At 51.7% G+C, this 70491-nt stretch overlaps 1 protein-coding gene across 3 annotated transcripts; it reads left to right on the forward strand.

The window, feature by feature from the left end:
- The first annotated feature begins 5124 nt into the window (after positions 1-5124).
- Positions 5125-36469, forward strand: LRRC74A (leucine rich repeat containing 74A). 3 transcript variants are annotated; one of them, XM_069465152.1, is made up of 14 exons: positions 5125-5450; positions 6989-7117; positions 9902-10074; positions 13516-13623; positions 14575-14671; positions 18268-18317; positions 18658-18739; positions 21429-21514; positions 21971-22165; positions 26033-26128; positions 29021-29167; positions 32700-32807; positions 33631-33713; positions 36305-36469. In XM_069465152.1, exons 1-14 carry the CDS (start codon positions 5414-5416, stop codon positions 36327-36329), a joined length of 1416 nt encoding a protein of 471 aa, XP_069321253.1. In that variant the 5' UTR covers positions 5125-5413; the 3' UTR covers positions 36330-36469. The 3 variants fall into 3 exon arrangements, with proteins under 3 accessions (XP_069321253.1, XP_069321254.1, XP_069321255.1); XM_069465153.1 differs by having other exon boundaries at positions 21992-22165; XM_069465154.1 differs by lacking the exons at positions 18268-18317; positions 18658-18739.
- Positions 36470-70491: the final 34022 nt, after the last annotated feature.

A 70491-nucleotide genomic window follows, 5' to 3' on the forward strand; every position in this document is an offset into this window, starting at 1 on the left:
GCTTCATCTGTTCTTTAATTCCATGAAACCCTGGACTTCTCTATTATGTCCTTCTCAAGCTTCCCATCCGTCATCATTTCTGTCTCTGACATGGAATCCCCATGACCCATCTTTTAAGTCACTCTCTTCCCTATATCATCTATATCACTCTACCCGGGGCAGCAGAGCAAGACTCTGTCTCAAAAAAAAAAAAAAAAAGAAGAAGAAAGAAAGAAAGACACAGACTGAGAGAAAATATTTGAAAATCACATTTCTGACAAAACACCTATGTATCCAGAATATATCAAGCAATAAGCAATAAGAAACAAACAACTCAATTTAAAATGGGCAAAAGTTCTGAAAAAATAACAAAGAAGATCTATGAATGGCAAATAAGCATATGAAAAGATGCTCAACATCATTAGTTATTAGGAAAATGCAAACTAAAACCATCGTGGAATACCATTACACATTTACTAGAATGGCAGAACAAAAGCAAAAATTGGCAATATCAAATGTTGGCAAGAATGTAGAGTAACTGATGCTCACACTTTGGAAAACCACTTGGCAGTTCCTAACAAGGTTAAACATATACCTATCACATGATCCAGCAATCCCATTCCTAGGTATTTACTCAAGAGAGATGAAAGTTTATATTCACACAAACACCTGTACATGAGTGTTTATAGCTACTTTATTCATAATCACCAAAATAAAGGGAAAATATGAAGATGTCTTTCAGCAGGTGAATGCATAAACAAAGTGTGGTACATCGATGTAACAGAATATTACCCTGCAATAAAAAGGAACAAACTGTTGCATCATTCGACAATATGGGCAGATCATCAATGCATTTTCTTTTTTTTTTTTTTTTTTTTTTTTGTTGAGACAGAGTCTCACTTTGTTGCCCAGGCTAGAGTGAGTGCCGTGGCGTCAGCTTAGCTCACAGCAACCTCAAACTCCTGGGCTTAAGCGATCCTACTGCCTCAGCCTCCCGAGTAGCTGGGACTACAGGCATGCGCCACTATGCCCGGCTAATTTTTTCTGTATAGATTTTTAGTTGTCCATATAATGTCTTTCTATTTTTAGTAGAGACGGGGTCTCGCTCTTGCTCAGGCTGGTCTCGAACTCCTGACCTCGAGCGATCCACCCGCCTCGGCCTCCCAGAGTGCTAGGATTACAGGCGTGAGCCACCACGCCCGGCCGATGCATTTTCTTAAGTGAAAGAAGCTAGACCCAAAAAACTACATGTTGTATATTTCCTTTATATAATCTAGAAAAGGTGAAACTGTTAGGATAGAAAACAGAACAGTGGTTGCCAGGGGCCAGGAAAGGGGGTCAGGATAACCATAAAGGGGATGAGGGACTTTTAGGGTGATGGAGCTATGGTGGCGGATACCTGACTTTATGCATTCCTCAAAACCTATAGAACTCTCACGACAAAGAGAGAAGTTTACTATATGCAAATTAAAATAAAATCAACCAGGATATGGAGGGAACTTGAAATGCAGATCTTGACAAATGAATCTAACTGGATTACAAATGAATGAAATAACCACACTGAAGGGGATGGGAAGAAAGAGTTCACCTGAATGACTTTGGGGGAAAAGTATTTTAACTGGGTACCATAAGGAAAAACAATAACAACAAAAACCCTACTACTCACGAAAAAAATACTGTACTCTAGTTGGGAAATTTGTTTCTAGGGATATGGTTTAACAATTCTGAAAGTACATAGATACTAGAGATGAGCAAATAAGTAGATATATTGTAGAAAATGAGAGCCGGGTTTCTTGGCAGGAGACAGAAATGACAAATATGAAAAGAAGGCACGAGAGCCCTGTGGTGCTGCATTAGATACAGCAGTGTCGGTATAGACTTTTGATTTTTATTTAATACATGCAGAAGATGGATATATTAAATAGAAATAAATATGTGTGTTATGGATGGGCTATTAATAGTATACATAAACACGTATATTCCCTAGCTCTACTCACCAAAAGAGACCAGAAGCTCCACCACCCCAATGGTAATGAGCACACCAGCTCCCAGATCTAGGTTTCAAAATATCATTCTCCTTGGAAAAGAAATTAATTCCTGTGGTGCCAGAAAGTAAGGAAAGACTCGAAAAAGGAGGGCAGGAGCCTATCAAAAGAGCACGGGAATCAACCTGAATGAGCTCCCAACGGCCAAAGTTGGAACTTGAACAGCAAAATAAGTGACAGCATTGTATTATAATGCAAAGAATGAAATAAACATCTCTGAGTCCTTATTGGTATAAGCAAATGAATAAATAAATGAGAGAGAGGGACAACTCCTGCAGAATAATTCCAATTGATAAATGTAGAAGGATTGCAGATATAGAAAATCACCATGTGAATGCTACAGTAATCATTCTTGAGGCATGATCCATTCACGGATGCTAAAATTAGTGGGCAAAAATTTAAGCATAAATAGAATATTTTCAGTCTTAAAGTATCTCCCCCATCTGTATTAATTACAAAGATAAAAATAGTAACTTTACAGTAGAAAAAGCTGGCAGACACCACCTTGACCAAGTGATTTGTATAATACATCATGTACCCTGATACACACTGAGAAGTGCTCATCAACTCTGTGGCACTCTTCCCAATAATGATGGCAAAACATCAGACAAACTGAAATTAAGGAACATTCTACTAAATATCTGATAAGTACTCTAAAAATGTTAAGTCATAAAAGACAAAGACTGAGGAAATGGCACAGATTGAAGGAGACCAACAGAGCCACAGTACACAATGCATTGTGGGAGTCTGGCGCCAAAAAAGGACATTAGTGGAAAAAACTGGTAAAATACAAAGACAGTGTGAAGTTTAGTTAATAGCATCATACTGATGTTAATTTCTTGGTTTTGATCATTTCTCTATGGTTATATAAGATGTTAAGATAAAGGGAAGCTAGATGAAGAGTATATGGAAAGTATTATATTTGTAACTTTTGTAACCTAAAATTATTTCTAAACAAAAAGGTTAATTTTATAAAGGATACCTTTAAGTAATAGAAAAATTTTTTAAGTAATAATATATAAAAAGATGCAGGTATTACATTTCATGATTTTTTTAAAGATACAAATTTTTAAAATTATGTTTCTTAAACATTTTAATTTTTCCAGAATTGACTTTTTTTTTTTTTTTTTTTTTTTTTGAGACAGAGTCTCACTCTGTGCTCTGAGTAGAGTGCCGTGGCATCAGCCTAGCTCACAGCAACCTCAAACTCCTAGGCTCTAGTGATCCACCTGCCTCGGCTTCCTGAGTAGCTGGGACTACAGGTGCGCAACATGATGCCCCGGCTAATTTTTCTATTTTTAGTAGAGACAGAGTCTCGCTCTTGCTCAGGCTGGTCTTGAACTTCTGAGCTCAAGCGATCCTCCCACCTTGGCCTTCCAGAGCGCTAGGATTACAGGTGTGAGCCACCATGCCAGGCCCAGAATTGACTCTTGTTCAAAAATATTGCTGTTCACCATTCTAAAGAAAATCTCTGATGATGTCATTCTCCTGTTCAAAAATCTTCAATGGCTCCCTATGGCCTTTTAATTTTGTTTGAATCTATCCTGAAGTTGCTGTGGCCCTCACGGCTTCCCCTTTCCCTACTCCCCTTGACATTGTGCATTGCCACCTTAAGCTCTGCTGTCTGCCTTCATCCTACACTCCCAGAAATGCCTTTCCCCAGCATGAAGAAACCTCACTCTCCCCTGAACTCCCAGAGCATTTCCCTCACAACCCTTCTCAATTTCCAGTGCTGCTCTTAGACCCAGGCTAAGGATGCTTCTGTCCCGTGGTTATTTGGAGTACTTTCCTCCAAATTTTCTGACTCACCCTTCAATACCTGAAACCAGATGGTTCTGTCCAAGCAGAGCACCCAGAGCCTGGACCAGAGGGCACATACTCCCTCTTTCTCCCCTTTAATAATGCTTTCTTATCCTCCACGCCAGCGTGGGGCTGACCAAATGCTCCAAGGAACTCCAGGACTCATGTCTACCTGAGCATGCTAGGAGCGATCACTCCCCGTGACCTGTTTGGTATTTCTTCTGAGGGACCACATGAGATTGGGCCACCAGAATGGTAGTGCCACACTGATTTAGGGTGACCAACTCAAATTGCTTATATGAACAGGAACTCTGCCAAAAATATTTGCCCAGGACCCTCACCCTAGGTGACCTTGTCAGTTTCTGTCTTGTATGACACATGCCTTGAAAGGACCCTGTCTCAATCACACCTGCATTCCCTCCCACAACTGTGATGGTCTCAGTGCCGTGCATGCAGCAGATGCTCAGTCAGTATTTCTCAGAATGAATGCCTGAAGGAATGAGTCCCATCTCAGGTGTACATATTTCTTTCGATCCATGATTCTAACCATGTTTTCCCTGCACAAATTTCTAGATCTTCCTCATTCTTTTGATTGGCAAAAAAGGCATTTCCACATCCCAAGCCCTCGAGTCACTGACCTGACTGATGATGTGCTGAAAGTTTATCAAGAAGGAATAAACACACCTCCAGATTCTCTTGACTGCAAACTGCAACTGAACTTCAGCTCCGAGACATGTGAAAACGGCCAGGTGTGGGAATGCTGCTTGAGGGGTTTCAAGGTAGGCAACCCGGTAGTTTGGATTGAACAGCGCTTTGGCTGCGACAAACTGTAGTGATAGAACATATGTTGTCGTGCTTCGATTTTGATCTTCTGCTCCAACGCTGAGGATACTCTCCCAGGGGGGGGGGAAAAAAGGAAGAACTGGGTAGATGAAAACTGAGTTCACCCGTCACTGACATACTTCATACCTAAAGCACAGCCACCTTGAGAGAAGACCATGGTGGCAGCTCTTCACAGTCACCTGAGGAAGGAGCTTGGGTTTGGTCCTGACTCAGAGGGAAATGCAACACCACTGAGAGGCCCCCCCACAACACCTGAGCACTCACAGCCAAGCCTGGGCTTGGCCCCAGTGGACATATGAGTACAGGTGACTGCCAGAGTCACCAAGAGGGCGGGAGGCCTGCTGTTGCCAGGTCCCCCTACGTGGATCACAATAACTGCATGAGGTCATGGAATGTTGAAGATGAAATGAAAGTGGCTCCTAAGTCACAAAGTCGCAGGCGGATGGGCATCCTTTCCACAGGGCTCCCGGGAAGAGAGCTGTCCCACTGTCCCTGATAAGCCCAGAAAGTAGCTCCCTCTCCCAGACAGAGTGGGGGTCAAATCCATGCAATTCCCACCAAAGCCCGCTCTCCCCGGGGCTTGCTGGGTTGGAAAGGTAGCCGCAGGCTCCCCTGGAATTTGCCTATGCGAGGACAGAGACAGACACAAAGTTTGAGACAGAGGTGAATGGACAGGTGTGTTTCTTAGGGACACAGCCGAAAGGTGGCAAGAAGCTGGCAGCAGCCCTCAAGAGGGTCCTGGCACCATGGACGATGATGAGCCTCTTGAGCCTGAGACAAAAGGTGAAAAGGCATCCCATCGCTCACCTCGCAGGCCCTTCCCAGCTGCCTCAGTGTAACTCCCTGCGACCACAGGAACCCCAAAGCCCACTGCTCCCCTTGCCTGGGGCCCTCTAGAATTGGGACGATGTGTTACATTGACTTGGCTTCAGGGCTTGGCAAACACTGAGAGTTAGATGCAGTGCTGTGCTGGAACTGGCTCATACTGGCTCTAGCTGGCTTTCATTTTTATTTTATGGGCTTGCTTGATGTCACTTTGTTAGTTTAAAATCAGCCATGGGAATATTTACACCACATGAATTGGCTAAACTATAAATCAGGGTGTTTTGGGTGTTTTGTTGTTGCTGTTGTTTTTTTCCTGGAGGGACAGTTAAATATTTACCATCATCCCACTGGTTGAATAGAATTCTCCAATTGTTTGTCTGATAAGGAAATTAAGACTCAGAAATTCATCACTTTTCCAAGGGCACTCAGCAGTTTGGCCGCTAAGCTGCCGTATGTCTTCTACTTGCATCTCACAGACTTTGTTTTACAGGCTGGGAAGTAAATGTTGGGGCCTGGGTCTATGAACAAGAACAAAGAAAGACACAGACCTGTGTAGATTCATTCGAAACCCCACCGTCCTAGAATCTGGGTGGTCAAAACTTGGGACCCCTGCCACGAACGATCAGTCCATGCAAAGAGTAGGTTGGCTGAGTTCTGTCGGCCCAGAGGCACAGCATGGCTTCCCCAATCTGCTGAGTCCTGCTGATACTGGAGGATTGAGCTCTAAAACTCCTGTGTGGCCTTCAGGAGCCCAGGGCTGGTCTCAGATCAGTGGCCCAGTAGTGGTAAAGCCACGTCTAGCAAGTGCAGGGGACAGAGGTGCGGGAAGCTCTGCGCCTCCTGCCAGTGTCTCGTCAAACCAAGACACATGTATTCAATCACAGCAATCGGTCTCAACCCAAGGGAGATTTTCAAGCCCCTCCTTCTTTCTGGTCATAAAATCAATGTTGGATTGGAAGGCAGAGAAGTTAGGTCAAGTTCTGAGGCATCAAGTTCTCTCTCTTGCTCTCTGGAACTGCTCCTAGTCCATTTTATTTTCCATTTGACCCAAGTTGCCACCTGCCCTGCCCTGGTACCATTTGTGCCTGACAAAGAGGAAGCCTGGGCGTCGGGACCCACCCTTTCACCTGAAAGAGTAACTGCAGACCCCGAAACCCACCCAAGTAAATAACAAGGGAAAAGCGTGAGCAGGGGCTCATCTCCAAGACAAGCCCCGAACCGGGAACTCGGCAGGAGCAGCCATTCTCCGGGGAGCACGGCGGAGTGTGCTCTCTGGACCCCAAGGGCGATGAGTCGGGAAGGGAGGGCTGCTGCAGTAGAGTCTCCCTGGCAGGGCTTCACACCCTAAGCCACGTGAGGCTGGGGGATTGAAGGCCGCCGCCAGGACCTGGGACACAGAGGAAGGGAGCAGAGACCGAGGGCCATCGGTGTCAGGCTCCACCTGGGGACCTGGCAGGTTTCACTCCCAGAATCAAGGAGATGAGTTTTTCTTCCAGATGAGACTGAAAGCCTGCCAGCACAACACAGCAGCGACGAGACCCTCTACTGTGAGGCCGAACCCCTGTCGACTGTTGAAAAAGAGAAACCAGCCCGGGAGAGTTCAGAAACCGACCTAGAGATTGAAGGTGAGAGCGGGCATGTGGGGTAGCGGGGGTGGCTCTCTCACGGCTCCCTCAGAAGGTGGAGAGATCCAGCCTCCAGGAGCTGGAGTCTTGCTCCTTTTCAGAGTCTGCCAGGGCTCTGCCTAGCGGGACGTCCTGCAGAGGGGATGTGGCAGAAAGGCCTGTGCTTAGTTTTGCCCCACGTCCTCCTCAAGGCTGGCTGGGGGCAGCAGGCGCAGCGCCCTGGCTCACACCTGCCTCGGGAGCAGCGCCTTCCCGTCAGCTCGCTGACAGCCACACCAATGGAAGGACAGGGCTTTCTGGTCTTCTAAGTGTTTCCACGGTGGCATCCTATGCAGTCTTTGCAACAGTCCTAGGAAGTAGACGTTACTGCCGTTTTTAACAGAAGAGGAAACAGGCTTAAAGGGACTGTATGAGTTGTCCGAGGCCTCCAGGAGCTGGCCAAGCCCATGTTGGCTTGACTCAGCCCAGTGGTCTGCCTTCACTCCACATTCCAGGCCCCAGAATGTTTCTGTGGCCCATCTTGCATCCCGGTGACTTTCCCACTCCCTTAGGGCTCATGTTTGCCCTACTGGACAGCCCCGTGTCTTCCCTTGACAAATCTAAGCACGCTTGGGTGTTAGGCAGCTGAGCAGGAACAAAGACTCTGTTAATGCAAACAACATCTCCACCCCCTCTTTCCTCCCAATTTCCCCAAGGAGAGAAGTGCCCAAAAGAACATTTGTGAAGCAAGAGGAAGGAGAATGACACTGGTCCCACCTGATGGGACCAGCCTCAAACGTCCTACACAGAGGCTATCCCAGTCACCCTGCCTCTCCTTGCAGCTGGGTGCGGGGCAGTGATTCGCAGGCAGCAGAGATGGAGGGGAGGCCACTTTGCCAGCTTAAACTGTGAAGCTCATCTACATAGAGTCAGCTCATAAACCTCCCCGAGGTCAACTGACAACTTTGCCCTTCTACACAGACCTCCTCCCCGCTGCCCCCAGGCGTCCTGTTGCTTTTTTTCTGACTTCTCAGCCACTTCAAGGCTGTCACTAATGTTGCTTCTGACACCTGACTTCACCTGGTTGGAGGAGGTGACAAAGAACAACACTGGATGTCTGCCCAAGGCTCCTGTCCCAATCTCATTCCCCCTCACCTCCCCCTAGCAAGTGATAACACTGCTGCAAGCTACCCCTAAAATATAACCATAGCAAACACAGCTAGATAGGGTCAGCCTCAAGCAGAGCAGAATTAGTTCCAAGGACAAAACCGGGATTACCTTTCCTGCTTTTGCCAACAGGAACCTCTAAGGGCTGATTTTGGCACCAAGAATTCTGTCCTGAACAGAAACCCAGGGCTCGTCTGCTTTGGCCCCCAGAGTCCCCGTGGCTGGTGCTGAGGTGCTGGGAATGGTAGGAAGGGCCTCCAGGGAGGACATGGGAAATGGGCCCGGGGGTTCCAAGCCAGTGGTGTGTCTGCAGAACAGAGAGACACGAAGCAGCTTTGCTCACCCAGCACAATCTGCAACGTGGTTCTCACCCAGAGCAATTTGCACCCAGGAGACATTTGGCAAACTAGGGAGTGGGAGGTTGCTCCTGGCGTCTTGTGGGTCCAGGTGAGGGATCCTACTAAATATCCTACAATGCACAGGACAACCCCTCACAACAGAGAATGACCCGATTCAAAATGTCAGTAGTGCTGAGGTCGAGAAACCCTGCCGTACAACCACCCCGAAGAGAAGGCCTGTTTGTAGCTGCGCTTGCAAAATCAGCTTCCCTTTAAAGCTGTTGTCCTTTCACCAACAAAGCTCCCATTGTCAGCCTTAGAAACGTTTGCTGTGGGTTGGCCTAAGGCCCTGGGATCCAACAGCAAAACAGATGCGGACAGAGATGCCAGCTGGCCCCGGGAAGCCCTGCCATAGGCTGGACTTGCCTAACGGGGACGCAGCTGTGGGGCACCCACCCAGCGTCCAGGGAGACCCAGTGCCCACTGACCACGGGCCAGGCTTGTCTAGAGCCTGAGGAATAAAGGCCCCGAGGGGTCGGAATGGGGAGGTGGAGTCCCTGCTTCCATTGGCTGGTTTGCACACTGACCAGCTATGTGTGAATTGGGGCTAGATTTGTTGTTGGTAAAGCAGGGATCACGTCCTTTTTGTGAGGAAAATGACGTGCAAGTCTTTGAAAGAGGAAAGCTCCCTGAAATGCCAGTGTGCTTGTTTCCCACCTGTCTGGAGGTCTGTTCGTCTTCTCTGGTTTGCCATCTTGAGAAGCCCACTCTGTCCTACTCGGGCTTTTTTTAGTTGGCATTTCTCAGTCTTTGGCAAAGCTTTGTTCATGGCACACAACAGTTTAATAGTGGTAGTGAAACCGAAACCGAAATGGAGATTCCCTCACCCATCGAAAGCCAGCAGCTTTTTGACACCTGTTTTTGGCCTTTCAGAGTTGTCCCAGGGTGGACAAGGGGGGCCTGTGCAGAGCCTTGACGATCAGTCATTGGACGTGGCCAACCTGGAAAGGGGGGTGACAGCAGATGGCTCACTCCTCCTGGGAGAGCTTAGGGCCTGAAACCACCGGCCTCGTCTCTCACCCAGAGGGAGATGTTCATCTGGGGGTTTCGGGAGTCAGGGTCTCCCTCTCCCTCCACTGACTGGCATCCTAGATTGGAGTTGGTGTCTGGCGCATGTACCCATAGGGACAGATCCTCTGGCAGAGGGGAGTCCAGTCATAAGCGAACGTCACCTGGGGTTAGGGGGGAGATGAGGCAAAGGTGGAAAAGAAATCCTACTTCACTCTCCCTTTCTCTGCAGATACTGAGAAATTTTTCACCACTGGACAAAAGGAGCTCTACCTGGAGGCCTGCAAACTGGTGGGTGCGGTGCCTGTCTCCTACTTCATCCGGAACATGGAGGAGTCCTACATGAACCTCAACCACCATGGCCTGGGCCCCAAGGGTACCAAGGCTATTGCCATAGCCCTGGTGGTGAGCATGCCAGTGGGGCTGACAGGGTGGCAGGCCCGAGACTCAGGGGGCCCCTCCTAGGGAGCTTAAATAGCAATCTGTATGCCCACCCTGCCCTGGGCTGTGCCTGGTGGCCAGTTGATTTCCCCAGCAGGCATGGACTCCCCTTTAGCTCCTGGAAGGAGGCTGCCTGGGCCTTAGAAGCCTATGTTCTTTCCTGTTCAGGAAGCAAAGGCACCGGCCCCTGGGCCCAGGACAAGTGACTGGGCTGGGCTTGGGCCCAAGCATTAATGTGAGAGGATAATATTAATACAAAATGCCAGCCCGGGTCTCCACGCCAAAGCTCACCTTTGCTATAAATGGGCTCACTACCAAGCCAATGACCACACTGTAAGGCAGATCAAGTTTTCCCAGAGGAATAGGTTAACCCTAGGTGTGGATGACCGAACAAGGACTTGACCTTGAATTCATCATTGCTTTATTAACTATAATTGATTTTACGCAAAAATGACTCCCATCACAGAAAAACAGAAAATTGAACAATTATGTGTCAGCATAATATTGTTTGTTCACTTAGGAAGGCAAAGAGAAAGTTTGATTTTAAAAAAGCTAAGTAAGGGGGAGAGGTAGATGTTTCTTTAGAGGTGATGTTTAAAAATCAGCAATCCTTTAATTGTGGAAAAAATGAACAGAAAGAAACAAAGAGGACTTAGAATGAATTTTTAAAACATGTTATTTATAAAGGATCTGAAAGAATAGGAGCAGTCAGCAAATGAAACACAGGAGGAGTGGTTGAGAGGCAGGAGAAGCTACAGAAGGCAGAGACAGCCAAAGACAAGCTTCGGGAAGAGAGACTCAGCCGGCTTCAGTCTGAGAGAATGCACAAGTCTGAGGGGACGGTGAATGGTGAAGGCAAATACAGTTACGAAATACGTGGCAATCTCCAAAATCCCTTAAAACACACTGGCATTGTTCATTGCTAGAATGTATGGTAGTCCTCCCTTGTGCACGGTTTTGCTTTCCGAGGCTTCAGCTACCCACAATACTGAACAATAAGCCAGGCTGGGTGCAATGGCTCATGCTTGTAATCCTAGCACTCTGGGAGGCTGGGGTGGGAGGATCACTTGAGGTCAGGAGTTCAAGACCAGCCTGAGCAAGAGCAAGACCCTTTTCTACTAAAAATAGAAAAAATTAGCTAGGTGTAGTGGCGCATGCCTGTAGTCCCAGCTACTCGGGAGGCTGGCGCAGGAGGATTACTTGAGCCCAGGAGTTTGAGGTTGCTGTGAGCTAGGCTGACGCCACTGCTCTCTAGTCTGGGCAACAGAACAGAGAGAGAGAGAGAGAGAGGGAGAAAGAGAAGGAAACAGAAATAGAGAGCGAGAGCGAGCACATTCACATAACTTTTATTACAGTATATTACAATGCAAGTTCCCCATACAGTAAGAGGAATAAGATTGTGTGCTATTCATTTTGAGTGCCTAGCCCTAGTTGGCATGAAACAGTGTATTTGTGGAATACATACACGGTCTTATTTTTCCCCATGCCCCCTCCACACTCATTCTTCTTTAACAATATAATAGCATTTGCATTTAACACATATGCCCATGAAGCAGTTACGTGAAATGTGAGATTGTACTGTTTTATGGGAGGGTGGAGGAAGGAGCGGAGAAAGAACAAAGCCATCTTGAAACGCGTGGAGGGTTGAAAGGCTGACTGATGAAGTGTTAGGAATGCACCATTTCCTCATGAGCTTCATGGGGGAAAATGAATGATAATCACATCCTCTCGGGACTTGGACCACTGGTTTCTTAGTAACAGCAGTTTCTGTTTGGAGGGAGTTTTTTTCTTCCCTGATTCTCTGTATCATTCATTCATTTGACAGTTAATCATTGTGGCATTCTAGAGGACTGAACTTCTATTTGCTTTTTGTACTGGTTAACTTTTCACGAGTTTGTGTTTCCCTGGCTTAAATAAAAAAGACCTTGATAGTAGGGATCATATTTTGTCTTTGTGTGTGTCCCTCACTGCCTAGCATCATACCTGTGCACTTGGCGGGGTGGGTGGGAGGAGTGGGGGTGTCCCTTAAGGGTAGGGATGTTCTATGCTCAACCTTATTTCCCTGGCAGTTAGCACAGAGAGCGACAAATAGACACTGGCCCGTGCAAAATGAATGTGGATGGATTTGATGACCGGATGTCCTGCTGCACCCTGCAATGTGTCGGTCCCCAGTATGACTCTGGAAGTGGTAATTCTGCCTGTGTTTCTGGACACTGCCAAATGGCACCTCGACTGGGAAGTCACCTGAGCCATCTCCTTTGCCTTTGAATTTTGCCCACCCCAGAGAGCTGAGGACAGAAGACATTCCATGAAGTCCCTGGATAAACCTGCATTGTGATTACTTGAACGATCACATTTTCCTTTTTCTTGGAGAGAAAAACAGGCACTAAATCTCCTTACCACTTGCTACTTCTCTTGCTGTTTAGTGAACCTTAAAAATGCTCAAATCCAGAAATGTGTCTGTTCTCTGTACCTGTTAGTACTGGGAACAAAGTGAGGAAGGGAAGAATAAAATTTCTGATTAGAGCTAACCCCAGTCCTTCATGCTGCAATGCAAGTCATTTCCTGCCTCTCCTCTTGTTCCCAGTGGGAATGCAGACTAGCTGGAATATTTACTAAAGAGTTATGTCCAGCTCCTTCCTAACAGACTTGAAGCTGCCTACTTTAAGAGCCAGGTGCGATGGTGCAGGCCTGTGGTACTAGCTACTCAGGAGGCTGAGGGAGAAAGATCACTTGATTCCAGGAATTCAAGACCAGCCTGAGCAACATAGAGAGACCTCATCTCAAAATATAATAATAAATAAATAAATAAAAATTAAAAAGAGAATACCAGATAACTCTTAAGCCTAAACCAGGGACCGGTTTCATGGGAGACAATTTTTCCATGGAGGGGGAGAGATAGAGGGAAGGCGGGGAGGGGGCAGTGAGGGGGTGCTGCGGAGCTCTGCGGCTAGGTCCCTAACAGACCACGGACTAGTACCGATCCACGGCCCGGGGGTTGGGGACTGCAGATTTAGAGGGCCTCTTGGCAAGAATCTTTATGTTAAATACCCTTGATACTGAATGTATCAAGTTTTCCTTAATTTTGGAGTAGGTCACAGTCCTCTCTCCTTGAGACTAAATAGTTAAAATCTGTTTAGCTTATCCTTGTGCCTCTTACTTTTCAGGTCTTTAATTGTTTTAAGGGCCCTCTTCTAAATTCTCCCAGAACAGGTGTATTGTCCTAGCAGAACTCAGTGGAGTGGCTTGTCCTCTGGGCTCACGTCCTCGCCCTCTCCTCTCCTTCAAAATTCCCAGCCTGAGTCTCTGTGCCCGCCCACATGGCAGGACCAGGGTGGGCAGGGAACCGACTAGGTCACTGACCACTTCTGTGTCTTTGTCCCCTTCCCTTTGTGATGGCTGAAGTCCAACACGGCTGTTACCAAGCTGGAACTGGAAGACAACTGTATCATGGAACAGGGCGTCTTGAGCCTGGTGGAGATGCTGCAGGAGAACTACTACCTCCAGGAGATGGTACTGCACCCTGCTGGCTCCCACCCCGCGCCTGGGGGCTCAGAACCCATCCCAGACAAGCCAGAGGCCCTGCCCAGGCCCTGCCAGGCCCGGCCCACCTCCGCACTGTCTGCCATCAGTCCGCGGGCACCTGCCCTCTAGACGTGACTTCTCAGAGAGAGCCACACATGAGAAGCTGGCCAGGGGGGCTGTGTCCCCTGTGGCTGTAGGAAACCCCAAGAAACCATTTCTGTCTGGATCTTATAAGCCCTTCAATCGATGTGTTTACCTCTGTATAGTTGCCTTAAAGTGACCTTTCTTAAAGAGAATAAAGACATGAAATAATTTCAAAAAATATAATGTGCCTGAAGATGGGTGGTGGTGATGGTTGTACAATATGAATATACTTAATACCACTGAACTGGACATTTAAAAATAGCTAAGATGGTAAATTGTATGTTATGTATATTTCACCACCATAAAAAAAAATTGAAAGAAAAGGGGACAAAGCCAATTAAAACAATAATGGCTGGTTTATATAAAGTCTCTCCCACTAGCCTAATAGGACAATTCATAATTCCTGAATTAATGAGTGGAATTTACAATGATTATTTTCTCTAAACTCATTTTTCAATTGTTTCACTGCCAAACTCTCCAAATGACGTTGTCTTGGGTTTCAAAACAAACAAAATAATGTGCTTGTCTGGAGTACCAGGGCTGAATTGGAGAAGTAACTTCAGAGAACCGAGACCAGCCCGAGGCGTTAGAAAAGCCAGGTTGGAACCAGAGTTCCCACTTCCCTGCTCTCCGTCCTTTGCAGACCTGAATCCTGACCCTTTCGCCACAGCCGCTCTCCCCACCCAGCCCTGCTCCCTCAGCGCAGGCCTCCAGTCAGCCACGCTTTGCCATCATTTGTTAATGAGGGCCCTTCGGTGGGCTTCTTACGTACAAAAGTGTTTTCTTGCTTTTTAGAATATTTCCAACAATAACCTTGGTTTGGAGGGGGCCAAAATCATCTCAGAGTTCCTACAGAGAGACTCCTCTTCCATCTCGAACCTCGAGCTTTCAGGTGAGCCCAGGGGTGGGGACAGCAAGGACACTGGGACACAAGGAGCGAGAAGAAGGGAAGAACAGAGCACGCAGGGTCTGACTGAACCAGACCAGGTCCTTCTGGTCTGAGACCCGCGAATACTGCGCCTACCCCTCACTAAACCCTCCCGGTCATCCTTCTCCCCCTCCATGGCCACACTGGCTTCCTGCTTTCCACGACAAGCCACTTCTGAACCGCTTTGTGACACTTTTCCCTCTACTTGAAAGTCTCTGCCCCCAGATAGTCGAGTGGCTCATAGGGCTTCCTCTCTCACTTCATTCATGCTCTGCTCAAATTCTGTCTCCTTGGGGGGACTTCCCTGCCACCCTAACGCAACAGCAGCTCTCCCACCCCATCACTCTGTCCCGTCTCCCCACCTGGATTTTCTTAACAGCACGTATTACTACCTGATCCCCTAAGGTAGGTCTTATTTGTCTCTGACAGGGGAAAAAAGTCACTTGAGAATTCTAGTACCCACAGACCTGCCCTCACTCACGGTTGCGGTTTGCATTTATACTGTCTGCAGGGTCCTGGAACCCCTAAGCCAAGAAATTAGCATAAAAAGTGGTCCTGCGCTGATCAGAATGGGACCCCTTTGGAGAGCAACCCCGCGACCCAGGCTGCTTGGGAGCCCCCCAGACAAAGCCACACTCAGGATGGATGCAGGGTCAAAACTGTGAAACAAATAAGGAAGCAAAACACCATGAGAGCCGTCAAACTCAATACGTGATAGGACTGGACCCTCAAGAATTTCAGAATATAGAATTATCCCATGATAAATGGAATGACTGTATAATTTGTCACCCAAATGGAATAGGGGCACTATTAACTAACTGGAACTGCAAGCAAACTGAGATATCTTGCACCCAACCATAAAGTATGTTCAATATGATTAAGAACATAAAAATAAACAAAAACATAAAAGAACAAATCGCTGTTTTTTAAAAAAGGTCTCTCCTCCGCCCCTCAAGAATTTCTAAAAATGAAAAATATATAGTCACTGAAATTAAAGGCTCAATGGATAAATTCAACAGCACATTAGAGACAGGTGAATAGAATTAGTGGAAAGCATATTTTATTCATCTTTGCAGCACAGGAAGATAAAGATATAGCAAATATAGAAGATAAAAGAATGTAAAAGAATGAGTAGGCTCAATGTTATAGCTAATAGACGTTCCAAAAGAAGAAAATGAATGAACAGTGATATCTGAACAAATAGTAGCAGCCATATTCCTTGAATTGATGAATTCTCAGGTACAGGAATCCTAGTACATCCTAAGTAAGGTAAATAAAAAGAAATACACACTTGAACATATCACTGAAAAACACAGAAAGATCTTTAAAGTATTTAGGGAAAAATGCAGAAATAGGGTTTGAATATTTTTAATATAAATATTATTCCATGACAGGTATTATTCTCCAATTTCCCTTGTTTCCCTCTAAATATATCTTGGATTTCCTTCTATGACAGGACAAATAGATTTACCTCTTTCTCTTGAACTGCTGGGTGGTATCCCGTGTTATGGATTTAGTATAGTTTATTTAACATTTCCCTTTTTGGGGGAGGAGGAATTAAGATCATTTCTAATTTATCAATCTTTCAATTAATGTTTTAAAGGACTTTCTTGTACAAGCATCTTTTGGAAACATGATCTTGTATTTATAGATAGACACTCAAGAGCAGAGTTAGTGAATATGAAGATGTATCCATTTTTGTGAGTTTAAAAATGGATTTCCAAATTTCCCTTTAAGAAGACTGTACCACGTTACAGTTCTACCAACAGACTGTTTCCTTGTACCATCCCCAGAAGGGTTATTATGCCCTTTTTATAATCTTGGCTATTCTTGTGCAGTTTCTCCTTTAGGTGAATTTTAGAATCATTTTGTCAAGTTCCACTTAAAAAAAAAAAACCTGTTGGGATTTTGGTTGGGGTTCCACTTAATATTCCAGATTAATTTAGGAAAGAATTGGCATAGTCACAATATTGAGTCTTCTCATTTAAGAACATAGTTTATCTCTCTGTTTCTTCAGGTCTTTTTTATATTCTTCAATAAAGTCTTAGAGTCATCTATTATAAGTCTTGCATATTTCATATTAAGTTTATTTCTAGGTCTTTTATTATTTTATTTTATGTGTAGAACAGAATGTTTTTTTCTATCACATGTTCTAATTGGTTATTACTGGTATGTCTGAAAGATATTAATTTTTGTACATTGATCCTATATCCAGTCACTTCACTGAATTATCTTATTAGTTCTAATATTTTGTTAGTTAATTTTCTTGGATTATTTAGATAGGTGATCATATCTGTGAATAATGAGAGTTTTGTCTCTTTTTTTCCAATATTTATAGCTCCTAATGATTTTTCTGGTTGCATTTGCTAAGCCCCTAACATAATGTTAACACAATATAGAAAGGTCTTTGTAAAAATACAAATTACCAGCCCTATCCCAGACTGCTGAATCAGAATCTTTAGGGGGAGGAATCTGGGAGCCTATATTTTTTTAAGCTTCCCAAATGATTCTCTTACAGCCATCTCTGCATTGTAAGTAGCCACTGATGTGAACACAATAATTTGAATAACTAATCACCTAATTTTATGCATTGGCCTGCTTATTATCTCATTTTATCGTACTGCTAACAGACATGGCCAGACAAGTGTTTGTGTTTCAGCAAATGCATTCATTCATTCATTCACTCAGTAAGCATTTATTGAGCACCTGTCATGTACCAGGCACTATTTAGGTGCTAGGGATACAAAGATTATTAAGGGTTCAAAGGAGAACATTTGGGGATAAGGCTCTGTGTCATATATTTTCCAGAAATCACCAACGCTTTACACTGCTTAGCAGGGCCACGATTAGGGCAAGAGGACTGACGCACTTGCCTTGGTCGCAAAACCTAAGGGGTATCAAGAAAACTCAGTCATCAAGTAAATAATACCATAATGCAATATTTTTAAAAAGCAAAATTAATGTAAAAGCATCCATGATGAACAAAATATCAAAATTTGAAATAAAAACAGCATCTAACAGGGATAGAACAGGCTGAAGTGATAAGGTCTAGTCATGCAAGTGTACGGGCAGATCCTGTCTTTATTTAAAATTCTAAAACTTTGTTCAACATAGATGACTTTGAATTAATTTTGATTTTTAAAAACTATTGTATTAAGATATTATTCATATTGATTAATGAGCTTTTTTGGCATCCCTTAAATTTTACAGCCACAGCAAGTATCTCCCTCCACCCTAGTCCCAGCGCTGCTTAGACTTGGAGTAACATTTTTATAAGCTTACAGACTTTAGGAACTAGGCCAGGGGGTGATGCTGCCATTGCACGCACAGGGTGCGATGTACCAACTCCTGGAACTGCATGGCAGAGAGAGAAGGGAACATTAAAGAAGATGGTAAATAGTTGCCTTGTTTTCTTTTGTTTTTCTTGTGTCCGCAAAATATTTGCTTTAAGTACTTGCTACCTTTTCTATGTCTGGTTGTTCCAAACGGAAGAGAACTGGCAGGGCTAGGATGTGGGAGGGTGAGGCGAGCCACGGTCTGACCCACCACTCTCACTGCAGGAAACAACCTCAAGGACGAAGCCGCAGAGCTGCTCAGCCAAGCCCTGTCGGTAAGACGCTGGGGGCACAGCCGAGCCACGTGCGACATGTCCCCAGGAGATCTGGGCAACCCAGGGGCTGCTACAGCACAGTGAAGTGAGGCCACTTGCATGGTTTAGGGAGCTGGGGAGTGTTTAGCCAATGCCAGCAAAAGCTGCAGTAAATGGTAGGGCTATTTGGATGGCACTAAGTTCTCCCAGAAGTCATCAACAGTGAAACAAAAATGACTAAGAAATTGTCTTCACCTGACTTTTGGTACATGGGAACCCCCCCCCCCAATACTGCCCTGAGATAAGTGAGATTCTTGCAATCAGAAGACAAAAATAAACTCTCTTTCTGCTGTTTCTCTAGACCAATTACCGAATTAAGAAGCTGGATCTCAGCTACAACCAATTCTCTGATACAGGAGGAGAGCACCTGGGACAGATGCTGGGTAGGTCTCCGTGGAGGGCAGGGGCTGGGGGACGGTCACCTGTCAGGGCTGAATCTCCCTTGTTAAAATTCCTTTCACATGATCCCATTATAAAAGTGATGTAAACCATGCCCGACATACATTCAAAATGAAGCAAACACCTGGAGGTGGGAAGTACAACTTTACAATATTAGAATATATAGAGAAATAACTTGCTGACCACAGGGAGGTTAAGGATTATTAACTACAGCACAATAAGCATAAACGGTAACAAAAAAAATCCCTGTATTGGAAACAATACATTTGAAATATGCATATGATATAAGACACAAACCACGAGCAACCTTAAAAGACAAGCAACAGACAGGGAATAGATATTTGCAGCATTTGTAGGAAAAAACAGCATCCAGAATATTGGTAAAAGATCATATAGTTCAGTTAGACAATGATAAAGACCCCAATAGAACAATAGTCAAGGCATATGGATAGCAAAAGAAAATGCCCAATCTCTTTACTAATTAGAGAAATAATGAAAAATAAAACAACAAAAGGATTCCCCTTGTCAGTTACCAAAGCTGTACAAGTTTAAAGTCAGAGAATATCAAAGCGGACAGTAGAGAGAAATAAGAATATTCATAAACTGTTAGGCGGGGGTACTTTAGAGAACAGCTTGACAGTGCCTAGTAAAATTGAAAACGTGTATATTCTATGATGCGGCAATTCCCTGCCATAAAGGGGGATCGTCTCGGAGAAGCTCTCACACATGCAGAGAGAGAGGTGTGAGGAGGTTATTGGAGTGTTATGATAAAAGATAAACATAGAGCAGGGCGCGGTGGCTCACGCCTATAATCCTAGCACTCTGGGAGGCTGAGGCGGGAGGATCGTTTGAGCTCAGGAGTTCGAGACCAGCCTGAGCAAGAGCGAGACACCCCCCCCCCCCCAGTCTCTACTAAAAAGTAGAAAGAAATTAACCGGACAACTAAAAATATATAGAGAAAATTAGCCAGGTGTGGTGGCGCATGCCTGTAATCCCAGCTACTCAGGAGGCTGAGGCAGAAGGATCACTTGAGCCCAGGAGTTTGAGGTTGCTGTGATTGAGGCTGACGCCAGGGGACCCTAGCCCGGGCAACAGAGTGGGACTCTGTCTAAAAAAAAAAAAGATAAAAATAGGAACAACCTAAATGTTCATCCCTGGGCAATTATCTTCATTTTCACAGATAAGGAAATGAATAAAAGAAGGATAAGTACCCTGCCTGAGGTCACACAGCTAGTAAGTGGTCAGATCAGAATTAGATCCAAATCGTGTGGCCATTTAAGAGATGTAGGTGTGCAAGGTATAACTCACATGAGGGAACTGGCAGAGAAGAAATGAGGGTAAGAAGAGAGCAAGGGAGAGAGGGGAGGAAGAATGAAGGCAGGAGAAAGTGTGTTTCCAAAATTCTATGAGATGTTGTGTGCTTTACCAAAAATACAGCCTGGTGGTTGGCCCAGAGAAGCATGATCGGTACACAGTGCATCATCCATAAGAAATAAGATAAAATAAGGCATTTTTCTTGGGTCCAGAAGGCGAGTTCTGCCATTCAGTAATGGTTCAGGAGGAATTCAGCCTCTCCCTCTGATGGTATCCTCAGCATAAATGCCCTTCCCAAATAAAACAACAATAATAATGTGTTTAAGCAGGATGTTTTCCCAACCTTATGCAGCATGTAAGGAAAAACATCTCTAAATCAAAAAAGTGTGATTTTTACGCAAACCCAGCTTCTCAACAAGCCTGATGCCTCCCTACTTCCAGCTGATTGTGTCCCTAAGGCTCTCCTGGAGAGAAGTTCTGGAGTCACCACTGCTCCCGTGACACTCCGTGAAAAAGCAAGTGACTTGGCCGGGCGTGGTGGCTCACGCCTGTAATCCTAGCACTCTGGGAGGCCGAGGCGGGTGGATCGCTCGAGCTCAGGAGTTCAAGACCAGCCTGAGCAAGAGTGAGACCCCGTCTCTACTAAAAATAGAAAGAAATTATATGGACAACTAAAAATATATATATACAAAAAATTAGCCGGGCATGGTGGCGCATGCCTGTAGTCCCAGCTACTCGGGAGGCTGAGGCAGTAGGATTGCTTAAGCCCAGGAGTATGAGGTTGCTGTGAGCTAGACTGACGCCACGGCACTCACTCTAGCCCGGGCAACAGAGTGAGACTTTGTCTCAAAAAAAAAAAAAAAAAAGAAAAAGCAAGTGACTTGATGGACCATGTCCATCCCAGCCTTCCTATGTAAACACAGCCCCTGAAGATGTTTTCCAGCTAACTCCATCTATTTTAATGCACAATATTCCACCAGACGGAAACCCCTACAGGCATCTACCTCTTCCCGTATTCAGTATTGTTTCCTTAGGTAGAGTCTCAGACATGTGTGATAGCGTCGACACTTTTTAATTGGAAAATACCTGCGATCAGATAATATTTGCTGAATAGATTATACCAATTAACTTGGCACCTGCAGTATATGAGTAGGATTATTTCACTGCCTCTTTGCCAGCATTGGGAATCGTCTTACTATTTTCTGTTTAAATGACTGACTAAAAAAAATTATTATCTGAGGGTTTTTCTTTGCATGACCATGGAGTGACCTTATCCCCGGTGTCACAGCAGTCTGTTAACTCTGAGAATGGGTTTTCTGGGATGTGGGGGATGCCAAGTTGACTCCCCTCCTCTCCCAGGCATCAATGTAGGGCTCACGTCGCTGGATCTGAGCTGGAATCAATTCCACGTTCGGGGAACTGTGGCCTTGTGCAACGGCCTCCGGGTAAGGTGCTCTCTGGGAGTGGTGTGTTGAGCCCAGGTGAGGACGGCCAGGGCCTCCCGTCCTGTCCTGCCATCGAAAACCTCTTCCTCATGGGCACCTCTGACGAGGGCGTACTGAGCTCTCATCAAATGCTTTCCATGTGTTGGTCTCCCTCCCACAATTCCTGGATGCATGTTATTCCTTAGTATAAATCCTACCTGCTGAGGCCTGGGATGGCATCTTTGGGGACACTTCAAGAGAGCAGTTTAATTGGGGATAGGGAATGACCAGAACCCAAAGGGAGTGAGTCTCAAGAGAATTTGAGGCTCTGAGCCCAGCTGGGAGGGCTCTGGGACAATCCCGGGGACCACCGAGAGCCCAGGCTGGGTGCCAGCAGGGGACAGGAATCAGGGCCCATCGGGCTGAGTGAGTCCCAGGCGGCCTTGATGCTGGGTGCTGTTCTCCCCTCTCCTGGAGTCTAATGTGACCCTGAAGAAGCTGGATCTCTCCATGAATGGCTTTGGGAACGAGGGGGCCCTGGCCCTAGGGGAGGTCCTCAGACTCAACGGCTCCCTGACCTACCTAGACATCAGCAGCAACGACGTCAGCAACGAGGGAGCCTCCAGGATCAGCAGAGGACTGGAGTACAACGAAAACCTCAAAGTCCTGAAGGTAGTCTTTGCCTGAGCTGGAAGGGGCCGTTCTGTGCATGTGTGTCTGTGTGTGTGTCAGTGTGTGTGTGTGTGTGTCAGTGTGTGTGTGTGTGTGCGTGTGTGTGTCCGTGTGTGTCAGTGTGTGTGTGTCCGTGTGTGTGTCAGTGTGTGTGTGGTGGGGTGAGGGCCGCAGGGTGATGGGCTGTGTATTCCTGGAGAGAATCGCTGGGGACAGCTCTCTTTATGTCATATATACATGTATTCTTGACCTCTCTGCTGTAAACCCAGTGTCACCCCTGGGCTCTCCCTGGCACAGTGCAGGCATCTCCTAACTGGTCTTCCTTCCTCCCATCTGGGGCTCCTTTAGGCTCCTCTCCACATCGCAGCCAGAACGTGCTTTTTGGACACAAATCTGACTTCCATTCCCCTCCCCCTCTACCCCCAGTGTCCTCTCTTTCCGGTCAGCCCCAGTGGCTTCCTGCTGCTCAAGTCCAATTCTCCAGCCCTCCAGCCTCCATCTGCCCCATGCTCTCCCCTGCCCTCCACACAAGGCCCTCGGGCTTCCCTCCACTCCTTTCCTCCTTCCAGCACCTGGCCCGCCCCTCTGCGTATGCTCCTGGGCACCTGCTTCGAGCAGCAGCTCCTCAGAGAGCCCTGCCGGATCCTCTGTCTAGGGTAGCTTCTCCCAGAGCCCTGCTCACTCCTTCTGCAGAACTTGCTGCCCTTTCTGATCACACTGTCCCTTGAGTGGCTCTCTGATGGCCTGTCACCCCCACTAGTCTGAAAACCCCATGAGAACAAAGACTGTTTGGCTTTGCCCATTATGACACCTCTCACACCTAGCGCAGTGCATGGCTGATGGCCCCGTGAATACTTATTCCGTGAATGAATGAATATATATTTCTTTTTAAATGAATCTGCCTGTAGAGGCTAACTTATGATGCAGACTCCACTGGGCAGTTGGGAAACAGACGAAACATGAGGACTTCTATAAATCCTTCCCCTTCCTGGGGCTCCTGCCATGAGCCGGGTCTCTTGTCAGACGCTCATTACTCACAGCCCGACTGACAAAGCGGGCTCTGTTGGCTCCACTTGTCAGATGCGAAAACTGAGGCTTTATGGCTGGCTCAGGCCACACAAGTAGCAAGAGGCAGAGGGAAGCCAGCTCTGTCTGGCTTTCCATGGCAACTGCGACTCCCTCAAGACGAGAGGATGGTTGTGGGGACCACAGATGCGGGAGTCCTGGTGGCAGGGAATGGGAGGGAGGAAACAGTGAGGATGAGCCTACCACCCGAGGGGAGACAAGCAGGGACAAGAGGACACCAGATCCTGGCTGGCAGAAGGAGCACAGTGACCACAGACCGGACCAGACTGGCCATCTGGTGACCAGGAGAGCTGGAAGTCCTGGCTGGGGTGGAGTGGGATGAGGCATAACTCAGAGAAGAGAGACCGCCCCAGGCTGGGGATGATTCAGCCTCGCTGACCAATGAGGCCAAGGACAGTTCTGAAAATCTGAATTTTTAAAAAACTAAGAAGTTGCCAGCTGGGTGCATGGCTCACGCCTGTGATCCTGGCACTCTGGGAGGCAGAGGCGGGAGAATCACTTCAGGTCAGGAGTTTTGAGACCAGCCTGAGCAAGACTGAGACCCCTTCTCCACTAAAAATAGAAAAAATTAGCTGGGCATGGTGGTATGTGCCTGTAGTCCCAGCTACTCTGGAGGCTGAGGCAGGAGGAGTGCCTGAGCCCAGGAGTTTGAGGTTGCAGTGAGCTACGGTGACACCACTGCACTCTACCCAGGGCAACAGAGCAAGACTCTGTCTCAAAAAAAAAAAAAGAAAGAAAGAAAGAAAGAAAGACAGACGGAAAGAAAAGAAAAGAGAAGAGAAGAGAAGAGAAGAGAAGAGAAGAGAAGAGAAGAGAAGAGAAGAGAAGAGAAGGGAAATTAGCCTGGTGCTACTGTGCTCTTAGTCCCACCTACTTGGGAGGCTGAGGCAGGAGAATCACTTGAGCCCAGGAGTTTGAGGTTGTCAGGAGCTATGATGATGCCACTGCACTGTAGCCTGGGTGACAGAGTGAGACCCTGTCTCAAAAAAAGAAGAAAAGGTTGCCTTAGCAAAATGGCAACAGGAATTATCTCTGGTTAGTGGGGTAGAGGAAACTCAAAGCATTTTTTTACCTCTCTTCTAATTTTTCCACAATGACCATGTGTAATAAATATATTTGAATTTTTAAAAATGTTTTTAAAGTGAAAGAGAAAAGTTTAAGACAAAACTCTTAGTTTGGCCACAGGTGGAGACCACATCAACTTTGCCACAGGAATTATCTATTGTTCTCCACATCCAGCCCCAGAAGCCCTGCCCCTAATCTTGGCAAAACAAGGAATTCCCCTCAGGAAGTGAATCCAGGCAAAGAATTCTAGATGCTGATCTCCATGAGGGCAGGGCCCGCATCTCTATTTCCCACTGGAGTACATCAGAGCCTGGGAAACAACTGGGGTATAGTAGGTGCTCAGTGAAGCCACCCAGCTGAAAGCCTTCAATAATGATAACTAATGTTCATTGACTAATTGCTATGTACCAGGCACACTTTTTTTGTTTTTAAGACAGGTTCTCACTCTATCACCTGGGCTAGAGTGCAGTGGCATCATCATTGTTCACAGCAACCTCAAACTCCTGGACTCAACTGATCCTCCTGCTTCAGCTTCCCGAGTAGCTGGGACTACAGGCATGTGCCACCATGACTGGCTAATTTTTTCTATTTTTAGTTGTCTGGCTAATTTCTTTCTATTTTTAGAGACGGGGGTCTCAGTCTTGCTCAGATTGGTCTCAAACCCCTGACCTCAAGCAATCCTCCCGCCTCAGCCTCCCAGAGTGCTAGGATTACAGGTGTGAGCCACCACACCCAGTCTCTTTTTAATTCTTTGCCTGAATTGATATGTTGAGTCCTCAGAGCAGCCATAGATGACAGGCACACAGTGGTCAGGGAATCAATGCTCCATGTTCCTGCTGTTAACCTCTATCCATGCTTCAGTGGCTGCCAGCACCATTGGGATAATGTCTTAATTCCTTAGCTAGGCCCACAAGGTCCTCCGTGATGTGGCCCATCCCAGCTCTGTGGCCTCATCTCTCTGCACCAGCTCACGAACACCACATGCTGTTTCACATCTCTACGCCTTTGCACGTAACCTTCTCATCTTTGGTGAGGCTCAGTCCTTCCTCTGGTTCTGCTCCCCTTTCTTCAGACCCGACTAATTCTCATTAGTCCTGCAAGGCTTAGCTCATCATCCCTTCTCTGTGCTGCATGCTCCTCTCCTTGCTCCTGCAGTACCCTTGGGTACCTCTGCCATTTAAGTCATCACATTTCTGTTGCTGTTGGCTTGTTTGCCTGTCTCCTGTGCCTAGAGCATTAATCTACCTGAGGGCAGAAAATTTGTCATGTCTTCCTGTGCATCCCTTAACCCGGTGGCTGGCATATGGCAGGCCTCTAATAAATATGTGTTGGAGGGATAGACAGATGGACGGATGGATGGATGAGCAGTGAGATGGACAGGTGGATGGATGGATGGATGGATGGACAGATAAATGGATGGATGGAGGAGCAGTGAAATGGACAGGTGGTTGAATAGACGGATGGATGAATGGATGACAGGTAGATGGATGAATGGATGGATAAGCAGTGATATGGACAGGTGGATGGATGGATGGATGGATGAGCAGTAAGATGGTTGGATGGGTAGACAGACAGATGGGCAGGCAGACAAGTACTGAAAGAAAAGTCTTGGAGGAAGACAGAGGTTGCGATTTGATGAGAACTGGATGCCATGCTCTAAGCCAGCCTCTCCAGCCCCCAACTCAGCCTCCTCTTGTCTTGCCTCTCCCTCTACAGCTTTTCCTGAATCCTATCGATGTGGATGGGGCTGTTTTACTTATCCTGTCCATCAAGAGGAACCCCAAATCCCGTATGGAAGAGCTTGACATTTCCGTAAGTGATCAAATGGTGGTTGCTTGCACCAGGGTGCGAGCCGGTGACCCTTCCCACTGTGTGTTGGTCAGGGCCCACGGCTCTGTCCCTTACAGGCCCTCACACAAATGCTCCAGGAAATGGTCCCTCCTTTTGGTACAGCTCTGCCCTTTCCAGGGATCCTTCCAGTAGGAGTAGCCGTTCAGTCAATAACAGCTCAGCGTGAAACAATTTACCAGATCCTAGAAACCCAGGCTGTGAACACCTGGGAGTAGAGATAAGGAAACACCAAAAAGAAAGGCAGGAAGATCCCAAAACAGACTTTACCACCAGCCTTGCTAATGAATGGCCCTGGATCCCAGAATGGTTTCAGAGTCATGGGATTTTTAGAATCCTAAATATATAAACTTGTATTTTCATTTCATGACTTGGCTTATTGTACTCAGGGTAGTATTGGTGGGTGGAAATCTCTTGATGAAGGAGGAAAGCCTCCTGCCAGGTACTCTTGCCCAAATCAGCATGGAGGTGGTGGCTGGTAATAGCAATATCCTGCTGTTGTCTACCATTTTATACTCTTTTTTCCCCAAAATGATTTCATATGTGCCAGCTCATTTGATCCTACTCTAGAAGGTAGGTAGAGTACTGTATTCGTTTCCTAGATCTCCTGTGACAAAGTACCACAAACTGGGTGGCTTAAGCAACAGAAATGTATTGGCTCACGGTTCTGGATGCTGGAAGTCCAAGATCAAAGTGTTAGCAGGGTTAGTTTCTTCTGAGGGCTGTGAGGGAGAATTTGTTCTAGACCTCTCTCTTCACCTCTGGTGGTTTGCTGGCAGTCTTTGGTGCCCTTTTGCTTGTAGAAGCATCACCCCAATCTCTGCCTTCACCTTCCCATGGCGTCTCCCTGGGAGATGCCCCCTTTTAATAAGGACATGGTCGAATTGGATTAGCATGCACCCTAAAGACCCCATTTTAATTTGGTCACCTGCAAAGACCCTATTTCCAAACAAATTCACATTCACTGGTCCTGGAGAACGTCAGCATCTTTTGAGGGAAGGGAGCAAAATTCAACCCATAACAAGCACTTTTCCTCATTTTCCCATTTTACGTATAAGGAAACTGAAACAGAGAGGTTAGGTCATTTGCCCAGGATCCACAGCAAGTGAGAAACACAGCAAGGAGTAAACCCAGGGCTTCTGCCTCCTACTCTAGAGTTCTATAAAGGTACGATGTTAAAGTCCTTTTGCATTTTTAATGCCACACAGGATGTTTTTTAAGACTATTTTAATGTTTTGTGATTATATCAGTGACATTATTTTGAATATTTAAACCCAAGCTCCTTAGAAGTGAATAATTAGTAAAACTTGGATTTCTATTTGCCACAGATTTTAAGACATTATAAAAATATAGCTGCTTTGCTTTTCACTTTGTTCCTTCACCCCTTCCTTCCTGGCCCAGGTTGCTCTGTGCTCCTGGGTCTGCCTCCCCAAAAGCTCTTTCCCCACCCTCATGCTGCGGTTCTGACTATGCACCCCAGAATGCTGCCCTGGCCCCCACCCGGCCCTGCCTCCGAATCTCAGCTGCAAGTTCAGATTTTGTTGGCATTTGTTTTTCCCCCCGCACAGTACAGGTCGGAAGGTGTGGACCCAGGCACTGCCTTGGTGTGTTTGAGGGAGCATTAGAAATGGTGCTAATTGGGCCCTAGATGGCACATAAACCTGTGAGCTGTGACCACACTGGCACTTAACCAGCCTCCCAGAACACAGCAGTCTCAGTGAGTTAGCCTTTTGCTTCCCTTTTGTCAGCCATGCTGCCATAACTCCAAACGGTGTTGGAATTCCTCCTTGTAGATGCTTCTAGAACATTCTCTAGAATATCTACAAAGTCTTTAGCCCTTCAGCATGCGTTTAATTCTTTGAAAAGGCAAAAGGTACTCAGAACCACATCTGAGGAATGAAGCAGATTGATCAAACTGGTGGAGGTCAAGTTTGATCAAACACTATTTCACAGAACACATTTTCTCCTATGTCCCCAACTGGGCCACAGAGCTCTGCTGCCCCCCTCTCCCCGTCCATGGAAAAATTGTCTTCCATGAAACTGGTCCCTGGTGCCAAAAAGGTTGGGGACTGCTGCTATAAACCAGCTCTGAGGGTACTTCCATAAAGGGAGGTTCTCAATTCATTTTGAGTCACTTGTTAGAATAAGGGATCCTCTTCCAGGGCCCTGCTCTGAAGAACAACACTCATGGAGTTATGGACATTTCAGGGTATTTGTTTAGGGACAAGTCTTTGGACAGGTGTGGTGGCTCATGCCTGTAATCCTAACATTTTGGGAGGCCTAGGTGGGCAGGAGGATCGCTTGAGGTCTTGAGTTCGAGACCAGCCTGAGTAAGAGCGAGATTCTGTCTCTACTAAAAATAGAAAAAAATAGTTGGGAATGTATTCTGTGCTTGTAGTCCCAGCTACTTGGGAGGCTGAGGCAGGAAGATCACTTGAGCCCAGGAGTTTGAGGTTGCTGTGAGCTAGGTTGATGTCACGGCACTCTAGCCCCAGCCACAGGTGAGACTCTGGCTCAAAACAAAAAGGCACTTACACACACCAACTGAGAACAGAGCTGTCTGCACAGGAGCACAGCAGGGAAAAAAGAGAGAGAGAACAGAGCCGAGCTGGCAGCAGGTGACAGGCCACCAGCACTCAATGAAACATGTGATCAAAATTAAATAAGAAACTTACAAGTCAAATCACAAGCTCTAAAACACCGGAACTATCCCAATCTAAGAGTAGCACTGCAGAACAAACTGGAAAAGACAAAACTTCCCAGCTTTGGCTTGGGTGGCAGACCCACTGGCTGGGCAAGGAGATGGCACAGTGGTGGTACCCTTGTCATGATGGGTCCCCTCTCTCCCTGCCACAGAACGTGCTGGTGACTGAGCAGTTCGTGAAAACACTGGATGGGGTATATGCTGTTCACCCGCAGCTGAACGTGGTATACAAGGCAATGCAAGGCCTCTCTGTCAAGAAAACCCTCTTCTTGTGGACAAACCCCATGAAACTGATCCAGGTGAGCTCCTGCCTTCCTCCCAGCCCTCCAGGGAGCCCTAGGGAAAGCTGGCCTTTGGCTCCACCCAAAGTGTCTGTACAATCCTCTCTGCCAAGGAATGTCTCAGTCCCTCGCCCTGCAGACGTGGAGTATCCCCTGCAGATACTGGATTCCCCAGCAGTGCTTCCCAGCTCCCAGAGAAAGGGCAAGGGCTGAGATCTGGCTGAAGCGGGAGGGGCTTGGCACAGGATGGACTGGCCTGCCCAGGCTCCTCCACCTGCCAATGTATGACCAAGGGCAAGTCACTGAGGCTCTCTGTGCCTCAGTCTCCCCACCTGTAAAATGGGCATAACAGTGGTACCCCACTGCAGTAGGATTGCTTGGAAGATTAAATTATGTAATATGCATGCAGTGCTTAGAAGAATGCTTGGTATATAATAAGCACCCAATAAACACAGGTTCTTTCTGACAGCTGGTAAGGATGCCAAGACCTCCCTGTGGTCAGGATGGCTATTTTGTGATTTCAGCTAAAAAGGGACATTTGAGTCCTTTATTTCTAGCGGTAACTTGGACCTGGCTCACCTTTTCTTAGATTATCTCTGGCAATCACAGGAGGCGGATGTAATGGTGGAAATATAAAATCAGCGAATATTAGAGCTGAGAGGGACGTTATTGCTCTTCGAGTCCCCGTTTCCCAGAGCAGTGACCTGGCCTCTCGCCCACTGGTGGGAATGAGGAGCCTGCAGTTGGCTGCAGACCAGTTGCTGTCTGGGGAAGCAGGAACAGAGCGATCTGGTGCAAATGTAGGTGCTGCAGGATGTGCGCCCCCAGGGCTGTTTCCTGCCCCTGATGGGTCTGCTCTGTGCCTCAGTTTCTGGGACTAAATAAAAGAGCTCTTGCATGAACAGAAGTGTGGTGTGGAAAGTTCTAGAAGGCAATGAGGTATCAAGTATTTTTATGAGTCATATGACCTTGGATGGAACCACCAAGGGCAAACCTATTTTGGAAGGGGAGCAGGGTGCTCCTGCAAGCAAGAATGGAGTTGTCTAATGCAAAGTGGGGACCCCACCCCTGTTTTAAAGCAGCTATGGAAAAAGAACCTTGGAGTAGAAACCAAACAGGACGCGCCCTGTAAAACACAGTCCTTCCCCTCAGGGGGCAAACAATCTGGTTGGAAATATGGGATAGATTCAGAAATGACTCGCAGAAAGTGCCATGATACACAAGTGACGAAGGCAGCAAATATAATAAGAACGCACACTGGAGATCCGGGTAGGATTGGGCGAACAGAAAAGGAGGACTTCCTGGCCGACATGTGTTGGGGAAGAGAGCAAAGCATCCAGGTGACCCGCAGGGCCCGGGAGGGAGTTCTGGGAAGAGGGTCCTGCTGGGAGAACCTCCGAGGTGGGATGGCACAGAGCATGTTTAGGGGATGTGAACAGAACCTCGTGGCTCCAACAGAAGAGCCACATGGCTCCAGGCTCACAGAGAAGCCTTAAAGTCAAAGCTGGTGAAGGGGGTGGGACGGACGTGGCAGTCCTAGGATTCTAGGCTCAGAGCTCAGGTGTGATTTCACCAGGAGTCCAGAGCGAGCGAGAGCTGCTGAGCAGTGGAGGTGACGTGAACCCAGCAGGACCGAGGGGTGACCTTCTTGGCCATGAGGAGTGGAAGGAACTGAAGTGGGTAGAGGCAAGAGTGGGAAAACAAGTGGGGACGCCGTTGTAGTATTCCAGATGTGGAATGATGACTTGGCTGAGAATGGCAATGGAAGTAAAGGACAGATGCAAGAGATCTCACCACGGAAACACCTCCAGGACTTGGGGAATGGTTGGGTATGGGGTGTGGGTGCGCGCACTCGTATGTGTATGTGTGTTTTGGGAGAAGAAAGGCCTGTCGTGATAAGATAGACCCAAAGATAACCCAAAAATTCAAGCCCAAGGGGCAAAAAAGGTGGTAGCACTGGCAGAGGCAGGGAAGTACAGGTGGGCAAGTGGCCGCCACCTGGCCCTGCTGTGCATTTCAGGGCCCCTGGCTCTCTCCCTGCTCCTCTTTGCATCAATTCTCTCGTAACTCCAGGCCTGTGCGCGTGCAGCTCCTTCTACCAGGAACACGCTTCTCCTTGCCCTCTGTGTCCGCTTGTTCCTACTCGTGCTCCAGGTCTCTACTCAAGTGCCACTTCCTTGGGGACCCCTTCTCAGATTCCCTAGTCGAGAGTAAATGGCCTTGCCACGTGCTCCTGTAGCCTCGGCTTTACCCTTTCTTCGGGACACTGTGAACTGCTCCGAGGCAGGGGCTGTGTTGGGCCTTGTCAATAGCACCCACCACTGAAGTGACGGCCCTGATTCTGGTCAAGGTGCTGACCACAGGGTCTATGGCAAACCTATCAGTACAGCAAGACCCTGCCAAGGGGCTTTTGAAAGTAGGAGAGGAAGAGAAACAAAAGATGATTTTTTAAAAAGGACCCAAGAGAGTATTTTAATGACATTGAAAAGGTGTTCACAGTGTGTTCGTACAGTGCATTTTACAAAACAGTAGCTGTAGTGGAAAGATGATAGGTAGATGTTAGATGTTAGACAGATAGATGTTACATAGATATTAATAGATAGATATCAGATGGATGGATAAAAGGATACACACCAAGATGGTACCTCTGGATGGTGACATTGGACTTGTGGACTTTTACTTTCTTCTGCTAATCTAAAATTGTCTTACAAGGTGAGTAGGTAATACAGCTGACCCTTGAAAAACACAGGTTTGAACTGTGCACGTCTACTTACACAAGGATTTTTTTCAATAAGTCCAGTTGGCCTTCCATATCCACAGGTTCTGCATATGCAGCCTCATGTGGCTGGAAAATACAGTATTCACAGCACGCAAAACCTGTGAGTACAGAGGGCCCGCCGAAGCCTCAGGGTCCACGGTTTTGTGTCCGTGGGTTCGCCGGGCCGACTGCAGAACCTGACCATTCTCGGATTTTGGCATTGATGGGGGTCTGGAACCAATGCCCTGTGGATACTGAAGGACGACTGTATTTTTGAAATGAAAACAATGAAGTATTGTTTTTAAATATATTCTAAGAAAGCATGTCTCCATGTGAGCATTTGTGTGGAGCAGTGAGAATCCAGGGACGGCCTAGAGCCTGTCCAACCCGCACACTACGTGGCTGTGACTTCACTTTCTTCTCTGAGCTAACAACATCCCACCCACCAGCCACAGTGCACCGTCGATACCAGTCTTAACAGAGCTCATCGCAAACCCAAATCACACGTGTGCACATGACCCCCAGCCCTGTCCCCTGGATGCTGTGGCACCTTAGCAGCATTGACTTCAGCCCTTCCACCCTGGGAATGGACGGAGCTTCTGCTCAGTGGGGTGGGGCTGGGAGAACCTGGGCGAACACACAAGAACCATCACAGGTGCTCGTGTCTGGCTCCCGGTTCTCCTCAGCCTTTCTGGGCCTGGGAGCTGGGGTTGCCTTCGGAGGAGGGGAGGGGAGTTGTGGTCATTGCTATAAGGACAAGTGTTTGGACTGGGTGTCTCCCGCCTCTCTCAGAACTATGCAGACCAGCAAAACATCACGGTGGTCGACTTCCTCAAGAGCTTGAACCCCGCCGGGACAATGAAGATGCATGTGGGCGAGTTCCGGAAAGCTATGGTACAGGTATGCCGATTCCTGGTGGCCACAGGCACTATGCGTGTGTCACAGAGAGAGTGCGCAAGCCCTTCGGAGAGCTTCCTGGTTTTGGCTGTGGGACACTCACCTCATTTATCTGGACCCAGAGAGGAACCTGAGACCTTCCTCAACCCTTGCTGGAGTCATTCTCTGTGCTGTATGGCTCGAAGCCACTGATGACCCGAGATGCCACCCAAAGGCAGATGTTCTATCTTGAGGTCTTTCTCCCATTGCGTTTGGCTATTGGGCAGATAAAAAGAGAGTGAGAGAAGATCACATGCCAAAGTCCCAATATTTCCACCTTTGGCTGTATCCTCTTGCCTGAAATCCCTCATTCCCCTCACCCCCATATGATAAAGGTGTGAAAGGCCCCCTGAAATGCATCCAGTTCCTGCAAGAATAGGACCCAGGAGGGGACTTGCTGGGGGCCCAGGCCCATGGTGAGGAGGGCTGGACAGGACTCAGTAGCTGCAGAGGAGAGCTCTGTCCACCCCAGGGCCACCCCCTTCACCTTACCCTGACCTCCAGCCTCCTTATTGCTCCACAGAAAGGGGAGGCCTTCTGGGGTCTGGGCAGTGACCCACGGGCAGGGGGCTCCTTCCACCCCTCCATGTTGTGAGTTCAGTTTCCTGAGCTCACTCTTGGTTGCCATGCGTGGTCTCAGGAGGAGTCGGGCATTATGTGGAGTCTGTGTGTGTGTGAGAGAGAGCGAGAGAGAGAGCGAGAGAGTGACAGAGAGAATGCAGGGGTGTCTGGAGAGGGGATGAACATAGAGTTCTATTAACTGCACATGTTCCATCTACATCCTCAGCAAAACAAGGTCCCTCTGAACCGGTACCAAGTTGGGGAGCTGATAAAGAGGCTGGATGAGAAGACAGGCATGGTGAACTTCAGGTCAGCCAGCCCCGACAGCCATCCCCAGCGCTCTATAAGGGGCCCTGGCTGGGTGGATGTGAGCTCCGGGCCGCCCCGTCTGCGTTTGCTTAGTGAGGGCCTCCCCCACCCTGCAGCAACTGGCTGCCTTTTCCCTGCACCGCAGGGCCAGGCCCCACGATTCACCCTTCTCACCTTCAAGTCACTTGTTTGGCAAAGCTTGAGCCCTGCCACGTGCTGCTGGCTGCTGGCTGCCGGGCCACACGCTAGGCAGGCCGGCAGAAGGAGCTGCAGCCCAGCATGCACGGCCCTGTGGGAGGTGACGCCAGGAGCAAACGGTCGGGCCTCTCAGGGTGAGCGGAGCCGTGGGGCACGCGCCAGGCGCCCTTGTACCCTAAAGAGGAGGCACCAGTCAGGTGGGAGGCAGTGATGTTTCGGCGAGTCTGGCCTGGCAGAGAGACAGAGAGAGCAGAGGAACGGAGCCCCAGGTGGAGGGGCGCGCAGTGTGGTGTGTGGTGAACCCCAGGTTGGTCAACCCTGCTGCAGCTCAGGGAGTGAGGTGGACTGCGACTTGGGCTGGATTCCTCGAAGAGACAGGGAAGGTCCATGATGGTAGTGATGACAGTGACCAACCCCCGGTGAGCCCCCACCACATGCCAGGTCCTCTCCCATCACAAAACAGGCACGTACTGAGTCCTTTCAGTGCCCAGGCAACACCACCGCCACCCCCACGGAGTGAGCGATGAAACTGAGCTTCAGAGAAGAGAGGCAAAGCCCCTGCCCACAGCGCGGAGCGGGCAGCTCTGGCCCTGGCCCAGCCCCTGTGGTTCCAGACCCGCTGTCACTCCCAGGCGCAGGATGCCGCTGCCCACACCAGGCATGGTCCCTGTGGCCTTAAGCCTGGCCTGTGCCCTTAAGGAGCCCCAGTGGAGAGGCCCCTGTCCAGCCCTGCCCTACACGCCTTCCCCCAATTATGCAGACAGGAAGGGCAGCCTGTCCCAGCCGCAAACCCTGCTCTGCTTAACAAGGGCGGGCTGTGCGTGGGGCTCTCAGTCTCCCGCCTTCAAGTGGGGTGAGAACCGCAGCAGCCTAGAGGTATTGTGAGGATTAAGTGGGGAAATGCACGGAAGGAGCTGGCCCACGGGGCATCGCTCAGGAGTCACGCTGTCATCCAGCAAGGGGGCCTCAAGGATGGCTCAGGTGTGGCCCCCGGCCCCGCCCACCGCACCTCCCACTGTGCCCCCCACCCCTCCCTCTGCTCTAGTCCGGCTCAGCAGCCTCTGCCCTTCTCCTGCTCCTCCTCCTCTTCCTCCCCTTCCTCCTCCTTGGATGCCTGCCCTAAAGTGGCACCACTTGTTCCTTGGGCAGCTGGTGGCAAGTGCCAAGGGCAGAGCCTAGAGACCAGGTTCCAAGCCTGGCAAACTCTCCAGGCTGCAGATAAACAAGGTCACGTGGCAGTTGAGAGGCGGAACTGGGGCCTGGTGGCCCAGTCTCAGCACCCGAGTTGGGGGGCTCCTGGGGCCACCTCAGTTGCCCGTCAGCTCGAACACTGCCTCTTTGTGAGTGCTGGCTGAGCAGCAGAGGGGTACTTTTTATTGTCGCATGAATCTTTCCTATTTTTATGTTTTGTTACAAATAATATCCAATCGTAAAAGTTCTAAATCCACAGAAGTAGAGCAAGGAGAGAATGAAGGTCCTTTTTTATCTCCCCCACGGTTCCCTCCGCCTCTCCGCAGGGCTCTCACGGACGACTGCAGGCACACATCTCCACGCCTGTCCCGTGTCCTTGTCATCCTGCGTGTCCTTGCACAGGCACACGCGCCAGTGTGTGGGGCAGAGAAATGATGCTTAAAAACACGGTTTCTAGGGCCAACCACATGGGTTCCCATCCCAGCTCCACTCCGGTGGAACCCTGGGCAAGTTATCCGGTCTCTCTGTGCCTCAGTTTCTTCATCTGTATTATGGAGCTAATAGCGGTACCCGCAGCACAGGAGTGTTGAGGACTGAGTGAGTTCATGCCTGTGAGGCATTTGGACACCACCTGGGACGCAGCAGGGAGGTGCGCAGTTCTTATGGGCTTCTTATCTGCTGTTTCACACACACATAGTTTCTCATCACTAATAGAATCGGAGTATCTTGCTTTGTCCTAACAGTACATCGTGGTGACCTTTCCACGCTGGCACATTTAAACCCACCTCAATCTTTTTAATTGCCTCATAATATTTCATAGCACAAGAGTCTCATAACTTAAACTCATTTTATGGACATTTCAGCTATTTCCAATATTTTGCTACTACAAACAATGCTGTCGTAAACATCCTTGTACACAGCATATAGTGTTTCTCAAAATAGGTCTGGTGGAGTGGGCCCAGCAATCGCTGCGTCAGAGGGTGTCACATTGTAAAATTTAACTCTGCCGAGCCCTTGCCGATCGGGTAAACCAGCGCTCTACGGCACCCCTGTGCCAACGCCGAACTCACCCACGTTCAGCCTGCTGCCTGGATAAGAGCTGGGTTTACAAAGGGTCTCGTCTGGATTTGAGCCTGTGTTAATGTTCTCGCCAATTGGCCATGAGGCTGCACTCAGCATTATTCTCTTACCTTTCAAACCAGTTTCTTGAATACGCCGAAGACATAGCCACAAGTCTGGTCGGGAAAGAAGTCTTGACAAGAGGAGTCCTGGCAAGTTGGATGGTGCCACGGAGGAGATCAAGAGGTGGCCAAATGCCAAGGCCAGGGCTGTGCATGAGCAAATAAAACCCGGCTTGATTCTGGGTGTTCTGGGGTGCTGGTGGGTGTGCCCTTCACCAAGGGGGCACCTTCTGGTTTTAGTGACCACCCGAGGTGCTGTGATGTGGTGGTCTCATTAAGAGGTGCACAGACAAATTGGGAATGTCATGGGGTTGCTAGGCAGCAGGAAAAGAGCATCGGGGAGCAGGTCAGGGCACAAGAGCAGTCGTCATAGTGATTGTAAACTGTGTCCAGGGGAGATTTCCTGGACGGGAGGCAGTGGGGGGGGGGACAGAGCTGAGGGAATGAGGGCAGGGGCCTCTAGAAGCAAATGCCAAGGGGGCACATGGAGGCAGCCCAGGCCGGGAGACTGAGAGACCTGGTGTCGAGTCCTGGATATATGAGCTTGAGCCTGAGTGGTTCCACCTGAAAAATGAAACAGCTGAAATAAAGGCGTCCTGATCCATTGTGGGAGTCTGTCCTTCTGCATTTGATTCTAAAATCCTTTGGCAAACTGGGGAGACAGGAAGAGCTTAGCAAAAGAGGAAAAGGAGTAGCCAAGAACAGCATACACCGGCCAGGTGGGTGGAGGCACCTTCACGCACCACGGCGCATGAACAAGGGCAGGGACTATCCCCGGTGCCTCGGTAGCCCTCGCACAGAGAGGGTGCCCAGTAAACGCCTGTGGAGTGAACGAGCACATTCACCCGGCCATTGTTTGGCGTGAGTGGTGGAAAGCTGGGAAAGTTTGGGGGGTGAGGCAAGGGACCCCTCCAGGGACCCCACTTTGGAGCACTGGTCGGGGGGCAGGAACCAAGTCACCAGCCCTGGGGCTTCTCTTGGCTTCACCAAGGGTGGAGGCGAATGCCAAGGCCTCTCTGCACATGTGGCAGAATCATTATTTGAAATAATTTGTGCCCACTCGTGTGCCGTATTTTCTCCTTTCCTTATGCAGCTTTTAGCCTTGACAAGGTTTAGGGCCAGGGTAGAAGTTTCTAGCAAGACCTGCCCCTCCCTAGCTCACATTTCCCACAGCCTAAGCTCACTGGGGAGAACAGAAGCTGAGGAGAAGGCAGAGAAGGAGGGTCACAGGAGCCCTGAGAGTCACTTCCCCAGCACTGCGGGGAGGGGAAGGGGGCCCGGTCTGCCAGGACCTCAGAGCAAGCAGCTGAGTCGTGCGCCCCAGGGGCTGGCTCTGGGCCTGGGCCCCCAACCTCTCAGAGCCCCCCCGCCCCAGCACTGCGTTAGTGCAGCTAAGCAGCGTCTTGGAAATCTCTGTGAGCTGGGACCAAAGGCACCTGCAATAAATAATCACTGTGAATAGGTGACAGGTGAGCACCACAGAAGGCTCAGGTCACTGGCACAGCCCTGAGCACGGTCCCGAAGTTGAATCTCCATCAGCTGGGTGATAGAGGGGCTCAGGGTCAAAATTAGGAAGATGAAGAGAAAATAAAGAAATGCAGTGAGGAGTTTATGGGCTAAACGTCTACCATGACGTCAGAGTGCTCTGTAGATGTCTGCTTTATCTCTCCAAATAAAGGGAAGTTCCTGATGGCAAGGATCATGTTTTTAAAATCTATCATAACCCATAAAACTCTCCAAGTTCCCGGCCTGTAACTGAGCATCCAATAAATGTTGGCGTGGGGGTGGAACCCTGAGGACTGTGTGTGGGCTGGAAGGAGAGGCCGTGAAGTATCCGAATGCATAATGGACAAATTACAAATGTGTAATGGTTATGGATCAATAAAGACACATTTTTTTCCAAGATGCGTTGTTCTCGTCTTTTGCATGAAATTGAAAAGGTAGCAAGTATTCTTATCAAATTTTATTTTTGTTTGAATGGCTTTTGGGGGAATGATGGAGATTACAGGGAAGTTAAAATTTACCCCCCCCAACCGGCGCCCACCCTCCAGGACGCCCCCTGACACAGCCACCTGCAAGTAAGTGAAGGAAGGACGGCCGAGCCCCACACCTGCCTGCAACCACCCTGGGGAGCCCGCAAAGGGGGAGGAATTCCCACCTGTGTCCGCTAGGTGTCAGCTCAGCTCCAAAAGTCCTTGTGAGAACTGTGCATTGCGGTCTTGGAGAAGTTTCCTTAACTTGGCCAAGAACTTTCTCCGATCTTCCAAACTTCCACCCCTGAGGAGCCCAGCCTGACACCTGGGCAGACCTCTCCAAGGCTCTGGGTCCTCATTGTGAAGCGAGGTTGCTGACGACTGTCACCTTGCACCCTTGTCGTAAGGAAGAAAATTAGGCACCCAGGAAGAGCTTCATAAATATCCAGTCCCTCCCCTGGTCAGCACCCTTGCAGCTGGGCAAACGGCAAAGAGCCACGTGCTTCCTTTAGCGCAGGGCGGCGCAGAGCTTGTTATCTTGGCATGGCAGGAGGTTGGTGGGCAGGAGGACCCCAGCAGGAACACTCTCACAGGCCAAGGTGGAGCTGGAAGGAACTTGCCTTGCCAGAGGAGAAGAGACTGTCAAGGTTAAAGAAGGCTCAGAGGCTCTGGCCCAGCCTCTGCAGGTGGTCAGGCTGCAGCCCAGGGACACTCGACCTGGGCTTGCCCCTCCTTCCATACCCAGCTCAGTCTGGCTTTATGCACTGACTCTTTGCATGTTCACAGTGACTCCGTGTGGAGGGCACTGTGTTATTCCCATTTACAGCTGGGGAAGTGGAGGCATAGAGAAGTTACACATCTTGCCCAAGTTCCCCTGGCCACTAAGCAGCAACACCGAGATTCAGACCCTGGCAAGCTGGCTCTGCCTCCTGACGTCTGAACCAGGAGGCTTCCCTGCCCTTCCGTGGCTTCCAGGCAACTTTGTGTCAACAGGGGGAAGTTTAAACGCACTTGCTCTGTTGGCATCCTTTTGTCAACAAAGCGAGGAATGGATTGCTAAGCGGGCACGAGCTCCCTGCCAGGCTGGGCTGGCTCACGGAGAGAGGCAAAGGCGGAAACGGTGCTCCGGTGAGGCCAAATTCTCAAGGGCAGGTTCATACCCCTCCCCGCCCGCTGCATGGCTCAGAAATTGTGCTGGGAGCAGTCGAGTGTGCATATCGTGGAGTGTGGCATATCTCTGTGTGCCAGGACCGTAAAGTGGTTGTGTGAATTGTGGCATTTGACAGTTCAGGGTTTGAATACTGTCTGGCTTCACTAGTTACTATCTCTGTGACCTTGAGCAAGTCATTCATCCTCTCTGAATCTCAGTTTCCTCATCTGTGAATGGGGATAACTATGGTACCCCCTCCTCTACAGAGTTGCCATGAAGATTCAGTGAAATCATGCACATGGAACACCAAGCCTAATGAGTGCCTGATGGAAGCATGAGCCCATCACGGTGGCGTCCACTCCTACGAGAGTGCAGGGAGCTGTGCAGGGCACAGGAGGGGCCGAGCTGAGCCGCCATCTTTGCAACACCCAACTACTGGGCCTTGGAAATCCCATGGGAGGAGCTCCAATCTCAGGCCTTGGCTTAAGGCTTGTGTAAAAACAAAAGAATTTGTCCCGGGTGTTAAGAAGAATGGGTGGGGGGTGGGGGCAGGGGCCAGCAGCGCTGGTGACTGTGGCACGGGCAGTGCAGGATCACAGGCCTGATACAGCAGCAGACAGAGCAGACAGCTTGCATTTTTCTTGGCTGCCTGCCTGGGCTGAAAAATGCCCCACCCTACAAGTCCTGGGGAAGGCAGCTGGGACCTGCAGTTGGGACATAAGGTCGTGCCCACACCAGACATCCAGTCCAGGTTCAGACGCTGGCATCCAAGCAACCAAAAACCACAGAGAATTCCCTCCAGCGGCCACGGCATTGCAGCTCGGTGGAGTTCTCAGTCGGGGCGGGGGTGGAGACAGCACTGGGGGAGTCACTCAGGGCCCAGGGCCTGCAGGGCAGTGGTGCAAGCTGCAGTGTCTGGCTGTGGTGGGAGCTGTGGTGTCCCCAGGGGCCAGGCCTGCCTTGCCAAGTGGGGGCTCGGGGTTTGTTTTGCTTTGCTTCAAACAGAAGAAAAAAATGATTGGCGGGGCCAGCCTGTGCCCTAAACGCTGGCTCTGACCAGCGGCCTTGAACCGTCCTCCCTCAGGAAGCAGACGTCCTGGAGAGGAGGGGAGGCTGAGGGCAGCTGGGGGGAGGCTGCCCTGGGGCCCAGTGGTGCCTTTAATGGAAGGACAGCCGTGTGACCCTCAGAGGGCTTTTTCTGTCACTTTGCCCCCACGTTAAGGGGTCTGTGGACAAATCAGAGCGGGGATGACTGGCTGGACGCTGTGGGTTCCAAGACACCTGAGACATAACTCCTGTGCTGTGTAGCTGCACCGTGGAGTAATAAAGACTGGAACTCGTCTTCCTCCCAGTTCTTGGCACAGAGCTTAAAAACCCTTGGAATTTCCTGAGTGACAGAAATATTTGTTATGCTAATGAGGTGACTCACAGTGGGCCCCTAAATAGCTTCGGGATGGTGGCTGGTCACCAGAAAGACCAGCCACATGATGAGGGGGTGGGACTTCCAGCCAGCAGACCTCCAGGAAGGACAGAGGAGGGTGGAAACTGAGTTTAATCACATGGCTAATGTTCGATCAATCAAGTCTACATAACGAAACCCCAATAAAAACTCTGGACACTGAGGCAGGGCGTCCTGGGTGGTGACACATTGATGTGCCGGGGGGTGATGAGCCTGGATTCCATGGGCGGAGGACGTGGAAGCTCTGCGCTCCCTCCCAGGTCTTGCCCTGTGTGTCTCTTCCCGGGACTGTTCCTGAGTCGTCCTTTATAATAAAGCTGTGATTGTCAGCACGGTACAGCGCCTCAGTGAGCTCTGTGAGCCACTCCTGCAAATTATCAAAAGTGAGAACTCAGTGGGAACTTCTAAATTGGTAGCTGGCTGGTCAGAGGTCCAGGGGGCCTAGGGACCCGACTTGCAGCTGGCACCTGAGGTGGGGGCAGTCTTGCGATGGCTGAGCCCTCAAACCAGTGGAATCTGATGCCAACCGGCGTCAGAAGTGAATGGCAGTACTCCAGTTGGCGTTATTACGAGCGGGATGGACGTGCAGCACGTGTACACAAACGCATGCTTACATTTGAATTTTAGAGGCGTGGTGTGTGCGCGCCAGTGTGTCCAAGCCCCCAGACAGGGGCTTGTCTGTGAGCTAAGCCCCAGAACCACCTGCTTTCTGGTCCACATCCTACTAGTCCTGTGTTCATGCGGCCACTCCCGGCTGTACCTCTTTTTTCTCAGAAGGGGGCGCTCCAACCTCACGAGTTATCTCTCTCCACAAAGCTTTTCCAACCACATGAGCTCAGGGAAATCAAATTCTTATTAGGTGCCCAAAAAGGCAGCAATGCAACTGACAACAGGTGAGCCTGGGCCGGAACCCTCAACTACCTGGGAACAAGTTTCTCCACCCAGGGGCATTTCCAGGTTCTGGGGGGTTAAGCTTATACAATTTAGGGGCCCTCTTTAAAAAAATACAAATTTACAAATACAGCATTAGGGATAGAAAGTGAATGTTTGCTTAGAATGAGGAGAGGAATAACCACAACAAATGACACAGTTTTTAAAAGCTGACAATGGCAGAAGCATCGAATCCTCCCAGGGTGTTGGAAGGGCCCTCATTGAAGTGAGGGTCCCAGCAACCCTGCCCCTGCCTGCAAGGCCCCCAGCACCACCCGTGCTCCACTGCAGGAAGGGAAGCCCGGGACAGTGACCAGACACCTTCCTAACACACAGGCCGATTTGCTTCCTGACCACCCCACCCCCACCCCCTGCCGAGAAAGGGGGCTGCAAGGACTCCAACTCCCAGGGTTCTGCCCTTGTGAGCAGCTTGTCTAGTTCTCCACGCCTCTGTCCTCGTCACCACCCTGGGAGCAGCTGGTTGTGGTCACACCATGAACATGGGTGAGGTGCCACCCTCCCCTCTCTGTCACACCTGGGAGGCTGCAACCCCTACCCCTCTGCTGTAGGGGAGCATGAGGCAGTTCCCAGGGCTTCTCCTTCCTTGAGTACTGGGTCCACAGCGGGTCCTCAATCCACTTGCTGTCATTTCAACACTGTAAAACCCACAGCCCCCAAAATGCCTTTCCCAAGTGCACTATGATACAAGAAATAACCCTTTCTTGAAATTAGTAGAGAAAAAAACAAAGTGAAAATCCTGTGTGTGTGTGAGAGAGAGAGAGAATGTACATTTATTTATATACTAAAGTGTGAGTGGCTTCAATTCAATTCAATAAATACTTACTGAGGGCTGACTATGTGTCCAGTTCTGTGTAGGTGTGTTTGGGATACATCAGTGAATATAAAAGCAGAACCTGTCCCTCATGTGGAGTTTACATTCTAGCAGGAAGAAACCGACAACAAATAATAAATATAATAAGCAAATCGCACAGTATGTTAGAAGCACTATGGGAAAAAATAGAGCCAGTAAAGAAGGTTCGAGAGAGCCACTGGTGGGGGTAGGGGTGCTACCATTGTAAGCAGGTGAGAAGGGCCATTTGAGCAAAGGCTTGAAGGCATATGGGAGAGCCACGTGGGCAGAGGGCACAGCTGGAGCAAAGGCCCCAAGACAGCAGCTGGCTGGACATGACCATGTTCCCTTGGGGGCCATTGTGACACACGGGTATCTAAGAGATATGGTCCCTGCAGGATTCAGGCAGAGTAGTGGCATACTCTTAACATCTTTTAAAAGGATACTCTGGCCAGCGTGGTAGCTAATGCCTGTAATCCCAGCACTCTGGGAGGCTGAGGCATGAGGATCACTTGAGGCCAGGAGTTCAAGACCAGCCTGAGCAATATAGTGAGACCTCATCTCTACAAAAAGATAGAAAAATGATCCGGGTGTGATGGTGCATGCCTGTAGTCCCAGCTACTTGGTAGGCTGAGGCAGGAGGATGGCTTTTCTTGAGCCCAGGAGTTCGAGGCTGCAGTGAGCTATGATTGCACCACTGCACTCCAGCCTGGGCAACAGAGCAAGACTCCGCCTCTATTAAAAAAGAGAAAGAGAGAGAGAGAGACTCTGGCTGCTGTGTTGGAATTGAGAACAGACTTCAGAGAGTCAAAGGAGAATCAGGAAAATCACCTGGGAGGCCACTGCACTGATCCAGGCAGGAGAAGAAGGTGGAAGCAGTGGTGGGGCTGAGATGTGGGCGGAGCCTGGGCATGTGTTGAAGGTGGAGCCAACAGGATTTCCTAACACACAGGATGGAGACTGTGTGAGAATGAGGAGTCCAGGAAGCCCCATGGCCTGGGGCCTGAGCAAGGGGAGGGATGAAGCCTCCATCACCCGAGGTGGGGAAGATCCTGGCAGGGCGGATTTGGGTGTTGGAGGATGGAGAGAAAAGAAATCAGGAATGAATTCGGGGCATCTATTGGATACTGCACAGAGGAGTCGAGTGGGCTTTAGAAACCCAAGAATGGGCAGAGGGAACTGGACTGGGCTACATATCCGGGAGGACTGGGCTGCGTATCTGGGAGGACTGGGCTGTGTATCTGGGAGGACTGGGCATACAGATGGCATTTAGTGCCCTGAGACCAAATGAGGTCCCTGAGGGTCTGTGGGCAAACAGGGAAGAGAAAGGGACCAAAGCCTGAGCCCTGGGGAAGGCCAGCACCAAGAGGCCTGCGAGGAGAGGAAGCCACCGCAAAGGGACAGAGAGGAGAGCCCAGGGAGTAGGAGGGCCCAGAGGGAGGGGCCTGGAAAGTGGCCAAGCAAAAAAGATGCCCCCCAAAGCCTTTCCCAAGAACAGAGAGGGCACATGGGCAGCACAAGGACAGCACAGGTGGGCCCTGATTGCCTGGTTGAGGACAAAAGGGACATGGAGGAGGAAAGAGGCAGGCAGGGATGAACACTGAGAAGCAAGTCTCCCAACGGGCCCCACTCTGGTCTTTGGCTGCTGCCTCTGACTCTGTCTAGCTGGGAGGAACACAGAGGTGGGGGCGCTGGGCAGAGCCGTCAGCTCCTCCCACCACACTCCCTCCCCCTGGCGTGCCTGCGTCATCAGGAAAACGGCCCCCAGGAGCCGCTGTCATCAGTCACAGAGCAGCTCCATTCTCTACGCTGCCTCATGAGCTCCGGGTACAGTGGAGAGGACGCTGGGCTGAAAGACCTCCTTCCAGGGCTTTTCCACCACTCTCTGGCCAAGTGGCAAAGCTCTAATTTCCCTGAGCCTCAGTTTCCTTATCTGTCGGTGGGATACTGGCACCGACCTCTCAGGACCTCAGTGCAGAATAAATGATATAAGCAAAAGCACGTTCTGACATATAAAGCTGTGTAAAAGCACAAGGGATTATCCGTACATGTTTGTTGAAAGATTCACATATGGAAGGAGGAGGGGGAGGTCCTTCACCTTCCCCAGCTCGCTAACCCCTCGTCCTTCCAGTCTCAGCTCAGCCAGCACCTCTACCGGGGAAGTCTTCCCTAACTCCTTGGTGTGGCTTAGGGAAGACTCCAGATCAGTAGTTCTCAATAGCAGGGGAGAAATTGGCACTATCTGGAGGTGCTTTGGTTGGCATAGCTTAGCAGGGGTGTGCTTAGTAGACAGAGGCCATGAGTGCTGCTAAACACCCTGCAGTTCACAGCAGAGCCCTCAGTAATTTTATCCAGGCCAGAATGTCGCTTGTGCAGCAGTTGAGAATGCCTGCTCAAGACGGAGCAGGGGGCTGGGCGCAGTGGCTCATGCCTATAATCCTAGCACTCTGGGAGGCCGAGGCGGGAGGATCACTCAAGGTCAGGAGTTCGAGACCAGCCTGAGCAAGAGCGAGACCCCGTCTCTACTAAAAATAGAAAGAAATTAGCTGGACAACTAAAAATATATATAGAAAAAATTAGCCGGGCATGGTGGCACATGCCTGTAGTCCCAGCTACTCGGGAGGCTGAGGCAGGAGGATCGCTTGAGCCCAGGAGTTTGAGGTTGCTGTCAGCTAGGCTGATGCCACGGCACTCTAGCCCGGGCAACAGAGCGAGACTCTGTCTCAAAAAAAAAAAAAAAAAGATGGAGCAGGGGCAGATGACCTCTTTCCTACTCAATGGCCATTGCCCTTCTACTGGCTTCTACTGAGACAGAACTGAGAATGCCTGGTACTCGACTTCCAGCCTCCCTTGCAGCTAGTCATGCCCATGTGACGCAGTTGGGCCAATGAGATGTAGAGGGATGTCCAGTGGGGGCTTCTGGGAAAGGTTTTTCTCCTTGATCAAAGGAACAGGTACAGAGGAGAGCCCGGCCTTCCACTCTGACTTTGGACATGAGGATGTGATGCTTGATGCTTGGTGTCCACTGTGTGGACTGGAGGTGGCATCACCAAAAGCACTGAGGATGGCAGAACAGAAAAGATGAGCCAGAGTCTTGGATGACATCTCTAAGTTGCTAGGCAACCCTGCCCCAAGCCCCTCCCTGTGAAGCAAACCCATAAACATCCTGTGTCTAGGCTACTTGCATCGACTCCTGTTACTTGCAGCCAAAAGCACCCTGGGAAGCACAGGCCAACCCTCCCGGTGCTCCCTGCACACGTGCATCACTGTGTTCGTTGTCTGGTGACATGTCGTCCTCCCCTGCTGGGCTGTAAGCCCCCTGAGCCCGGGGCTGTGTTTCCCATCGGGAATCCCCACACTTAGCACCTTGCCTGGGATGGAGTAGAGAGGCCCGAGAGAATCCGATGAATACACCTAAAGGACGGAGGAAAGAGCCAATGCTCCCTGCTCTCGGCAGCCCAGCTGTGGGGTTTCCTGAGCTCTGCCCCAGCAGACACCACCCGGCAGGCTGGCAGTGCCTAGTGTAAACACGTCTGGGGTGAACGCCCTCCGATGCCTGAGACAACAGAAGTGCTGGCGCAGGGGCCCAGGCTCCAGGACACAGTGAAAGCAGACGTTCCAGCTGCCCTGGGAAAGCTGAGGGCCGGACTCTCCGTGGGCCGAGGTTGGAAGCACGCTGCAAATGTAGATATTTCTTCCATGCTGACGCCCTCCCTGCTACCCAGCCCACGCAGGGACAGCCTCCTCCAGCTGCCCGAGACCCCAGCTTTACAGGGCCGGGAGGCAGTAAGCCACCCAGAAACCAGCTGGACCAGTGGGCTCTCCCAGGAAGGAGGGACCCACCAGAAGCCTCAGGAGTGACAGGTCCCCCTTCCCCTTCTCCTCAAGCTCCTCCCCTGAACCCAAGGCCAGTGATGTCCCTTTTCCAGCCTAGGCTGGGTGCAGGGCTCCATTTGGGTCTGTTCCCAGGACCTTCAGCAGTTTGTCAAGGGAGCCTTCGGGTGACAGTGAGGCAGTGCCGCCTAGTGGTTAGGGGCACAGGCTTGGCTTCAGGCTGAGCCGTGTTGGAATCCGAACTCAGTCACCTCCTTCCTTCCCTTACTATTTGTGGAGGTCCTATTATGTGCAGGCACTGTGTGTGGCGCCAGGGTTGCAGCCTTGAACAATGGCATCAGCTGGACATGAACTCAGATGGCTGCTCTACTTAGTGACATGGAGCTTAGAGCCCTAATCCGGGAGGCGCAGGTTAAACAAGTAGTCTCCCAAGCGGTCCCATTGTAATAACTTCCACGAAGGAAACGCACAGGACCGGGGACAACGTGGCAGCTGCGTGGACTGGAACCAGTTGCTCAATTAATCTGAATCTCATTACTGTAATACTAGGACCCACCCCCTGTGCCTTTTGTGAGAACAACGGAATAACGCGCACACGCAGACTGCTCAGCCCCCGGCCAGGCCCTGACTGAGCGCTCCCTGGTGGGAGGGGCTGTTCGCACTATGGTCCCTGAAGCTGGTGACAGGCCTGGAAGCCCCAGCTGAGGCTGTGAAAAGAGCTTCTCACCACTGGCTGCCACCTAAGGGGCCTCCCCGGGCAGAGTGGCAGCCACCTTCCTCTGGGCCTGGCATTTCTCTGCTACTGGAGGGACAGTCTCCAGAGCCCGTGCAGAGCCGGCTGCCGATGTCAGAGTCGAGCAAATCTCCCCCTTCACGACACTGCTGGCCCCCGACCCAGGCCCCTGCCCTCCCCCTGGCTGGGGGACTGAACAGCCCAAGGACAGTCACCCTGCCCAGGCAGGCTGAGCCAGCTCTTGGGCAGTGGCCGCAAAGAAAAAAGAAACCCAGCTATGGCTGTGTGGAGGCCTGGCTGGAGCTGGCAGCACGCCCCTGGACCACCCCCCCCTCCGGCTCCCTCCCCTCAGGAAAAATGGCTCTAATGAGTAACAGAGGCCAGGGCAGGGACTCCTCCTCCCCCGGCCCCCCACCAGGAACCCTGGGGGTGGCACACCATGGGCAGCTGCGAGGAGCCCCAGGACCCACTGCCACCACGGTCACTCCCCTCCCCTGGTCAACTGGGGTGGGTGGTACTGCTCAGGATGGGGAGGTCCCAGTCCTCCCTGCTGCCTCAGTTTCCCTGGCAGGAAGGTCAGGGTAGGACATAGACACTTCCACTGAGGACAGAGTTAGAATGAAGGGGAGGGTGGGGTGGGTGTCTGCTCAGACTTGCCTTCCGGCCAAGGTCTCAAAGGCATCTACGGTCCAGGAGAGGTGGGGCGAGGCCAGGGAGGGCCAGGGGGTTTCTGGGGGCAGGGCCAGTGTTACGGGTGCAACCTGTGCAGTCGCTCGAGGCCCCACACTTAGCAGGGCCTGGTGCTGGTTTTCATGTTCTGTTGTCACAGTCTTGAAAGTCTTAATAATCTTTTTCTAACGAATGGACCTACAAATTACGCAGCTGGTTCTGTCTGGGGGTGAGGACATTTGCGCACGAGGGGCCTTCCAGTCTGGGAACAGAATCAGAGGGTGTTGGAACAGCCAAGCCGTCCTCCTCCCACCGCCCAGGCCCGAATTCCCCGCCGCAACTGTCCTGATGAAGATGAAGACTCTGGCAGGGCCTTCCCTGCAGCTCGGCCAAGGCGGAGCGTGTGCTGCTGGGACACAGCAGAGAGGGGACAGCACTGACCTCAGTGGGTCACAGGTAAGGTCAGGAAGAAAGGGGGCCCTCTGCTGCTTCTTTCTCCCGCCACTGTGGGAGTGGGGGGCAGGAGGCTAAGCCCCTCCAGCCGGAACTGGCTCTTGGAGGCAGCCCAGGGGGCGTGGGCAGGAGGGCGGTGGCGGTGAGGCCCTGAGCCAGGAGAAAGGCTCTTCAGGGCCTCAGCCAGCAGGGCCAGCCCAGGCCCGCTCTGGCCTCTGGTCTCCAGCCAGTAGGTAATTCAGAAATTCCTCCAGAAGGCTGCCGGGGCCTGCTCGCCGTACTCCTGTGCGGGCAGACTCTGGGTCCCACCTCCCAGCTGCCAGGCGCCTGCTCCTGCGGGCTCCCGGTCACTCACAGCTGGGCTGGGGTCAGGCAGTGCTGGGAAACGGGCTGGCAGCGGGGGAGCAGGCGCTGGGTCCCGGGCCAGCGCTGGGGACGATCCAAGCTCCACAGAAGAGGGTGGAAAGGGGACCCCACCCTGGGGCGGGGAGAGTGGAGACTTAGCCCGGCCTGGCCCCTGGCCCACAGTCTGCCCTCCCTGGCAGAGACGGGCCAGGCGGGAGCCAGGGGCCCCTGGCAGGGCGCACTGGACACCCTCACCTTCTGTCCCTGGGGCGGAGAGCTGGGCCAGGGAGACTCCTTCCTCTGCCTCTCCCAGGACCCGGGCTGCTAATCCCTCTCCATCAAAATGCAAATGTTCCGGGGAGGCCGGGAGAGGGTGGGCGCACGTCAGAATTGCATTCCTCACTCTTGAGGGAGGCTTGTGGCCTGCCAACCCCAGTAAGGCCCAGAGAAAAGGGCCAGGGAGGGATCGGGGAAGCGGCAGCAGCTGGCGACTTGCTTCTGCAGGGCTGGAGGGAGGGGCAGAGGGTGGATGAACCCGCCGGTTTCAACATTGTCCCCTGCGGGCTTCCCACCATCGAGCCCAGTTTCCAGGCTTGCCAAGGCTGCTGCCGGTGGGTCACTGCTGCCCTTCCATGTCCCCCCCATTTTCACAGACGGGGAAACTGAGGCCCTGCAGTCAGGGGAGGCCAACAGCTAAGTAACAAGGCGACAAGCCAAAGGGCCCTCCCTGGACGGGGCAGAGCTCTGGGGTCGGATGCCGGCTTTGCCACTCACCGGCTCAGCACCGTGGGCAATGCGCTGCGGCTTTCTCACCTGCAACGGGGGACAGCCCCTTCCCAGGGTGACTGGGAACACGGGCTCCGCTGAGGATCGTGAAGGGCCAGACTCGGGGCCTGGCACAGAGGACACTGTCAGCCAACCGACATGGCTCCATCCCTAGGCGGTGGCTCTGCCCACCCCCAGCATGAGCTGCATCCCTCACACCCCACGGGCCATTGGCCACCCCGGGCCTGTTCCACAGTGTGGGGATGTTTTCAGGCAAGAGGGGAACTGGAAACACGTCCTCGGGTAGCTCCCCAGGCCCCCACTGGAGCTCTGGGCCGTGCCCTTCCCTCGGCACCTGATCCAGCCACTGCAGACGCAGATGCCGGGCGACCCGACCCTCAAGGGCCTGACTCCAGCTGCCTTCCATTGTTGAAAGAATCTAAAAGTACCTTGAGTCGCCTCCAGGTCTACCAAATCTACAAAAACTGCAGGGCACGAATCTTCATTCATCATCTACTTCAAGAACAAGAGGAGACTCCTGGAGCCCTCGGGCCCCTGCCTCTATAGGGCCTGTGGGGGCTCAGCGAAAAGCCCTCTGCTTGCTCTGGAGGACAACTCCGCCAGCTGCCCCCTGACTGGAGCATGGCCTAGCTTGGCCCTGGCCTGGCCTTCTGACCTCCCTGCCCTGCCCCTACTGCCTGCTTCTCAGAAACCCTGGTTCTCTCTGCTGACTCAGTTTCCCCCTAATTTTGCTCCTCTCCTGTTTTGAGCCCTGTTCCTGCCTGAGGCCTCAGCATTAGCCCCAGACTTCCAGCCATGAGCACTACACGTCTGGCTGCATAGAGACCCGCTGACCATTGCCACCCGTCACCTAGTCTCCCTCCCACTCGCCTCTGGTCACTAGCGCAGGGCCCAGGGCCTCTGCAGAGTGTCCCCCAAGCCTTATCAAAAACTTCTGGGCCAGGCGCAGTGGCTCACACCTGTAATCCTAGAACTCTGGGAGCCCGAGGCAGGAGGATCGCTCAAAGTCAGGAGTTGGAGACCAGCCTGAGCAAGAGGGAGACCCCGTTTCTACTAAAAATAGAAAGAAATTATCTGGACAACTAAAAATATATGTAGAAAAAATTAGCCGGGCCTGGTGGCGCATGCCTGTAGTCCCAGCTACTTTGGGAGGCTGAGGCAGAAGGATCACTTAAGCCCAGGAGTTTGAGGTTGCTGTGAGCTAGGCTGACGCCATGGCACTCTAGCCTGAGCAACAGAGCAAGACTCTGTCTCAAAAAGAAAAAAAAAAGAACTTCTGGAAACCTCAGAGCACCTCACATGTGCTCAGGGACCAGACCAGTTCATCGCCACGTGGTGCCTGTGGGTTAACTCCTCCGCTCTCTCCTGCTCGCTCCTACGGGCGCTGCCCATAGCTCCCGCTACGCTCACATCTGCACACCCTGTTGCAGGAGGAGAGTGTCTCTCCCCTAGTGTGTTAGAGGGCCCCAAAGCAGGATGGCGTGTGCTCCTGGTGACACAGGTTTTGGGTTTTTGTTTGTTTGTTTGTTTGTTTGTTTTTTGAGACAGGGTCTCACCCTGCTGCCCAGACTGGAATGCAGTGGTGTCGTCATAGCTCACTGCAGCCTCAAACTCTTGGGTTCAAGAGATCCTCCTGCCTTAGCCAGGCGCACATCACCATGCCCAAGTTTATTTTTTTGTAGAGACAGGATCTCCATATTGCCTGGGCTGGTCTCAAACTCCTGGCCTCAAGTGATCCTCCTCCCTTGGCCTCCCAAAGTGCTAGGATTACAAGCGTGAGCCACCTCACCCAGCCTGACACAGCTTTTAATAAGAGAATACTTCCTCTCATTTAATTTACCGCATTCTCCTCCATTTCTGCCTATATTTTCCACAGGCTCAAATGTGAGCTGTGGGGAGCTGAAGCCTTGCTAATGCTTCCTGGGCAGTACCCAGAATCACCCCTCCCTCGGGGTGTGTGGCCTGAGCCTCTCCCTGGCGGTGAGCGGCATCCCACACCTCCACTGGGGCCTGTGCTCCCAGTGCACAGACACCCGCCACACGCCCACCCACCCAGCCTGCCTCCAAGGCTGTGCGCTCCTCCCTCACCCACCTCCCCTCCAGCCAACCGGGACTCACTCCCCCCACCTGCCCCCTCCTGCCGTACTGCCGTCCTTGCTGCTTCAGTGTCTGTCACCGAATTTCGCCTTCCTCCCCACCCCCACAACATGACCAGACCTGGAAATCCACGTGACAGACTCCACGCACCTCCCGCACCCCCCAGCCCTCTCTGCCCATCTTTCTGTCGTCCTACGTTATTTCCCAATTCATCCAGCAGCTTCTAGAAACAAGGCAAGAATAGCATCCATGCCCATGCAGCGGGAAAAGCTAACTATCAGGCCGGCAAGTCTCTGTTTCCGCCTGGTGGTCAGTTCCATTTAAGGCCTGCCGAGGGGTGGGGGATGGTCTCTCTGGTCTACAGACCCCACAACCCCACGCTCCCCAACCCTTGGGGAAAGAGAAGGTGCTACCACCCAGCCCAGGTGTGATGGGAGTATGCCCTGCCATGACAGGGTATTTTTAAAGAGAAAGTGCTGGCACGTGGAGATGGCACCTCCCATGGTGGGGCATCCAGAGGGTGGAGACCATCACCCCTCAACAGAACAAATTCAGTGAGCATCATGCTTACGTGCATTTTATGCGAAGCACCACAGTTGGTGGTACCCCAGGGAATAAAAAGATATCTGAGATAAAGTCCCTGTCCTTAAAGGATCTCTTATTATGATTCTGGTTGTAGGTACTTTTGGGAATCTGATGAAAACAATGAACTTGCCCAGAAAAATGCAACACACACACACACACACACACACACGCACCCACACACACCCCAACACAGTTCTGCATACATTTCAGGGGGTCCGCTGGCCCTCTGCAGCCCATCCACAGACTTCCACGGACCCAGGGTCAGGAATCCTTCCTTAACACCTGACAGGCAATTTCAAAGGAACACAGGAATGAGGCCAGGCCTGTAATAACGAGCTGCCAAGTGCTTTGGGATGGCAGAGGAAGGCGTGATGAATCTCCATGGAGGGCACCAGGGAGCTCCTCTTGGCGGAGCTGGCACCTGGGCTGGCCCCGCAGGGCTCAGCGTCGGGAAGGGAAAGGGCCGATGCCTGAATGCAGCGCTGCAGCACCTGGGTCCACCCCGAGCCGAGAGAAGCAGGAGGCAACAGGTCCTGAGACTCTAACAGGCTATGGAATTCCAAACTGTAGCTGCAAAGAAACATACCCCTATCTGGATGTCCTCGGGGAGAGGGTTGGAAAGCTTATTAAAGCATATATTAGCTTTAACCAAAGTTCTCAAACGTTGGTGTGCATAAGAATTTTAAGGGGCGGCAGGACTTGTTAAAAGTGCAGAAATATGCCCTTCCCTGCCCATTCTAGGGTACAGGAATCTGCATTTTACAGCACCCCAAATGATATGGGGGATTCATCTTTGGGGAGCCCTTTCTCTCTGGGTGCAGATCACAGAGCTGCTACCCTGACAGGGCAGAGACATAATCATGCCACCCCTCCCCAGGAGGAGCACATCGCCCTCTGGTCCTGCGTGACTGGGGCTCCTGACGGGAAGGTGAGGGCAGGAGGACTGAGCTTGCCCTGCACTCAGGGAACAGGGTAGGAGCCAAGGATTTCCTCTCTGCCAGCACCCCAGGGCACCCCACCCATTCCCCAGGGCAGGGAAGGGGCTGCCTCCTCCCCTTCAAACTTCTTCCTCTCCAGCTGCGACAGATGCCAACACCACCATGTTGGTCGCGCCCACATCTGTGCTTGCACACTCGGAACACCCAGTGCTTGTGCTCACTGGAGGCCTCCTGAGCTGGGCTCTGGCAGGGCTGAGCTGAGACTTGGCTGGGAGGTGGAGGGTCTATGACAACGAGGAGTGGGGGGCTCAGAGCTGGAGCAGCTCTGCACAGCTGAGTGGGGAAAGCTGGCTTGGGTGGGCTCTGGCCGGGCAGAGGGGCTGAGTCTATGCCATTGGGAATGGCCCATGGCCGAAGGGGGAAGGGACACAGACAGGGGATCAAAGTACAAGCTCCAGGCCTCACAGCTCCAGGCCTCACAGCATTTGCCCTGGGCTAGGGACCCTGCATTTGGTAGTAGGTTTTTTGTCACACTTGGAAATGAAGCTCAGTGGCAAGGAAACATGGGGATTCACCCCTGACGCACACATGTACGCGAGTGCACACACACACACACACACACACCTGTACATATACACCTGTTTTGGAGCAAGAGGATGGAACCACAGGATCCCATCAAAGCCTTCAGAGCTCACCTGGCCAAGCACACTCACTCCACAGGTAAGGAAACAGACCCAGGGAGGACTGTTATCCAAGGTCACACCGCCTGTTGGTGATACAGCTGGACCCCAGATCCCCTAACTTCCCCCAGGTGGTCTTTCCTCAACACTGAGGACATGGGTCTCGCCAGGGGGATATTCAAGAATTTCAACAAGCTGCAGCGGCACAGCCCCAGCAATCGGCACGGACGTCAATACTGAGTCAGGGTCCTGGAGACCCCCTGAGATGCCCCTTTGAATACTGAATTCAGGAGAGGTCTTGGGGTCCCAGGAGGAGCATCATCCAGGCGGGTGCCGTGTGATCACAAGCATCCTTACAGGAGGAGAAGAGAAGGTCAAAGGCAGGAGAGGTCAGTGGAAGCGGAGGTTGGGGCGACACGCTTCGCAGTCGGAGGAAGGAGCACAAGCCGAGGAGAGCGGCAGCCTCTAGGCGGAAAAGCAAGGAAACAGGTCCTGCCCTATGAGGTTAAGCCCAGTGAGACTCATTTCAGACTTCTGAACTTTGGACTGTGCAAGAATAAATTTATATTGTTTCAGCCACTAAATCTGTGATCATTTGTTAGGAAACATTTTTAAAATAGGCTGAAAAGAGAGAGGACCGTGAGAAAAGGGGAAAGTAGTAATCCTCCCACGGATGTTGCATTTGCAGTCACCCACATCTCGGGGGCTTTTCATGAGCTCCAGGTAAGTCCTTCACGCGCTGAGCCCCCCAGGTGTTCCCTTCATCCCTCAAGGCTCAGCTCAAACACCACTTCCCTCGTGTGGCTCCTCCTGAGCTGTCCTGACCTGGCAGAGCTCACCATCCCTCGCCCTGGCGCCTGCAGGGACTCTGACGCTGTTCTAGACGGCGCAGCTTGATGCTGTAGTTTTCTGTCTGAGTCTGATTAGAGCTACAAGTGTGCTGCATTGAGTGGGATTTGCGCTACCGAGTGCCTCTGGTTTCATTTCAACCCCACCCGGCGGTCCACAGCTCATTACCCAACACAGGAACTCTCCTCTGCACCTTTGACAAGCTCTCTTTCAATGTCCCCTCTTGGCCATCAACCTAAGTGTTACCATGGATACGTAATATTTTGTTTGCACACCTACAAGGAAGAAGTCCTTCCGCCCCCAGGAATGTTGAATCACGACCAAGAGGTTCCGGCCCAGGCTGGTTGCTCCCTTGGATGGAAGACATGTAAACCCAGCTGCTGTTGTTTTCACCGGGCATTTTCGCCCCCAAGTTCTGAACATCCCAGAAAGCAGATGGGGAGGCAGGAGCAGAAGGCAGAGGGCAAAGAGGGGAGGGAGGCTTCCACGGTGCCCCCGTCCCTGGTTTTAGTCCATCCCTGAGGCCTGGCAGAGCTCTGCCCCGGAATGCCTGAGATGTCTTTGGGGTCTTTCCAATAGGTTTCCTGTTTTGCTTAGCCCAGCCAGAGTCGATTTCTGTCACTCGCAACCAAAGAAGTCCTTTAAAATTTGGAATGAACAAGCCCGAGCCAAGAACAAAGTGTTGGCACATCACAGAAATGGTGCATTCCCAAACCAAATACGGTCAAGCTTCGCTTCCCCAGGGGTCACGAGTGTGACCCCCTTGCCCATGCAGAACACTGTAGAAAACCCAGAGGGAGGAAAGGGGGCCTATTGTTCTATCTGCCTGGCTGCAGGGTGGGAGCCAGGAGGAGCACTGGGACAAGACGGAGCATCAAAGCCAAATCATGGGCTGGAGGGAAGTACGGGGTGTGGCCAGAAATTGAACACTGAGGGGTGGAGGCCACACCAGGATTCTGTGGCCAGACACAAGAGGCACAAACCCCAGGAGTGGACCAGGGTTCAACCAGGGCTCTTGGAGCACCAGAGAGCCCAGACTGCTGCCTAGGGAAGGGTATATTCTGTGTGTGTGAACACGGCTCTCGAAGGCCCAGAATCCCTGTCCCCGGCACCTCCGGCCTTGTTAAGAGCTACTGAGTCATCAGTGCGGTTCCTGAGCCCCAGTCAAACCTAAGTCAGGATCACGAAGCTCATGCCCTTGACTCATAAGAGTAGTCCGTGGGGCTGGATTCTTTACTCTTATTTTAGAACCAGTCTTAGCAAGTTTGATTAACCAGTCTCCCACCCCACTACGGATTGGATTCCCTCGTTAGCAGTGGGGAGAGATGCGAGTAGCAGAACCAAGACGACAGCAGCCGGACCTGCTGCAGCAGGTTTCTCAAGCTCAGCCCTAATGGTATTTGGGGCCAGCTCATTCTTCTTTGTGGGGAGCCGTCTTGTTCATCGCAGGATGTTTAGAAGCCTGGGATGCTCGTAAACACCCTCTCCATTCGTGTCAACGAAAAACGTCTCCAGATGTTGTCACATGTCCTTGGGGGACAGAATCACCCCAGGTTGAAAACCACTGTGCTGCAGGAAGAGAGTGAGAAGGATATACTAAAAGTAATATTCACAAGAAGCAGAAAAGTGCAACAGCGCAGGGCAGTGAGTTAAGGGGCAGAGCCCAACAGATGCGGTGACCCTTAAGGGCGAGTGGCATATGGCGGAGGGGGCAACCCCAGTCATGCTGCACTCACCACTGACCCAGTCCCACCCCACAGCCCAGGGACCGTCGTCTGTTGCTTTCCTCTGCTCTGCCAGGGAGGCCGGGCAGTGTTAGTTATCCCCCAGCCTTTTTGTTTTGAGTAGATGAACAAACTGAGGATTGACAAATTCCATGAGTTAGTCAAGGTCATCCAGCTAGTCTGTGGCTGAGCCGAACTTGGGACGGATTCCTCTGACCCCTGGCCCAGTGTCCTGCCCCTCTGCCGAGGGATGTGCCCCCAGAAGCAGCAGAACGGCGCCGAGCAGCCCGTTTCAGAAGGACCCGCCTCAGAACGCAAGTGCGGGAAATGTGCACCCAGAGGGGGCAGCAGTGACGGCACTTCCCTGGGCAGGATGCGTGCACGGGGGGCTTCTGCTTCTCGTGGCACCTGACAGTGCCTGGCACATGGCAGAACCTCACTAAACATTTGCTGGGTTAAATGTTACAGGCTTCTAGACTGATTCTGTACTGGTTTGGGACTTGGAGGGTGTTTAAGCCTTTTCCGATGAGATCCTCTCAATACTTCCAGGCGCATGTCCCTTCCGGGGTCCTTCCCGAAAGAGCCCCAGGTCTTCCCTTCTGTGACCCCTTCCCACTCTTCCCCCTGGGCTTTGACCTGCCGTCCTTATCTCGTGGTCTAGAGGAGTCAGGGATCTCTGCGTCTCACGCAGAGCGTGCAGACGATGAGATAAATTAGGTGTCAGGGGGTGGAAGTCTCTGTCTCCTTTCTCATTGGCAGCGTGCACCCCTCCTCCCTCAGCCCTGAAGGGGTGGAGAAACCCGAGAGCTGACCACCTGGGGGTGGGCATAATTAGAAAAGAAGTCCTACAGTCTGGCAGCTGGGGTCTCTCCAATCACATTGTCTCTTTCTTCCCAGAGCATCATGGCCAGAGCCACGAGCTGAGCTGGATTAACCGCTGCCTGGCACAGGCGCAGGGTGGTTGCGTGCGTGCACACATGTGTGAGGATGTGTGAGTGAGCGTGGGCCTGCCTGAGTGAGTGAGCATGGGCGGGACTGCGAGGAAACGTGCGTGTGTGTGCGTGCGCACATGGGCCCTGCGCACGAGTTTTCGACTTGGGGTTATTTAGGGTCTGCACTCCGGCTGCTGGAAGCAGATTCTCAGCTTGGGAGGCCTCTTTTGTAATCAGGGGCGTAGGCCTGGGCATTTCCTTTGCAGGAGGAATGGGCGCTGTGATGAGTCACGCCAGGGGCTGGACAGAGGGGAGGCCTAGCTGGGGGAGCGAGGCTCCCTGAGCTGGTCTAGTGCAGCCATGTCCCTTCACACCGGGACAGCCCTGGAAGGAATGGCTCTTGGCGGCTGTGGGAGGCTCCCAGACTACGGCCACTGTCCAGGAGGGTCACAGCTCTGGACATCAAGGTGGGGGCACATAGCTGAGTGTGTGACCAGGGACCTGAGCAGACCTTCACAGTCACCTTGGAAGCGGTGGGCGGGCAGCTATTCCCGCTGGCCCAGGAAATTCACATCATGGGAATTCCTGAAGGCTCTGTCCTAAGAGATCTGATCTGAAGTCCAAACTCAGCAGTGGAAAAAACTGGCTGGGTTGTCCTGGTGCAGTTCTCACTGGGTGCTAGTTCCCAGTCCAGAGTCCAGGACAAGCTCTCCTATATCCTGCTGCCAGGAGGCAAGAAGGAGACTTCCACCCTGAGAATGACAGTCACAGGAAGACCCTGTGATCTTTCGGGGTGGCCAGGATGAACCAGGAACTCCCGCACAACAGAAGGTGGCACAGCAGAGAAACTGATGAAGTTTCACATTGAAAAGCACTTTGGGAGACGTGTTCCAGACACGGTGCCAAGTGCTGCGTCATACACCAACTCAGGGATGTTCTACGCGTCAAAGCAATGTCCCAGGGCTGCGGTCCCCAACCCCCAAGCTGTGGCCCGGTACTGGTCTGTGGCCTGTTAGGAACTGGGCCAAGCATCACTGCCTGAGCTCCGCCTCCCACCGCCCCTCACACCACCCCTGTCCGTAGTAAAATTGTCATCCATGAAACTGGTCCCTGGTGCCAAAAAGGTTGGGAACCACTGCCCCAGGGCATTAGACACTCAAGGGACAGATAAGCAAAGCGAGGCTCAGAAAGCGGAAGTGACTTTGCTGTTACCACACAGCTATTCAGTGGCAGAGCCAGGACTCAAACAAGGTCAGGAATGAGGTACAAAATGTCCAGCAGTCAACAGACTGGTTAAATAAACAGTGGTTTATTATGGGCTACTGGGCAGCCCTTGACGTTTCTTGGTAGAAGAATATTTAATGGCCTGGAAAGACGTCCAAGATACGTAGTAGGGCGGGGGCTGGGGGGAAAGCAGGTTACAAAACAGCATGTGCAGATGGGTTGTTTAAAAATAAAATGAAATACAGAGGTATGATTTCCAAGAAAAAAACCAAAATATTAGCAGGGACTTCCTCTGAATAACAGGAATAGGTGTGATTTCTACTCTGTGACTTTGTCCCTTTTTTTTTTTTTTTTTTAACAATGATCATTTTGTAACAAGGACAAATGTGACTCAGGAGTACAGGCTTTGTTTCTGGAGCTGGGGGGCTGGTGTCGTGGCTGGCACTTGGAGGTGAGGACTGAGTGGGCAGGGGGGTGTGGCGGGAAGCAACGCCCTTCCTAGGAATGTATCAGCCTTTTTTCTAGACCTGAAGGCAGGCCGGGGGTGCTGGGTGCCTGCCCCGGCTGTGGCTGTCCCGGCTGGCTCTGTGTGTACATGTGACAGCGTGCCACCCATCTGGGCCTGTGCTTGCAGGGCTGGGGGCACCAGGGGGCTGGGGATGGGCCAGGTAGGGACGGGGGAGAGTTGGACCAAGTTTACCCGGGGTGTGCACGGAGGGGCTGGGAGGGCTGGTGAGAGCTGCTTGAATGTGTGTCCGTGTGTGCCAAGTTTAGGGGGGAGGGTGCCCCCGCTCGAAACTAACAAGAGTGGCAGGATGAGCTCAGTCGTCTAGAACTGTAGGTCTCAGCCCCAACAATGCTCCCTTTAAAACTTATTTTTAAATATTTTGTAATAGTTTAGCAACCTGCAAGTAAATTTGGTGATAATATAACCTACCCTACAGACAGAATAGTGTTAATCAATATTATTATAACTATATTATAAAGGAGAAAAGATAACTTACAATAAAACAACATGTAATTCAGTGTGTAAATGCTCAGGAATGACTGCATTCAATTTGTAAATCCTCAGTAGGCGTGACTATACTAGAAGACAACATTCCCACCACCACCAAACCTGCACCGTTTCCAAGATTCTCCCTAGGGGAGATTCAACTGAGAACCACTGATGAAAAGAACAATAGCTGGCATATAATGAGTGCTTTCTACAAGCAGGCATGGTTCTAAATCCTTTATATATAGGAAGCCATGTAATCTGCACAACACTATGAGGTAGGTACTGTTACTAGCCCCACTTTGCAGGTAAGAAACATGCACAGAGAGGCTGAGTTACTAGTACAAGATTACATAGCAGTGAGCAGTGGAGCAAACTGGCCGTCTTTAGGGTGGAGGCCCAGCCTGGGTGGACTGGATCAAACCTGAGTAGCACTGCCCCTAGGCACTCTCACCTGCAGTGTTTCTCACCCTTGGCACTACTGATATTAAGGGATGGATAATTCTTTGTTGTGGAGCTGTCCTTCTGTGCATGGTAAGGTGTTTAGCAGCATGCCTGGCTTCTACCCACTATATGCCAGTAGTACGTTTTCCAGCTGCGTCAACCCCAGATATCTCCAGACATTGCCAAATGTCCCTGGGGGGGCAAGATTGAAGTTGAGAACCACTGGATTAGAGTGAGTAATCAAGGCAGAATTCTAGAGAAGGCACAACTGGATTCAGGTCTAGAGATACGGGTAGAATTACTGGAGCTAGAGGAAAGAAGGCCAGTGTTCTAGTGGGGAGGGGGCATGGATGACATGGGCATAGCAGGAAGCAGGTGACTTTTGTGGAGGACTTGTGGGATTGGGTTGGGGCAGCCACGCGCACAGGGAGAGAGAAAAGCTACGATCATGGGGCAAGAAGGATCATAGCTCACTGCAGCCTCGAACTCCCAGGCTCAAGCCATCCTCCTGCCTCAGCCTCCCCAGTAGCTGGGACTACAGGCGAGTGCCACCATGCCCAGCCCCGCTCCTCTCTTGTTATCACATCCTGTGTTGGGCAAGGATCCCTGATTAAAACAGCACCTAGAAATGATTTCGACTGAGGATCCCACGTTGATCGGAATTTACCAGGCCTTTCGATGCTCACCCCCACCCCAGGAGGTTAGCTTGACTCTCAGATGAATCACAGACCACACGTGGAGACCCACTCCCCTGTTTTGTAATCTCCGCACACTCTGAGCCAATCTCCCAGCCACACCTTCTCAGGTCCTGACAGCCCTTTGCAGTCTCCCTGGCCTCACCTGGCACAGGAGGGGTGAGAGGGCTCCTGGCCCCTGACCCTGAGAAGGGCGAGCAGTGGGCACGACAAATGCCTCGGGCTGATCAGGAAGGAGCTCTGCAATCCTCCCCGCCCCTCCTGGCCGTCTGCTGAGCCACTCTGGGGGAAGGGGGGATTCTCAGACAACCCTTTGGCCACTGCACTTGGCTCTTGACTGGAATAATTAGAGCCGGAGCCAGGAATGATGTCATGCCTCTGCGGGAGAATGAAGGATGACTTTGAGCAAGGCACTTACCTTGGCCTCAGCCCTCTTGTTTGTCAAGTGAGTTCGGGTGGACTTGACAAGTTTTAACATTCCTGCGCTGCCATTCCGATTTGAAGACAGAAGTCCCCCTGGGCAAGTCCCTCTGAGAGGCGTGTGACAGCCATGGCTTTGCATACTCAACCCCCTTCCCCATCCCCCTTCCTCTGTTTTCCCTGGGGAACTTCTCTCGCTCTCCAGCTGGGACTGGTGCAGCTGTCAATCATGGCGCCCTACCTGCTTCCAAAAATGTAAGGGTGGGCAAGAGGCCCAGGCCACCCAGTCAGAGGAGCCCCCCCCCCACCCCCCGTGTTGATTGCTTCATTAACGTACATGGTCCTGAGCAAGCCAGTTAAGTCTTCTCTAGGATATGAAAGACGGAAGTTGTTTCTCAGAATTTATTAGACTGGAAAGATGTGAGCCTAAGCTGTCATCTTCCTGACCCAGGAAGAAATCCCATCTGCACAATAAAGCCAGGACAGGACACAGAGGGAGACAAAGCTGGGGGCCCAAGAAACATAAAGCCCTGATGGCATTGTTTGAATCCCTGGATCAAACTGTGCCTGAAGGTGGTGCCCAGCTGTGGGTTAATAAATTCCCTCTTTGCTTAAGCTACTTTGACTTGGGTTTCTATAACTTGCAACTGAAGCAGCCCTAAACAATGCAAGCTTTCAACAGTATCGCTCCCAGTTGGACTGTGAAAGGGGTATTTAGCACATGGAGGGGTAGAATATGCCACCTTATACCTATAGCCTGAGCCAAAGAACCCCCAGAACCCCCCGCAAATCCATATGCTTTGACATTCTCTCAGCTTCAGCTCGTGGAGAGGAGCTCTCCTAACCTAACCCATGGCCCATGCCGTCACACACATTTTTCAAGCTCGAATTTGACAGCAGCCTTGAAAAAAGATACACTTGCCTCCGGCCACACAGAACCCCAGGAAACAGGCAGGTAGAATCTGTAATGCACAGTTCATAGCAGGCTGTCCCCAGGTTGGAGAGACGGGGAGCAGGGGTCTCAGGGATGTGGTACCCATCAGTATGGACTCTGCACTCAATGCTTGCCCCCACCGTGGCAGATCCGCATCCCCTGGCACTGGGATTGCGGGATCCTGGGGCTTAGACTGGTCCACCAGGCCCTGCTGATGCCTGGCGGGTTGGAATTGTCCTTCCACTGCCTCAAGCTGCTGACTGGGGAAACCAGCCCGGCCACAGGTCCCAAGAAGGACCTGGGCCTCGGTGTCACTGGTTGGCACGCATGCAGCGTCTGGGTCCTTCAGTCAGTGTTCTGCCCGGCTACTGACGAATTGTGTCCCCACAAAACATTTGTATGTTGAAGCCTTAACCTCCAACGTGACTGTATTTGGAGACAGGGCCTTGAGGAGGTAATTAAGGTTAAATGAGGGCCGGGCGCGGTGGCTCACGCCTGTAATCCTAGCACTCTGGGAGGCCGAGGTGGGCGGATCGTTTGAGCTCAGGAGTTCGAGACCAGCCTGAGCAAGAGCGAGACCCCATCTCTACTAAAAATAGAAAGAAATTATATGGACAGCTAAAATATATATATAGAAAAAATTAGCCGGGCATGGTGGTGCATGCCTGTAGTCCCAGCTACTCGGGAGGCTGAGACAGGAGGATCGCCTGAGCTCAGGAGTTTGAGGTTGCTGTGAGCTAGGCTGACGCCACGGCACTCACTCTAGCCTGGGCAACAGAGTGAGACTCTGTCTCTAAAATAAAATAAAATAAAAAAAAAAAAAGGTTAAATGAGGTAATAAGGATGGGGTCCAAATCTAAAAGGATTGGAGGCATTATAAGAAGAGGAAGAGATGTCTCTCTCTCTCCCTGCCTTCCTCTTTCCATGTGCACACAGAAGAGAGACCATGTGGACACACAGTTGAGACGGCGGCCACCTGCCAGCCAGGAAGAGAGTCCCCACAAGGACCCAGCCCTGTTGGCCCCCTAACCTTGGACTTCAAGCCTCTGGAACTGTGAGAAAACAAATGTTGTTTAAGCCAGGCAGTCAGTCTGTGACATTTTGTTACGGCAGCCCAAGCTAAGACACACTCCCTCCACCCTCACCTACGTACCGCCCTCCGTGGGGGAGAGGAAATAGTTCTTAGCAAACAATTCTCAGCAGTGTCCACGCACCGGGCACTGTCCTAAGCCTTTTCCACACCTTAGCTCCGTGAATCATCATGACAACCCCACGAGGTGGGTAGCATTATAACCTTTATACAGATGAGGAAACTGAGGCACAGAGCGGGTAAGGAACCCAGGTAACACAGCAATACTGTAAAATTGGATTCAAACGCCACATGTGGCCACAGCAACCTCAGGTCGCATCAGAGTCTCAACATCCCCCAAAAAAAAGTTAAAAAGAAAAAAAAGAAAAGAGAAACAAACTCCAGCAGTCCTCAATACCGGGAGACCGAGCAAGGAGGTCACAAAAACACTGCTCACCATGGCCTGAGAGGATCCGCAGGAATGGACTGTTGACCACACGGCCCTGCGTTCAGACACCCGGCAACGCCCTGCCGTGCAACGAACGCGGGTCCCCAGCTTAGAGCGGTCCGGAAGGAAGTGACCCGGCACCGTGGCCCCTTCAGGGAGATGCCCTCACATTCAGTAGCTGTGTGACTCTGCCTAAGTCACGCCACGAGAAATAAGAGGCAGATGACATCGCACTAGTTCCGTGGTTCTAAAAGCATGTCGGCACAGCCCTCGGTGAGCGTGGTGCTGTTGGGGGTATTGTGCGAGTCATCTCGCCCGTGTGCCCCTGGGGGAGCTGGGAGGTGGGGACACGGGTCCCCCAGGCTCAGGGCCCAGCACGGATTTGGATTTGGCCCTGAGGAGGGCGGCAGAACCTACTTTGTGCACACACATCCCCGGGTGCTGAAACTGAGGGCTCACCCCCAGGCCCAGTCCCTTCCAGACCTTTCCAGAAGCCTCACTCAACCCTGGTGGCCAAATGCCAAAGTGCCATGATCTCATGACCTGGCCAGGCTCCCAGAAGTCTGATGAGGCACCGAATCCTTCCAAGACCCAGCTCCTTGTGTCCAGTGGTCCCCGGTGCCCGGGACTCTGGGCTCAGAGGGAGATGGTGGGTCTTAGTCTCCTGGGGTGGGCTGAGATAGCAGCCCAGGGGCTGGGCAAGGCTGGGAGGCTGGAAGCTGGGACTCAGCCCCTCTGGGGTCTCCCTGCGATGGCGCTCCTGGCCCACCAGGTGTCACTGTGTTGCCAGCGGGATAAAAGGTGGTGGGGAAGATCTCCGGTGTCCAGTTTAGGGGCTGCGACGTAAAGGCAGGAGCAGGGCAGGCGCCCTGTCCCCACCTCAAGGCCCTCACAAGCATCCCCAAGAAGGCACGTGACCTGGTCCCCCCCATCAAAGGCCTGGACTGAGAGGAAGGTAGTGTGGACGGACAGCGCTCAGCCTGCCTGCCGGCCGGGCCTTCTCACCCCAGCAGGGACCCTCACCACACGCCTGCAGCCCCTCTCCAGGGGCTTAGCCCAGCTGCCTGGGGCCCTGCCTGGGGGCTACTCCCCAAGGCCCACCCCACACTGGGGTGTCAGTGGGCGTGTAGACGGGTCTCATCAGTTCCGGACCGAAGCAAAGCTGGTTCAAAGTCAGGCAGGGCTGGGAGGTTTGGACTGGCCGGTTCCAGCCTAGCCTGAAGGCATGTCCCTGGGAAACCCGCCCTCCCACCACCACACCGGCTTCCCTCCCCTCTCCTCGTCCTGCAGAGGAAGCACGTGGTTTGGGTTTTTGGTTTTTTTTTGTACTCACCAGTTCTAGCCTGTGAGCCCTGAAGCCCCAAGCACGGGAGAACCTGGACATTGCAGGACTTGCCACTTGCCCAGGCCCCACCTCCTGGGGACGGCTCACCCTGCAGGTCCCAGAGCCTGCAGGTCTGGAGGTCAGAGGTCGAGTTGCAGTTCTGGCATTTCTGGTTCCCCAGGCGGCCCCAGCCAGGAAAGGGCTGAATGAGGAGGGGAGTAGAGCCCAGTGTGGGGCCTGCCCCTCTCCAAGTCCTTCCCTTCAGGCCTCCCTCTGGCTCTTCTCCAGACGGGAAAATCAGAAGGAGGCAGGGGAGGAAAGCAGTTCAGCGAGAGACTGAGAAGGAGGGTGGGGTGGGCAGACACAAGAAGAGGGGATAAGGGTGGACCCTTAGCGCTTGCCGGGGGTGGGCGTGGGACATCTGACTGAGGAGCTGGCTTATTTATCTAGGAGGCTGTGGCATTTGGCCCAGATGGTGGACCAAACCCCACAACCCCATGACTGCCTGAAGCCCTGGCCGGTTTCCATAGCACATCTGTGCAACTTTGTCCAGAATTTTGCACACGTATATATGCGTGTGTGTGTGCACGCGTGACCAGGCAAGGCAGCAGCATCTGTCACGCTGTGTTTGGGACTTCTGGAAGAAAGCCTTTTCTTAGAATTGTTGCATGTAAGAGCAGCAAAGGAGCCGAGGGCTCCCATGGGCCCCTCGTTGTACAGAAGGGAGAACATTAAGTCCAAGGGGTTGAATCATATGCCTCTGGTCACTTGGCGAGTAAACAACTTAATAGAATTTGCCACCGGCCTGTCCTGTCTTGGCTGATACGTGGGTTCCCTGGGGCTCAGAGACAGGAGCACCGTGGAAGTGGAATATCGGGACGTTGGTTTTCTCTTCTGCCTGTGGCAGCGGCGGAGAAGGTGGTGGCACCTGGTGGCAGCTGTGCCAACCCCGAGCAGGACAATGAGCAGGAGGCCGTGAGGAACGTGCCTAAGGGCTGGGCTCTGGAGACAAGCCCCTGTGGTTGGAATCCCAGCCCTATTACTGGCTGCTTAACATCTCTGCACCCCAGTTTCCTCATCTGGAAAACAGGGGCGACGTACTGCCTCCCTCACAGGCTGTTGCGAGGCCCAGGTGGCTGGATACACCCAACTTAGAAAGGTGCGTGGTGTGCAGCAAAAGCTCAGTAGAGATGCGTCCTATGACCGTTCCCTGCTTGCACCGTCACCAGCGGGCTCCAGCAAGCCCGCCTCAGCTCCTGCTAGCCCCAGGCTCACCCCTGGGGAGTCCCGGCTCACAGGCTTCGCTTTTACTAATTTATTTTGTAATTCCCCGAACCCGACCTCCAGACAACTCATGTAAAAGATCTTGCCACCTCCTGGTGACAGTGAGGACTGCAAGCAAGCTGCCTGGTGCCCAGCTTTGTCCTGTGCTGGAAGCTGGGGCCCTGGGTGGGCTGGGAGCCCCAGTGGAGAGGCTGGTGTCCTTGCGACAGGATGCTGTACACTCTCCTGCCTCGGGACTGTTTCCTACTTGCTGGACTCTTGCGGCGCTATTCAAAATATGCATCCAGTAGCGAGTTCCTGCCTTGGGGAGCCTGCTGGCATCCGCACAACAGCTATTTCTTTGTGTCACTTATTTTTATTTTTGTCATTTGCTTTACTCTCTTAATTTCCACCCCCACCCCCATCCCTGCTCCGGCTGGCCGTTTCATTGCCTGTTGAAACCGGCAGGAGTTGTGGAGCCAGCCTTGTCTTCATTTTAAGACGAGGGCCTGAGCACAGAGGGATATTTTTCTTGTGGCTGGTGTGAGCTTTGCCGAGCCTACCGAAGCCAGGCTGGCCGCGGCTCATCCCACGGGGCCAGGTACCGAGTTTGCCCTAGCAACAGCTGCAGAATCACAGTGCAGAGCGCTCCTGGGACCTGGCCCCTGGGGCAGGTCCATTTAAAGAAGTCACACTTGAGCCTGAGCCTAGCAGACCTGGCGAGAGAGGAGTGTGGGCTCCGTGCTGGCATGAGGCCCTCCTGTCCCTCCGCCCCTTCCAGAACCCGTGACAAACAACCTTGCCTGGTGCCCAGGCGCCTGCCAAGTCCTGTCATAGTCAAACCCTGGAAGACTCAGGAAGGAGTCCAGTTTCAGCCCAGCGGGTGGGGAAACCAAGGCAGCAGGAGCCCAACGTGACCGAGGTCACACACAGTGCTGGCGACTGAGGCCAGGCGTCCGGGGCTGCAGGCTAAGCATGAGCACTCACACTGACCCAGCCAAGCCTCGGGCCCAGCACAGAGCAGAGAGAAACAAACATCTCCCACATCACGTCAATATCACAGCCCAGGGAAAGGCCCAGAACTTTCCACCCATGAATCCTCACAGCGGTCTCCTCTGTCCTGGGGAAACTAAGGCACTGCGGCTCCCCTGGACGCTCCTCAGCAAGTCAGGTCCAAGCCAGGCATCTTGCTCCCTAGCAGTCCAGATCCCAGTTGAGGGCCTGAAGCACCAGACATCAAAACCCTGGCAGGCCTAGAGAAAAGGGAAGATTAGATCATTACAGCACAGTGAAGCAAACCACGAAACCCAGAGAGGGGAGGAGGGACAGAGGCCAAGAATGTCTCAAGCAACCCGAAAACTCCTTCGGAGTAAAGCAGGCCCCTGCAGCAGCAGCGGTGGCCACGGCCAGGAAAGCCTGGCGTGTCTCGGCCCCCTTTTGGGCTGGGCAGGGGCATGCGGGTCCACACACGTGCGCACTGTTAGTCCATAAGTCTCATGAAGGTGACGGGAACGGTGAGCATGTTCTGGTGCTCCGTGTGGACACACACATCTGGGCACGCAAACACACGTGTCCAGGTGTCCGGGCCAGGCGTGTGAGCCCACAGGAGTACATGTGTGTGTTTGCGTGCAGTCTACAAACATGTTTTCACAAAGCTCAGGGAGAAGCAATCAGTCATCTCCAAGGAATCTTAGCAACAGCCATCCCCAGAAAAGGCTCCTGCCAGCTGGGGCAGCGATGAGTCAGCAGAGGCGGCTGTGCGGGAGGCGGGGACAGCCGGGCAGAGCGGCCTCTCCCTGCCGCGGGAAGGCCTCCAGGCCCGGCCTGGCCGCCGCACCTGGGTCACTGCTTTGGCACTGGTGTCCGAGAACACATCGCTGGAACTGGCCAGCACAGGCGGCTGGCTGGAGGGTTTTTCCCTCCTCCGCCCTCTCCCTCTCCCCGTCCTGTCCCGCCCTACTCCCGCCCTTTTATTTTTCCTTCTTGCTGCAAAACCAAAACACCACGTTCAAGAGTTCAGGCACTGCAGCCAAATGGCAGGAGCTGGCCGAGGGGTTGGGATACAGGAGCTGCCTCGCCCAAGCAGGCCAGGGGATGAGGACACCTCTGGCCAGCCGCAGAGAGGGCCCTGCTGGGGGTTGCTGAGCTCTGCTTCAGTCCTACAGGGCAAAAGTGTCATTGCCTGGGACTCCAGGGAACAGGAGTTCAAGGTGGTGGCACCCAGAATGGACTGAGTCTTTCTGCCCCAATAGCAGAGCCCAAGGTCGCTAACACAGGATGGGGTGGGAGGGTGACCAAAGAACAGAGAGGCACAATTATTAACCAGGACTCCATTGCCTGAGTGCATACACAGCTCTTCACAGCAACCTCGGGGTGGTAGAATTATCTCCTTTTACAGATGGGGAGGTGAAGGTGTAGACAGGTGAAGGGATTTGGCCCAAGGTCACGCAGTTTTAGCCATGGAGCTGGATGGAATTAAACCAGGTTAGAGCAGACTAGGGGCTTTAACCGATGGGCCACACTTGCCTTTCTTCCTGGGCTGCACCTACACTGTGTGTTCAGGATCACAGCACCTACAAAAAATAAACAAAGTAAAAACAAAAAAAGGCGAGTGCTGTCCCCTATCCCTCTCCCACCCGCAAACAAACAGATCTGGGGGAAGAGCCATCTGCAATCTCAGCAGCAGCGGCGGTAACAGCCTGGCCCAGCCCCAATCCCTGGCCTCTTTACTGGAGGCAGGAAATGAATAAAAGCTAAATGAGTTTGAAAATGCCAGGAGGCAGTGTTTATCCCCTTCCCCCACCCCCTCCCCCTGGCAAGGACCGTGTATAGTTACAGTTTAATCTTGGAAATGCCAGACAGCTGTTCCCCGTTGCTAAGAGACTGGCCCACATTATGCAGATGTCAGGGACCTCAAATGTCTGCCGGAAATTACAGATCATGTCGGAGGAGCAGAGCGGCCTTCTCGCAGCGGGAGACCCCCTGGGGGGATGGCAGGAATGAGGGGCCCACCCCTTCCGGTCCCCTCCGGGGCTCTGAGGCTCTGCCCTGCCTCCCAGCTCCTCCCTTCCAGGGCTCCACCCTACAGCCACTGTGCAGAGATGCCCATCTCCACGCCCCCACCTCCAGTTTCCTTCTGGGACATCTTTCTTGAGTTCAGTGTCCCTCTGTCTGTCTTCCAATCTTCCTTGCTGTTGTGATGCCGCCGAGCTGGCCGGGGCTGAGCTGCGAGGAATAGACCCCACTCTCCGAGGGTGGGATTCCACTCCTGAGCCTTCCTCACCTGGAGCTGAAAATGGACACACACACACCCTCCCGACATCCCCCTACCTCCATAGAAACCCAAAGGAGGGCTATCACCATGGCAACCGCAGGCTACAGAGCTGCAGCATCCCCGGTCCCGGGGAAGGGGAGCCGCTGTCTGGGCAGGGGAAAGAGGGAGGTGGGGGAAGCCCTTTTCCAAACTGGAACTCTAACGTGAATCCCATGGAAAGTGACAGGGAATTCACCAGGGCCCTGGGCTGGGAGGGGAGCAGATGCATCTCCTCACTCAGGCTGGAGAGGGCTGCAGGGTGGAGCCAAGGGGGGCAATGGCATGCACAGGGTCTTCAGGATGACCCCCAGGTGCTATGCGGATGGGGGAGGGTGAGCTGGGGCCCGGGTGCAGGGTGGGTGCTGTGTGCCTACTGTTTCTCTGAGAGCCCACCAGGTGCCTTGAGGACATAAACTCTCTCACTCTCTCATCCTCGCATGTCCAGGTAGTATCTGCTCTCCCTATTGCCAGCTACATGACCTTGGCCTTCCTCCCACTAAGAGCACCAGCCATATAAAATAAAAGCCAGACATACTTTATGTACCATAGAATGTGGCTTTGATAAGAATGGTGCGTGTGTGTCTGAGAGAGTGAGTGTGTGTGTGTGTGTGTGTGTGTGTATGTGTTTACCCACATATGAAAATGCTTTGGAGAAAGGTTCTCAGGAGCCCCATGAAAACAGGGCCTTCTTACCATCCATCTGGCTTCCAGGAGATGCTGCGAGGCTGCAGGGAAGGCCATACCATTTATAGAGCCTCCTTTGCAGGTCCCCGGGCCTCCCTCCCTGCACGTAGACACCGCCTCCAAAGACCTTGTGTGCTGGCTCCGCTGGTCAACTCCCCCTCCTGCCATTCCTACAGCAACAGTGATGTTGGATGGGGAAACTGAGGCACAAGATTTCCAAGCCTAGCCCAGGGCTGTCACAAACCATTAGCTAATTCTGTATTCTCCTGCCTCAGCCCCTGCCCTGGGTTCAGACCCCAGGAGGCCATGACCTCTGTCCCTGGAAGGTGAGAGGTAGACACCAGCGTTCCTCCTCTTATCAGCTATGTGAACTTCGAACACATAACCTTCGGCAAACCGTGTTCGGCAA

Source organism: Eulemur rufifrons, chromosome 2 (genome assembly GCF_041146395.1).
Source record: "Eulemur rufifrons isolate Redbay chromosome 2, OSU_ERuf_1, whole genome shotgun sequence".
NCBI classification, from domain to species: Eukaryota; Metazoa; Chordata; class Mammalia; order Primates; family Lemuridae; genus Eulemur; species Eulemur rufifrons.

Excerpts from the sequence above, each read along its gene's own strand:
- LRRC74A (XM_069465152.1), top strand. The coding sequence starts at position 5,414 with ATGGACGATGATGAGCCTCTTGAGCCTGAGACAAAAG. Across the intron at positions 18,740-21,428 it reads GCACCTGGGACAGATGCTGG|GCATCAATGTAGGGCTCACG; the intron begins GTAGGTCTCCGT and ends CTCCTCTCCCAG. Across the intron at positions 22,166-26,032 it reads AAAACCTCAAAGTCCTGAAG|CTTTTCCTGAATCCTATCGA; the intron begins GTAGTCTTTGCC and ends CTCCCTCTACAG.